The 72,089-nt window shown below is 42.5% G+C and overlaps 3 protein-coding genes across 5 annotated transcripts; 2 read left to right on the plus strand and 1 right to left on the minus strand.

Annotated features, from left to right (window-relative positions):
* The first annotated feature begins 4,113 nt into the window (after positions 1-4,113).
* On the plus strand, positions 4,114-5,786 carry junba (JunB proto-oncogene, AP-1 transcription factor subunit a). 2 transcript variants are annotated; one of them, XM_071204329.1, is made up of 2 exons: positions 4,114-4,241; positions 4,496-5,786. In XM_071204329.1, exon 2 carries the CDS (start codon positions 4,534-4,536, stop codon positions 5,449-5,451), a length of 918 nt encoding a protein of 305 aa, XP_071060430.1. In that variant the 5' UTR covers positions 4,114-4,241; positions 4,496-4,533; the 3' UTR covers positions 5,452-5,786. The 2 variants fall into 2 exon arrangements, with proteins under 2 accessions (XP_071060430.1, XP_033946177.1); XM_034090286.1 differs by having other exon boundaries at positions 4,114-5,786.
* A 1,036-nt stretch (positions 5,787-6,822) lies between these two features.
* On the minus strand, positions 6,823-14,821 carry prdx2 (peroxiredoxin 2). Its single transcript, XM_034090390.2, has 6 exons — positions 14,711-14,821; positions 13,697-13,814; positions 12,902-13,055; positions 12,374-12,496; positions 11,365-11,495; positions 6,823-7,210 (listed from the first exon to the last, which is right to left on the minus strand). The coding sequence occupies exons 2-6, from the start codon at positions 13,797-13,799 to the stop codon at positions 7,128-7,130; spliced, it is 594 nt and encodes a 197-aa protein (XP_033946281.1). The 5' UTR covers positions 13,800-13,814; positions 14,711-14,821; the 3' UTR covers positions 6,823-7,127.
* A 2,292-nt stretch (positions 14,822-17,113) lies between these two features.
* On the plus strand, positions 17,114-30,317 carry wiza (WIZ zinc finger a). 2 transcript variants are annotated; one of them, XM_034090504.1, is made up of 9 exons: positions 17,114-18,275; positions 19,706-19,778; positions 22,896-23,309; positions 23,875-24,597; positions 25,191-25,532; positions 26,816-27,030; positions 27,331-27,502; positions 27,602-27,761; positions 29,446-30,317. In XM_034090504.1, exons 1-9 carry the CDS (start codon positions 17,853-17,855, stop codon positions 29,600-29,602), a joined length of 2,679 nt encoding a protein of 892 aa, XP_033946395.1. In that variant the 5' UTR covers positions 17,114-17,852; the 3' UTR covers positions 29,603-30,317. The 2 variants fall into 2 exon arrangements, with proteins under 2 accessions (XP_033946395.1, XP_033946474.1); XM_034090583.1 differs by having other exon boundaries at positions 17,114-17,206.
* The last annotated feature ends 41,772 nt before the right edge of the window (positions 30,318-72,089 follow it).

The raw sequence follows: 72,089 nt of genomic DNA on the forward strand, positions 1-72,089 counted from the left end.
CAGTGTTTTAGTGCCTGAATGAGCTGTAGAAGATGTGGTGGCAAGCGAGAAGGAAAGGAAAGAGTTAAAGTCGTTATGAAGGCCGAATGAACATCAGCAGCTTTCAGGCGTTCTTCAGTTTTGTCCTTTTCTGAGTTTATTTTTTGAAGGACAAACAACATATTTTTCTGAATATTAATGAAAGCTATAATTAATTCGGCAATTACAGAAAAATCCAAATGTTGTATATCACTATTTCCTTTGAACAATGTCTTACTTCTTACTAACTCACCCTGACCACACGAGAATTGATTTTGCAATACACCTTACTCTCGCTGTGTCAGCAGTCCTGGTCAGTTCCAGATAATTGAATGCTCTGTAAAAAAGGATGATTCATCATAACTGACAACAACCACATGTTTTGTTGAGATTATAGACTGTCTTATAAATGGCACACGACTACAGTTCAATGTGACAAATGCAAATATTCCTCCCACAGTGCACTTCACCTGCCCTCAGTCTGTCTCCCTTGGGCACAGCCGGCAGCCTTCACGCACCCCAGTGATGTGCTAATAGCCAGTGAAGAACAGAAGCAGAGTCTTTAAATGTCTCAGCCAGAAGCGCTCTCTGTCCCGCTGTAGGTGATTGCACCTCCTCTATTGCTTTCATGTATTTTTATTTTTATTTTCTTGTTGCTGCTTTTGTGCTTTATTACCCTACTGTCAACCTGCATCACACCAGCACTCAAAGAAAGTGACAACATTGCAAGTATGAGGTGTTTGAACTGTGTATTCTGGTGCATAGCGGCATGTAATCATGTGCATGCGAGCAAAATAATTGTTCAGCGCCTCGGAGCCAATTAGGGGTCTCAAATAGGAAAGTCACATTTATCAGAATCAGAAGCTAATTTTGTCAAACCACACGCGATAAGAGGTTGTTACTTTAGTGACCTTTAGTGAAGTGGATGAGGTCACTCTGAAACTGGAACTGACCACTTCGTGATACTTTTTCTGTTTCCCTGAAACTACTTCCGTTTCTCTGTTTCACCTGATATTTCTTCTGACTGACACCGGCACATCAGACCACTGTTTCAATGGGAGGGGCCCGGCCCACGTGACCGCTGTATAACAGCTGCTCAGCCTACAGCACAGCTCCCAGAATCTGAGGAAGAGCACAAGATGTGGCTAATGTTGCTTCAGATACTCTTAAAAACTAGCTTGAAGGAACAGAAGAATACGGCAGCTGTCGTGAGAGCTAATGTAACTGGTTAACCCGATTTATTTATCCTTTATTTTTTCACATAAGGTGTGCGTTGGTGCAAAAGTGATGACAAAGGTCAAAGGTCAACATGCTCAATGAGGGAAATCCCCATTTTCACTTTCACTACAATGATAGTTTACTTGTATCTTAAACAGAGTATTTCATTATACTGATGAAATATGTATCACTACAAAGCCAATGTAACCATATACACAATAAAGCATGCATTTCTGTCAGCATCCCTGTTGAAATCTATCTTTCAAAATAAAAGCCTCTGACTGCATCATGGCCTACCAGAGAGTTACCAGAGGCAACTCAACAAAATAGCTAAAGTAGCAATGTCAAGGCTGCAAAAATACTGATAAGTTAACTCCAGAAATCTGTGAGAGTGCCAGGTTACACTGAGATAGCACTGAGCATTGGATTCCTAGTTCTTTGGAATTGTTAGTTGTTTGGACAGTAAAGTTAGCCAAGATGCTAAAGGTAGCCATTATGCTAAAGTTCTACGAGCTAGTCAAAAGATCTTCTTGTTTATATCAAGATCAACGGACGGTCTCTGTTGAGCAGTTTGTTTGGAAACAAATGCAGTACATCCTGTTTTGTTAGTAGCTCTGGGGAAAACAGAAATAAATCTGGTTGTGTTTGGGACAGTGGCACCAACAACAATACCATTTGAAAATGCTAGTGAGCAGTTATCTGTTTCCACTTATTACCCATGTTTCCACTTATTACCCATAAGTGGAAACAGATAACTGCTCAGCCTGTGAAAACAGTTGTAAAATCTCTTAAGTCTTCCACAAGTCTGAGAAAAATAACCCAGGTGATGTCATGGTGATATCATCTACATTTCTCAGCATTGGATTGAGAGTTTTTATTATGAAACTGTAAAATGTCAATCCAATTCTACACAAAACAATCTCACTGTGAGAACAAAAATCCAGTTATTACCTCATTATCCCCGGCATGTGTCCGCTGACAGACCCCATGTCATATGTTCATACTAACGCACACTGTCAGAGCAGAAAACAGGAGGAAATATAGTTACAATTGTTGTTTTTCCAATAGAGTAATAGTGTGATACTCCTATTATGTGCACAAGTCTGGGATTGCTTATGTTGTACCAGTATGTTTAATGTTACATCTGTTTGTTTTAGGACTAGTGAGAACATAATGACTTAAGTACTAGATTTACGTAAGATGGATAAGGTGCTAAAATAAAGATAAAAAACGCAAACACATGAGACCTGAGGATAGGTGCAGCAGCAGGCTGGAAACTCAAACTAGACGATGCGAAGGTGCGTAGGCGCATGGCCCTCTGGGAAGTGATTCAGAGGTCATTACCATATTGAGAACACAAAGACGTCTTTCTATCAAACAGGTGTTCAGTCCAGGGGGACATGTCAGTACTCTCGCATACCTTGAAGGCTCCGTCAATTGTTATTAAATTCTAGCGCAACCATTCAGTTCAGTCCGCCAAATAAAAACAAGACAATAAAACAGAAGGGAAGAAAAACATATAGTGAAGTAATAGGACATTAGCTACTACTACTACCTTTTGTTTTTTAATAATACAGCATTGTAATGTACAATAATAACATGTATAGTTTATTTGTGTCGACTTTATTGCCCTTAGTTGTAGATAGTACAATAGTAGAATGTAAGAGTATTTAAGTACTGAACTTGAGCACAATTGTGAGGTACTGTAATTGAGTACTTCACCACTCTATGCTACTTTAAACTTCTACTCCACCACATATTGAATGTAAATATGGTACCACTATATATTATAACTTTGCTGATTCAGATCCTTTCTACAAATGATAACTCAATTAATAAATACAACTATATGATAAGATACCCAGTGGTGTGACGCAAATCAAATTAGTACCAGCTTCAACATTTATTATTGCATCACTTAACACAATTCAGTAATATTATATTATATGTATATACTATTTAGAGCTGGGGAAGACTAGTTCAATCCCACCTTGACCGCCATTGTCCTTGGGCCCTCAGTTCTGCATAATGAATACTTATATAATAATAATGCTTTTATTCGTTTGCATTAGTTAGTTTTAACGTATGACTTGTGGCAAGGATTTTTTACATGTGTGGCTCTTCTTGAGAAAAATATCATACTTATCCAGCATTGGCCTATATGTAAAATAATCCATCTATTACCATAGATGTAATCACATGAATACAGTTCTGTCTGATACCCCGAGCATACGTCTATCTTTGCCAGACACCCATGCCTTTTTTTAAAGACATCACGCCCAAGAGTTTAGCCACCTACCACCCTCTCCCTGCCTGCAGGGCGGAGGAGCAGCAGTGCGCCTCCTCCGCCTCCCTCATACCGGAGAGCTGGAAGCGCGCCAGGATGGGATTGGCTTCCCGCTCCTGTGGGGAGGAACTGGTGCGCCAGGATACCCAAATATGGACTGTCCGATCTCAGGTTGGATCGCATGACTCAGCACCAGACTATATAGCCTATCCTTACCTTGGGATTGTTGTGAAGAATACAAAAGCTATAAGGGTTGTTGAAGTGTTTTAGGTGTTCCAGAAAACAACGCTTTGTGTTTTTGGATTGTTTTGAGCTTTGAGACACATTCCGACTGACTTGTTAACATATGGTAATGAGTGTAGATGAGCACTTGAATCAACTGTATATGTTTCCTGGGTTGAGTTTCCCTCACGCCAAACAGCACTCGTCTTGTTTACAGTCCTTGTTCCTGGCAACAACGTCATCAAGTGTGCCTGACAACCCGGAGGCGGGGTCACAGACGAAACAGCCAATCAGAGAGCTGAGCGGAGCGCATGTTCAGCCCCTACACTGTGTGGCTTCGCTGGATGATATAAGTAGAGTGGAGCGCAACGGGCGCCTGTCATTACAGAGGAAACACAAGTGGAGCTCAGTTTCAGAGCAAAGGGACTCTCCTACACACGAGTGGAATCAAAACATCTGAATTAGTCACTGGACTCCGCTTTGAATTCAACCTAAGGTACAAAACGACGACTTGGTACAGTACAGTTCCACTATTTTGGAAGTTTTGCTCTGTTTTTGATAGCTTTGGTCTTCAGTATAATAACACAGCGGGACTTTGTGCTGGAATCAATTGGGACACTAAAAGCTTCGGTGTCCAAGCAAGCAGCTTTGCAGCGAACTCTTGTATTTGACTGTGATTTTGAAATATGTCCACAATAATGGAACAGCCTTTTTATGACGACTCGTTTCTCTCTGCTTATGGCCATCCAGGCGCAGCCCTGCCAGACTACAAGCTGCTAAAGCAGAATATGAACTTGAACTTCTCCGATTCATATCGGAACTCAAACTTCAAGTCGCAGCACCTGCGCAACGACGGTGATTTCTATTCGGCCGGGTCAGCGGACGTGGGCTCGCTGAAGCTCGCCTCTCCGGAGCTGGAGCGCCTGATCATCCAAAACAGCAACGGGGTGATCACCACCACACCGACACCTGCCCAGTTCCTCTACAACCGCAGCATCACAGAGGAGCAGGAAGGCTTCGCTGAAGGTTTTGTTAAAGCCTTGGACGACCTGCACAAAATGAACCACATGGCTCCTCCAAACGTTTCAATCAGCGGCGTCTCCTGTGGCGTCCCCGGCGGCGTGGTGTGCTCGGCTCCAGCCTCGGTGTTCGGCTCATCCATGCAGCAGGACGGGCTCGAGTACACCACCCTGAGCAGCTGCACCACGAACCCCAGTCTGTCATCTGGAGGCAGCTATCCCTCCACCACCATCAGCTACCTGCCGCCGCACCACCACCAGTACCACCACCAGCATCCCCAGGCCATGGCGCACGCATCGCACCATTTCCAGCACTCTCTGGCCGGCGCGGGCATCCACTCGCAGCGGTACAGCGGCTTGAAAGAAGAGCCTCAGACGGTGCCTGACATGCTGAGCAGCGATTGCTCTCCACCAATGTCTCCCATCGATATGGAGAACCAGGACCGCATGAAAACGGAGCGCAAGCGGCTGAGGAACCGGCTGGCAGCGTCAAAGTGTCGGAGGCGCAAACTGGAGCGCATCTCCCGCCTGGAGGACAAGGTGAAGGTGCTGAAAACTGACAACGCCGGACTGTCAAGCACGGCGTCAGTACTGAGGGACCAGGTGGCCCAACTCAAACAGAAAGTCATGACACATGTGAGCAGTGGCTGCCAGCTCATGTTGGCGCCCAAAGTGAAGTCTTATTGAAGAAACAATGCACTTTAAACAACAAAAAACACTGGACACAAACTGCACTGACAATGGACAATGTCAACCTTTTCTGTACGAAAGAACTGGACCATGATGGTTTATATGGCTGATGGAGAAGCAGCACAAATCTAAAGACTAAAACACTTAGGGGCATTTTTGAATACTTTTTTTTATTTTAAAGATGTCGTCTTGGCTTTGCCTGTTTACATTTGACTTTAATTGCGATCTGTGATACATTCTTATGTAACTTATTTGTGTTCCTCAGGTTGAGCCTGTGTTTTTTTTTTTTACTTGTACAGTATATATTTAAGTAAATGAAATTATGAAACTAAGATGTATGTGGTGTTGTTTCTTATTGGGGTTATTTAAAACCGTAATCTCTTGAAGCGTTAATTGTCGTTAACATGACCTCACTGTTATCAATGGTCTTTTTCTGGGCAGCAGTTGAGTTCAGAGCAGCAGCAGCTGCTTGACGTTGGAAACGTCCCTGCGTAGGATTGTTTGCCCATTGACGTACATACGTCAGTCCATATATGGTCAATTTAGCTGACAAACGTCACAGACCGAGAAGGTTTCCGGGAACTCCCTCCTACACTGCCCGTCAGTAAAGCTGCGCTCTCCCCTTCACACCGCAGTGTGTGCGTGTGAGGGTTTAAATGAAGGTTTGTCAATGGGTGGTTTAAAGTTAAGGGAGTTTCCCCATTCTGCTTTCAATTTCCCAAAACAAGCCCTGAGAACACTAGCTTAAGGAAAATGGTTGAAAAATAAGTTAAACAGCAGAGTAGACTTTGTCTGGTGGTGGTTAACAGCTAAGTTTAAATAAAAATAATTAATATAAAAATAATTAATGTAAAAAAAAAACTTGGGTGACTATGTCAAGGAGTAGAGGTCAGAATTTAAATGAAGGATCCACATCTAGCCAAAAACTAACCCAATGTTTAAAGTAAGATGAAAAAATAAAATTGGAATTTATCTAGATACAGCTTCACTCAATCCCATATAACTCCTCCCTGAATTAGAAATAAATGGTATCATACTATGACAGATTCATTTTTTTCCTCAAGTGACGCAGGACCCAAATCCAATCTTTCCCAATGCACCCGAGCCATTTGTCAATGCGGGGGGGGGTTCTGAGTCAAACACAATAAATCCAACATTTACCAAGACTTCACAGCTTGTGACGTACTCAGATCCTCAGTCACGCACCGAGCACAGTACTGATCACAAGTTAATCACAGAAATGTCTGTTGGCATTTGTCTTCCAAGTTGTAAAGTCACCAAACAAAGAAGAGATTCAGGTAGGAGTCTGGCACTACCCAGCGGTCACAATTGGAATTACATTCACAAAATGACAAAACACACAAGTCATAGTTTTCCCACTAGTTTTAATAAAGATGGTGGCAATTTATTAAACTCCAGCAAAAAAAAATATTAATATTTTTTTCTGAAAAAGGAACTATATTTTCAGTGCTTGAGACTATGAGGTCATCCCCACCTATTGTACACTGGACGTACAAAGATAAAGATTTGCAAACAAAAAGATTTATCCGACACGTTTTGAAATCTGGTTTTGTTGAATACATAAGTTTGGACGCCATGAAATACTGCTTCACAGGGACACCTCATCTGAAGGCAAGTGCTTTGATAGGAAGTCTGCGAGGAGACCGTCCCGTTTACTGCTTGGAGAAGTAGGTTTTGCTTTTCTCCACGTCAGGGATGATGGTGTCGCTACCGGGTGTCCAGCCAGCGGGGCACACTGTGGGGGGAGGGAGAAGGGACAAAGTTTAGCACAAGGCGTAATAAATGGAAATGAACTTTGTATTGGACAAAGAACATGTGATTACCCCAGAGGTTAGGCTAATAATGCAAGGCAAACTAAGTCCTGTCTGATTACAGTTTACCTATCTTAAGGCGAGACACCCCAGGTGAATAGGGTAATTTTTTTAACTTAAGGTATCAGCAAGACATTTCTCCAGTTAATTACAATAAGGCAATTGTTTTTTGTATTACAAGTTTTCTGAAATAGCATGTTTAAATATGCAAATTAGCATTATATTATTAAATATGCACATATTTTACAGGGATGCAAACTCATCAGGCATGGAAAAGGTGACAAGGACCCGAGCCCCCCGACCCCACAGAATATCGGCTTTAAAATGAGGAATAACAGGATTTTATCAGTCAAAACACCTAAAGCAGCAGTGTTAATAATAACAGAAACGCTAAAGAGTCACATCTAATAGAAATATATAAAAGCATTTATTTTAATTGTGTAGCAGTCAGTTTATAATTTTGGCTGTTGAGCATTTTGAAAAACTATTGTCATGCCTCTGTGCAAGGCTTAGTCTTTCTATCTTTATGGCATCTGGTGTAAAGTAACTAAATTCATAAACTCAAGTACTATACTTGGGTACAATTTTGAGATACTTGTACTTTATTTAAGTATTTCAATGTTTTGCTACTTTGTTCTTCTTCTCCACTACAGTTCAGAGGTAAATGGTGTACTTTGACTCCACTACATGTATTAATACCTTTAGTTACTTCACAGATCTGGATGAATGATGTGAAATATAACCAAGTGTTGAATCAGACTTTAGTTCCACCTGGAGTAAATCCACAAGCTACCCTGCAGTATACAAAGTCATTCAAACTAGCTGCACCTTTACCAGTTTGAGAACACTTTCATGATCAATCACTATAAAACATATCATATATATTATTCTGAGATGGACCAATCTGCACAACGACTACTTTTACTGTCGCTACTTTAAGTATATTTTGATAATACTTTTCTACTTTCACTTGAGGAACATTTTGAATGCAGTACTTTTACTAACAGAGTATTCCTTCCTACACTCTGGTACTTCTACTTTTACTCAAGTACAAGACCTGAGTACTTCTACTTTTAATCAAGTACAAGATCTGAGTACTTCTACTTTTACTCAAGTACAAGATCTGAGTACTTCTACTTTTACTCAAGTACAAGATCTGAGTATTTCTGCTTTTAATCAAGTACAAGATCTGAGTGCTTATACTTTTACTCAAGTACAAGATATATACTTATACCACCTCCGTTTATCGCCTATGAAAAAAAACTATTAGAAAAGGAAGGCTAAAGCTAACGTTAGCAGATAGTGACAACGTATGCTAGCTAGCTAGCTCAACGATAATATTGCGACAGAAAAACTTTTCAGTGCACATCACGCTCTGCGCTCCGACAGGGAGCTCTGCTCTGAACACCTGAACGGCCCGTTCTAACAGCTGTTCACCAGCGGTCCAGTCTGTACCACAGTGACTCCGGACCGCACAGTTAATATTAACGAACGCACCCGTAGGTAATGTGGCTGCTGAAGCTAGACCATCATCGCGGAGCAGCAGAGCCGGCAGGAAGACTCGAGCACACAGCTCGCGCTGCATTATAATATATAAAAAAAGAACACCATGCGTGTCATGATGGCACATAACAGCTCGCGGCCGCAGATTACTCCGTGTCCCAGACCCCCCCCATACCCCAAAAATATTTTTATTGCAGATCTACATGAATCACACAAACGACCTATTTTGGATTCAAAACGGCGAATTTCGCCGAAAGGTGAGTGATTTTCATGCCTGATTTTAACACATTTCAGGAATCGAAATCTGAACTTTGGATAAAGCCAGGTTCAAAATTCTTGTTTCATTTTGTAGTCATATTAGTATCTAAGGCTTTTACAGAAGGGATATTGGATATCTCTTTATCACTCCATAAATCAGAAAGTACTCTCAACAGCCCTAAAATATAAATTTTCGCCATGTTTTTAGGTATACAATGTTGTATAATTCAGGCTATGAATGATATATGAACAAACCCTTCTGTAAAAGCCTTCATAATATTGATAGGAATATAACTGGAAGGTTTGGTGTCTCTACGTGCTACTGAAGATGAAATTTCGAACTCAGAGTAGGAGGAGTAGGAGAAAAAACTCATTTTGATAAAACGACCTTTAAAGATTGCAGTGAGGCGCTAGCTAAACCCTCCTGTTCTTTGGATGACCTCGACGCACTCCGTGAAGGTATTTCATGTTCGGGGTCATTTGTTGTTTGTATAACCTTGCTTCGTGCAAGTGACAATTGTTGTCGTCTTCTCTGAATGTTTTTTTCGCCGTTCTTTTGCCAAAGAAAGCTAACCAGGAAGTGTTTTAGCACACCACATGACTCATCTGAACGAATCACTTTGTCAGAAATTGACACCAGCCAATGAGATTTCGTTTCTTGGTTTAAGACCCCTTTGTGCTTTCACGATTGGTTGCTGATACAAAGGAAATGACCATATTTGGATCTGATGAGATTGTGCAGGAGAGACACCGCTTTCCAACAATATCTCTGTTGACATGGTGCACACAGCGGTCGCGGTACTTTATGTTACGTTAGAATGCTAACTTTTGGTAAATTTAGGAGAAATCTACAGACGCAAATAGACAAACTATAGTAAAATGTACACTTAATGTGTATTTTATACGTTTTCCTTCCAAAAGTCTGAAAGAAAACATGTTATATAATCAAAATAGCACAAAATCTCAAAATTGACCAGTACTTGAAAAACAATGTTTTTGCCTGCCGTGTCTCGCCTTAAAAGAAAAACTAACTTGTTACATGCTCGCTGTGAGATGTGCCATACAAAGTATCTCTTACTCATGCATTGATACTGCATTTTATAGGACATATTAGTGTTGTCACGATACCAACATTTTGGTTTCGATACCAAGTCAAGAATTGCGATTCCGTTCTTAATAAAAAAAAAGGGAAACAGTCTTAAATGGAATTGTGCTTTTTTGTTCACACCAGAACCAGAACCACATTGGTAAGTTAGCTAAAAAGATCGCCATATTAGACAGTTATCATTGCCATTAATTGCCTCGTCAAACTACGAAAACGTTCATTTGTCACAAAATAAATTACACTTGTTTGACTTAGATTTGAGGGCATGGGCTTGAGCATGATGTAATTATGTTATCACATTCGCTAACCTGTCTGTCTTTAAATTCTTTAAACAGCTCTGGATGCCGGTCGGCGGGTGCTTAGCCAAGTCTGATGTGTTGGCTCTCTTGGTTTGCAGGGATCTAAAACATGTCTCACAGTCAGGCCTCGTGGTGTCCGTAGGCTTGCCCTCACTGTCAGAGATATAGCTCAAATACTTCCAAATTTCGTTCTGGCGTCTTTTTTGTCAACAAGCCGAGGCGCAGCGGCAGCTGCACTCCCACTCGCAGCCATGCTTCTCCTTTTCTCACATGCTCTGGCAGCTAGCGCGTGCACGCGAGAGGGGAGGCACTTGAGCGGGCTACCGTACAGATACTAATGAAACTTAACGTTTTTAACGACAGGGTATCGCGGTACCTTTCAAGTATCGGTACACCGTGCAACACTAGTACATATTAACTCGTTTTCATATTTATGCTATTCCTTCCTTTTAAAAACGTACTTTTAGATCCCATTTTCAGCATTATTATACAGAAATATAATTTCGGTTTCCCCTCGCATTTTCATTGGTGGTTAATATTTTAGACTATTGCAGATATTTGTAAAAAATATGTTCTTAGATTTATATACCTTTTATATTATTAACTTATAATAATGGGAGCAGCATTATTGTAGCATAACTGTAACAAAGCCAATTTCCCCCACAGTGGAATAAATGTTTACATTTAGTGAAAAACACATTTCTATTAGATTCAAAATAAAAATTAATTGTTATGAGCTGATGGTTAGCCTACAAGCCTATTCATAAAGTAAGGTACAATTTGTGGTTTAAACAAAAAAAAGAGGAACAAACACGACTGCATATTTGTATGCAATATTAGAGTGAAAGAATAACACTAACTAATGGCATAACATCAAACAGGGGTATCCACACTACACAGGGACCGCTCTCACCCTCTCCATGTTTGTCAGTGTGCTGGAAGGCCTGGACCAGGCGCAGAGTCTCGTCCACAGAGCGGCCCACGGGCAGGTCATTGATGGTGATCTGCCTCAGGATGCCCTTGTCGTCGATCACAAACAGACCCCTGAGAAGCGTAAGGGGAGGTTAAAGTATAGCACAGCAGATATGCCTGTTCTTTGGTAGCTTGTGACCCGAGCTGCCCAAACTTTAGCGGAAATGCTTTTTTTTGTGGGGGCTAAAATAAATGTTGCTGCTGTACCTGTCGAATTCAGTACATTGTTTTACATCCGTGTTAGTTCTCCTGTCCGTTTCCTCCAAACTGGGGGCTAGCAACCGTCACAGACTATGGATATACATTTCCAATAATGCAAACCATCCCTTTAAGTCCTTATATGAGCCATTAAACAGCAGAATTAGCATTATAATAGTGGTGCAATGATGGACAAATCTTGGTAAGCAGACCCAGAAGTTAGTCTCACAAGGTACTGGATTTTTCCAAATTGGATATAGGAATTTTGCAGAACAAAATAAGATATTTATATTTACATAACTTTTATCCTTTTTAAGTGTAAAACTGTAGAAGTAAAAATCTATTAAGCTATAATCAAACTACATCTCGCTTGCAAGGCTGCGCATTACCAATGCTAAGCTAAAGGCGGCTAATGTTCAGCATGATGACGTTTGGTCCTCTTATCTAATCGCTTGTTAGCAACTGCTGTTTTTAATGGCACATAGAAGCTTTGGACATTGACAGTGGGGTGATTATTAACATATTTTATGTCATATTGGGAAATGTGAAAATCCTTTCAGCTTTTGTTAACCAAAGTCCTAAATGCAGGCATCTAACCTATAACACAACAAAACAATAGTTGACTTCGAGATAAGGGAACCAGAAGTGGTAAAATGTCAACTCATTCCAGGCTTAAGTACTCACTCATGCACCACTTTATTATACAATGTCCCCTGGCCTTTTGTTTTAACGATTTAAGCCTTTCTCCTGACCTGTATGCAATGCCATCGTCCTCCTTCAGCACACCATAGTCTTTGGAGATGGTCTTGTTGAGGTCTGCCACGAGGGGGATATTCATGTTACCCAGACCTCCCTGCTTCCTTGGTGTGTTGATCCTGTAGGGAGAAAATATAACGAACCCAAATATGGGCCACGAACATTTCAAAAATTGAACTCCAAATGTAGACCCAGGGCAGAGACCGTTAACTCGGAACTTATCAACACCGTGCAGAGAAGCCCAGTGACAGGACATAAACTAGGGAGGGTGTTGCTACAGGACTGCCAAAAACAGCTATTACAGACTTATAAGATTTAGCAAATTAGGGACCTCCTTTTCTTAGTCATGTAGTAATTTGACATTTTTTGTATTAAGTATATAACAGTCAACCTGCAAACAGCAGCTCTGCTTACCCCGTGTTGACTGCATGGATGATATATCGTTATTTTCACTGCATACAATCACGTGGATTACTGTTGAGCTTTAAAGCCACAATATACTTTCAGTTAGGACGAATTCTCACCAGGCCAAGTGACTGAAGTGAGAGTCTACGGAGCAGCCGATAACCTCGCAGCCGAGTTTGCGGAACTCCTCTGCCCTGTCGCTGAAGGCGATGATCTCAGTGGGACACACAAATGTGAAATCCAGGGGGTAGAAGAAGAAGATCACATACTTCCCTGCAGAGCACGGGAGGAAAAGAAGAGACAAGTGTTAACACTGATCATCTCATATTAAGATGACTTAAAAAAAAAATTACGATGAACAATACTTTAAACTAGGGTCAAGAAAGAGTGGACTCACATGTACTGTATAAACAATAATTAGATAAAGCGACACGGTCAAAGTTAGGAGTAGTAGAAAGTAACTAAGTTCACTTACTCAAGGACTTTAATTTAATACTTCAACTTCATAACCTTTTGGAAGCAAATATTGTACTTTTTAATGTAGATCAACTAATGAATTATAATATTCTATAAAGGATAATGATAACAGGAAGTACGATTAGTTGCATATTTAAACTGAACACATTAATTGATCACTAGCTATAATTCAGTAAAATAATAAACAATAACGAAGATGTTCAGTGTTGAATTGTTTTGTTTTTTAAATGTTGCCATTTGGTAAATTAAGAATATGTTGATGCTTAAACTGTTGTACCGTAAATGTAAAAAAAAGTGCAGGACTTTTACTTGCATGTTCTACAGTAGGCTACACTCTCGTAAGATTTAGTACTTTATAACACCCAGAATTTGTAAAAAAATTGCAAATACCTGATCATCTACTAGTGATGTGCTCAATGTCAAATAACAAAAGTTACCTTTGTAGTCTGACAGCTGGATGTCCTTGAACTGTCCATCCACTACAGCTGTGGCTTTGAAGGCCGGGGCAGGCTTGCCAATATGAGCATTTCCAGCCGACATGGTGGTGGAAGATGGCTGCGGGAGAAATGGCATTTATTACCAGAACATTCCTGATGTTCATGGGCCGTTGTTGATCAAGTTAAACTGGCTGGAGCAGGAGAACAAACATAACACTTAAACTAATGACTCCCTGAGCTTTAACCAGGCAGACATGTTTTGCAGTTCCTTGATAATTGGTGCACAAGATCATACGCTGGTTCAGTAAGAAACCCATGGTAAATCACATGCAAGTCATGCAACAGTTCAACCCGTGGCGAACAATAGTCCATTAGGAAGCTTACGTAACCATGACACGCACAAACCAATGGGAGAGTAGTATTGGGATTCAAACGCTTTTAACAAGAGTTTTAAAAACAACAACTTGCAATTAAAGTACAGGATTGACTATCTACACATTTCACACAGTACTGAGCCTGAACAGCCCCATGAGGTGTTTACTTTTTAAATGACTGTATGGTATCAGAAATAGGCCTAATTTGACTGTCCATGTCACAATACAACATCGGATAAAAAGCAAACTATCCTTTGTCGTCTTCACTGTATAGATATGTATCGCGAGTAGCACACATGCATGTTCAAAGTTCAACGCAGTAGGTCAAAGTTTTACAATTTAACATCAATTGAGGTGTTACCAACTAATGTGGAACAAAGCGATGAGGTTTTCACCAGTCTCTCCTGCAAGCTAGCCGCAGCACACGGACAAAGAAAGAGCCAGAAACAGGCCCAAGTACTTGAGAAGAAGAGAAGCCGCATTGCACGGCTAGCTTAACGTTAGCTTCATGAAGTAAGCTGGTTACTTTGTTGTCTCTTTGTTCAATGGCAGACAGTTGCTGCTCTTGTGCACCTTTGCAGACAAAATGTGAACCTCTGACAGGAAAGCCCAAGAGACACACATAATATATCTGACTCACCTGTCTGTACGTAAAGCAGAAGAGAAGTCGGCTGGCAGGACGAGAGCACTCAAAGGAGGGACGGGCGCAGTGCAAGAAATAGGCCGGTCCAGCTGCGGACTCCGGAAGTTAAAATAACTTATTTCAAAGTAAAGGTCGAGATCAGAGTGTGTCACTTAGTGGGCAAGGGAGAGAAATACATTTTATTAGACTGCAATTGGGTAGGGGAGACCAGGGACAGCTGCAACACGGGTCGGTTGTAACCATAGACTGTATATATAACACCCGTTGTTTTGTCATCGGGTTGTAACACCTTCAATATCTCCAATCACAAACAAGCTAGAGTGATGAAACTCACTCTGCACATGCGCAGTTAGATGGTAAGATCGCTGAGAAAAAAAGGAGCCATTTTTATAATAATATAAAATATTAACTAAAATTCTATGATGTATTTTTTGGATACTGTCTTGAGTTCAAATGTCTAGGAATCCAAACTAGTATTATTAGAATCACTGTTTTGTAAGCTACAAATATAACTAGCTAAATATGGGTCAAGCTAGCAATCAGGCAGGTTCACAGGGGGTGGAAGCAAGACTGGTGGTCCTGGGACGGTTGTAACGGGACGGTTGTAACATGGCACATTTACAATGATGGCTCATTTGCTTGAATGATCAATTGTTCATTCAAGCATAGAGTTGTATTGTTGGTTGGTGTGCATTGTCCCTGTAAAAATAAACAGACTATAATACTGTACAGTAGGCCTAAAGTGTGTGCGTGTGTTTACAGTATGCCAAATGTCAGAAAGAGGAAGACAGACAGGGGAGTGCCACTTGCTCTGCTGCAGAGGGCCTCAAATGAAGTTGAGAAGGGCAAATCATTATGGGAAGTGGCAAAGTCCCTGGATATATGCCATGTCACCCTGTACCGGTTCCATACAAAGAGGCTGAGGTTGGAGAGTCAGGGATCACAAACACCCCCAAGAGTAGGCTACTAGACACCAAAGAAGGTGTTCTCAACAGAGCAGGAGATGCTTTTGAGAGACTACCTGATGGAGGCAGCTGATTTATATTATGGTCTCAGCTCAAATGAGGTAGGTCTACATAGATAAGGCAGAAGCACCTCTCAGAGAACAGTTTAATCCTTCACAGAGGATGATGCTGTGTGTGTTATCTGTTATCCTGTTCATTGCTCATTGTTTGTTGGAGGATGTGTGAAACCCCATTCAAATCTTGTTGCCTTAGAATTTGACAGCTTTCCCTATTCGTCATGTAGTGTGAAAAAGGTAACCGTTATTAACATGTTACAACCGTGCCTGGCATGTGTTACAACTGTCCCTGTACAAGGACAGTTGTAACAGTTGAGTTTTAAAAAAAAAATACATTTTCCAACCTGTACTTATTTCATAAAAACATCTTAAATACATTGTTTCAGTAGCTGACATATTGATAATGTATAATATAGCAAAATGGCTATCCTATTGTAAATGGTTTTTTACTTATTGGGGAAAAACCCAAAAAGTGTTGCAACTGTCCCTGGTCTCCCCTACATTAACTTTAATTAATTAAACTATATTAATATAAGAAAGATATAACTTTGTGTATTGAACTGCATACACTTAAAAGCAGTAAAAGTAACTAAGCAGCCTATACCAGAGAGCAAATAAGTTCTTAGATCCTTACTAACACACTAAAATGTACTACCCCAATTGGCCATTCATATGCAACTAATATAATGGAGGTGTGTTGGTATGGATGTAAAACAGTGGTGTCAGCTGATAAATGTGTGTGTAATATACATTTAGTTTACAGAAAGTTGCACCTTTTCTCAACTCTCTTTCTCTTTCACTCTCTCTTTCTCTCCCTCACAAACTCATACACACACTCGTGCAAAATATACCTCATTAAACCTTGTATGTGTGTGAGTGATTGTGTGTAAGTATGAGACAGGAGAAAGTGTGTTCTTGTGCAATTTAGTTTTTCATTTGTGCTGTTTCATGTGTCTTTGAAGTAGACAGATATATGATCTTGAACCAGCTTGACCTTGATGTATTGTATTGAACTTATTTTATAATGTCTCTTTAGCATATTAACATACACAGCCATACATGCACTCCTCTCGATCAAGTAAATAAAAACACCTAGCTGCAAAGCCAAAGCTATAAATGTGTATTTTTTTTAGATTGAAAAAATATAAAGCCTTATTAGTTGCCAGTAATCATTTCAGTACAGTTCAATCTGTATTGTCTTCAAGCATGGCTTGGCTCTGAGGTCAACACAGGCTTGTGATATTGTCACTCTCCTTACATTTCAGTTCGATAATTAAACCACCTGGCTTTCTTTTTAGATTGTCACAATTGGAGTAGGCTACATTTGGTAACCTGAAGCAACTTTTGAGCTTTTATTTTGAAAACATACAGCACCGGTAATGTGTGGAGGAGACCAATACTTCCGCTAAGCTTGTCAGTGTATGGACAAAAACTGATGTAACGTTACTGAGGCAGTCTGATCAAGCGTTTTGGTAAATTTACTTTGATCTATAATTGAAAAAAACTGTAGTTTGGTTTCCAGTCTAGCGTGTAGGATGTGTTGCTAATCGTTGTTCCGCTAAAGTGACTTTTATTTTTGAGATAGCATGCAGCTAACGTTAGCATGCTTCCAGAGCAAAACAATGGATGTTACAGCACCGTCCTAAGTTAGCTCTAACTACATGATGCTTAAGACACAATGCTATAGTTGGTCTATTAAGTGTCGGCCTGAGAGATGTTAAAAATGCAATACGAAATAGGGACTTTTCTCTAACAGGGAATAACGTTACAAGTCGCAATACACAGCTTTACATATATCTATTAATGGGCAACACAAAGTTATCGTGAGGTTTTAACCGTGTGACGTTAGTAAACAAAGAAACAGTAGATTAAGTTAGCATAATTGATAGGCTGCATTCTGTCTTAAAAAAACAGTATATATTTAACAGTCATTTAAACTGGGTTAACATATTAGATCATCTAATTTCACCTTTTTAACAATTGTAGCTTCATGTTGAGATGGTTGTCAACCTGTGACGTCATGATGTTGGTTGTCTACTGTTTTATCATCCGCTGTTACTCTTAAATCTAGTCCACATTTATAACAAGTGACAGCAGCACTGACAACCACTTTACTAAATGGAAAAGAAGGAACCCAAAACTATAAAGCGATGCAAGGGGGGTCACTTTTGTATTGCCCCTGGATGCAACAATAATTTTTATAGAGTCAAAACCCAAGGAAAAATTGTCCACTTTCATGCTATACCATTTAAGCGTGAAGAAGTTCTTCGTCGTTGGGTAGTTGCACTAAAGCGAGAGAGTACTCCAGTTCGTCCTGGAGCTAGGGTTTGTAGCGAGCACTTTGTAGATGAGGACTATGTGAAGGAGAAGGCCTTTCAGTTGGGTGTAAAGGTGGTTCGCCGGACCAATAAACTGAAGTCCGAGGCTGCTCCCTCTGTGTTTGGGGGTGCAGACCATCCAACTCAACCTGCTAGCAATGAAGTAGCTGCGAGCCGTCAGGAACAATCGCAACGATTCACCCGCCTGGTTGGGCAGAGAGAGGTACTGCCAACAAGTTCAATAACCAGCTTTCTTGCCATGGCACGATAGGAACCTCTATTATCCATTATTACATTACACCCAAATCTCAATTCACTTCACCCCCCCTATTAACGCTCTCATCTGTTATTGTTGTAACATTTCAATTTCAATAGCTATTCTTTTCAGCCTATCAATGTTCATCGCACATCTTCGCCATTAACTTAAAGGTCCAAAGTATAATTTCTGGCCACATGTTCCAAAGATATAGGGGGCAGCATTTTACCTCTACTGTTGGATCAATACAATTCAAATTAACCGTCATCACTTGAAAAAGCGAAGTTGAAGAAGCGAAGAATATGCTAAATGTTTCCAAACTGCTCAAACTCCGAAGCCAATCTTAATAACTGCTTTTCGCGTATGGCATTGGCCATTAAGAAAGCATAGCCTGCTTTTTGTTTTGCTCAGTGTACTTTTTTTCATTGGATTGAATCTCAAGTTGTTGAGATTGTTCTCCATTTATGATTTTGTTTCGTCCTCCCTGTACCTTAAGGATTTCTGTTTGGTTTGCGTTGCCCGAAGTCAAGCTAACTGCTAACTTTAGGTCCGTCTCCTAGAGCTGCCGCCTTCTCTCCTTTTGACGAATTGGCATCCTGGTGGTAGGAAGGACCCCGTACCTTCAATTTGATTGACAGGCCCTCGGGGGAGATCTACCTCTCCGTCATTAATGTTGGAATAAGGACTGACTGGAAGCAACTAGCTTTGCTTGATTTGGAAAAATAACTACATGTGACTGATAGCTATGGCGATATGATTCACAATATTGGAGGGGTTTATCATTTGCTCATCAATATACTCATATCATTGAATAATATAAAACTATGACCATGGTGTGGTTTTTGCGTTGTTAAGTTGGAATACAGGGCAGGCCGGTGCTAGTCGCTTAGTCTTTCAGTGGATATCTCTGCGAAACAATACATTGATATGATGTCAACAATGTAACCTTTTTACATACTGTTGATAAAAAAATGTTTACTTTTTTTTAATTTAAACCTAAATTCTGGGCATATCTTACGCATAACCTTAAACCTCTCTTTACGGGAGAAGCCATTTCCAATTAACAAACTTTCTGAGAGGCCCTTTAAAAATGTGCTTGCCTTGAATACAGCGCACTAGACCAGACTAAACTATTAAACAGTTTGCCATCAACAACACAAGCTAGCATATAGGTCTCTGCATTGCACTGCACATTATTCATATGGACTGAACTAAACTGTTGCCTATTAAATCCTGGCAGAGTGCTTAATCAGCACAAAGACAAATCAAACATGACATACTAAATGCAAAGGGTTTTCACAATCGCCTTTTTATTGTATTATTCTGAAATGCAGATCATTTAAATTGAATGTAAATGAAAGTGCAGTTAGATAATCCTCTTTCATTTATGTTCACAGCATCCACAGAGAGTCAACATTCACATCCTTGAAGAGAGACCCGTAACATTATCAGCTGCCATGGATTCACCAGGTAGGAGACGTTGTTATAAATTAACTACTAATAACTACATCATTTGTCATGCTTCATTGTCACTGCAGGTGCTTGTACATATATTTCAGTGGTCATCATTATGATTAGACTTTGATTGTAATATCATTTACATTTTAATCTTGATCATTATTTTTTTTTAAACAGAACTCATGTCCTAAAAACAAAATTAAACAATGCAAGCAAACATTGACAATTGTATTCTATTTCATAAAGGTTAATTAAAGGTTTTCAAGTTAAGGCAATATCTGAATTGGCTCATTACAACCCTATCCACAACCCTAATCCTGTGGTTCCGGTCGTCCGCCCCATCATCAGCAACTGTGGTTCAGAATCCTACAACATATATAGATCATTTTATTAATCCCCTTTCCAAACTCCATCCCAGTTACCTTCGAGATACTTATGACTTTGTTAACAAAATAAAGAACCTCACAGTACCCAGCAATACCCTCATTTTTTCAATAGATATAGTTTCACTGTACACAAATATTGAAACTCCACTTGGCCTCGCCGCCATCCAGCACTCCTTCAATAAAAACCCAGATCCATCCAGACCCGACAGTCAAATCATTCAGTTGCTCCACCTCACACTCACCCGCAATGACTTCATTTTTAACAATAACCACTACCTCCAGCTGTGTGGTTGTGCGATGGGCCAGAAATATGCTCCAGCCTACGCAGACATTTACCTGGCCCATTGGGAGGAAACGGCCTTCACTAAACTCCCCCTCAAACCCCTTCTGTACTTCCGGTATTTGGATGACATCTTCGGCCTCTGGCACCACACTGAACAGGACTTCCTCACCTTCTCAGACATCCTCAACACACATCACCCTAAAATAAAACTCAAACATCAGTTAAATACACATACCGTAGAGTTCCTCGACACTGGGGTCTTATTCCGCGCAGCTCCAGCGACCTTAGCAAGACACTCACAACCAGGGTCTTCTTCAAAGATACAGATCGCCACGCACTCCTCCATAAAACCAGCTATCACCCTGGGCACACGTACAGAGGTCTGATTCAATCCCAGCTGATCCGTTTCCACAGGATATGCACCCTCGCGGAGGATGTGGAGGAGGCTACCAGAATTCTCTTTAGTGCGCTGAGACCTAGGGGCTATTCGAGGCGCTTCCTTAGAAGCAATAAGGCAGAGGTCAGCCGCACCTTCATAGACAGGTACAAAGTCATCTCCGCCCGGCCGTCCGGCCCTACCCTCGTCCCCCTCATCACAACCTATTCAGGGAGCCTAAGCAACATCTTGGGCAAACTGAAGGCCAATTTTGAGGGGGCTAGAGGGGGGACTGTGACGCGCTGCGGCCGTGCCGGCTGATCTCCGCTTACCGGAGGAACAAGAATCTCCAGGACCTTCTGGTCCACACAAACCTCAACAAAAGCACTATTTAACACAAAAAACGCTATTTATGCAATTCGGTGCAAGGCCTGCCACAGACTCTATGTGGGGGAAACGCGCAATGAGATCAGCCTCAGAATAAAACGACACAGATACAGAATCACAGGACGGCACAAGCCTTTTATACAACCATTTTAAACTCCATGGCCTCCAGAATGTGCAGTCTATGGGCCTGGAGAGCAGCAGCGGCTGGAGCACGGGTCAGAGGCGAGCGGCGGAGCGGAGGTGGATCTATCCCCTGGGCACCATTGACCCGGGCCGATTAAACGAAAAGTACAAGTGATGGGTCCGCCTCCCACCACTCAAACATGTTTTAATAACCTTAACAACCTGTATGATCTCCTCTCCCGCCAGTTTCTCCCCCCTGCAGATCGGTGTCAGCCTGTTTGAATCCACCCTCCACTTCTTTTATCAAAGCACTTATATTTATTAATTATTTATAGAGATTTTTATATTCATTCCAAACCAATTCATTTTAGTGATCCTCCTCACCTGGACTTTTTTTACTGGTGTGCTCCATTTTTAACGCATGTTTTTAGCACTATCTTATTTATCTTAATGGTGTCTGTTGATATTTATGTTTTTATCACTTATTACATGTTTTATCCCTTTTAATGTATATATGTGCATGTTTTTACCTTATAATTGTAATCAAAGCCACATGAGGAGCGATCTTTTTATTTATTTATATTTATATTTTAATTAATTTTATTACCTGGAGGCCAGAAAACCCACCCGCAGAGAGAAACTCTTCACCGACCTGCCACCTTTTTAAATAAACAGAGACAACTAAACACCTGTCCTATCAGGAATCTTTTAAACGACCTTGATCTTAGTGGTTTTTATTTTCCAGTGACATCTAGTTCATTTGTATACGATTTAACCCGGTGTGCCCCCCTTCCCTCTTTTACTTATTATCACTCTTATCATTATTAGTTTAATTATAACACTCCTTTTACTTTTAAAATGATTAATAATCAATTAATTTTAATTATTGGAGAGATTGTTTTAATTCTACTTATTTTATTATTGCACTTGTGTTTTAATACTTGCACTTTCACTTTTAAATGTATTTTATGCATGGTTTTAACAGAACTAGAATCATTTTAAATTAACCATTCCATTGGGACGAGCTGCATACACGCACACACACACCTGCACACACCTGCACACACGTATACACACACACACACACACACACACACACACACACACACACACACACACACACACACACACACACACACACACACACACACACACACACACACACACACACACACACACACACACACACACACACACACACACACACACACACACACATTCACACCCCCCTCCAGAGACCCTGGGTTGGGGAGATCTGCTTTTTAACATACTCTGCCGCCGTTCCGTGGTCCAGCCCCGTCCTGTACCTTTTAACCAGTCTTTTAAAAGTGTCTTGTTCTCACAGAGCTTTTATAATGCTTTCAAAAGGGATTTTATAAGGTCTTTGTAGGGCTATGTTTATGGAGTTTTTTTATGTTTTTTTTAAACACTCATTTACAGAGAGTCTGTGAAATGAGTGGAGCCCTACTCTCTTCCACAACCTAACAAACATCACCCTTTTATTTTCTGGGTTACTGACTAAAGTGCTTCCATTTAATTTGTAATGACAAACTCCCATCTGAACTTCCCCACAGTGACCCAGCTGTCAGTCATGTGTGAGGTCTGTGGAACTTACTTTGAGACTCGTAAAGGGCTCTCCAGCCACGCCCGCCTCCACCTACGGCAGCTCGGTGTGACGCTGTCTGAAAGCAGCGGCGCTCCCATCGAACTCCTCTACCAGCTCATGCAGGAGAGAGGAGGCTCTCTTCCGGATTTTAAAGCAGACTCCTCTGAAACCAGGGCGACCCCACCCCAAAAAACAACCAAGCAGGCGACCGGGACACCTTCCGCACCAGAGGACAGCAGTGACTCCTTCAAATCAGGGAGCAGAGTCATGACTCAAAAAATGGACCACAAAGCAGGAGAAGGCAGCAGTTCATCGTCAGGGCAACAAAACCCAACCAAGCCGAAGTGGGCACCGCTGGCAACGGATGCTCCCATCAGCTTAGGTACGGCTGAGTTCTGAATTTATTTCAATTTTCAATTTTCTTTAAGTGTTTTTATTATTGCTAAGAGATGTCATTTTTGACACATTTTCCTTTTCGTGTTTACATTAATGATCACATAGCACCTTGGAGAAATATATTAACTGTATACATAACCATGCAAATAGTTTCTGTGTGTACTACGTTATTGGAGGGTATCGACCTTTCGCAGTTCCTAATAAATCCAGTAATGACGTTTTTTGTTGTCCCATGGAAGTTAGCATTGCAAGGGCTCCCTCTGAGTGAATTCAGAATATTTAAAAAAATAAGACATTGACAAATGGGCTATTTTATGTCGTAAAAGTAAACGTGAAAATCTCTTTAGCTTGTATTGACCACAGATCTTATTTCAGGCGTCTAACCAAAAACACTTTCAAAAAACATTGGCGAGGCAACCAGAAACGTTTGAAGTCCCATGAAACAGTTGGATTTACAATTAAGAGAATCGGTCAAAACGACTGAGAAAAACGTCAACATATTTGTCTCGAGACTGGGCTCCTTTCCCTTATCATGTCTATTGTTGTTGCAGCTTCAGACACCAAAAATGAGGTCCACGTGTGCCAACTCTGTGGCTGCTGGTACGGGACACGCAAGAGCTTGTCGGGTCACGCTCGGACCCATCTGCGCCAGATTGGAATCCCTGAGAGCGACATCAAGGGAAGCCCAATTGATCTGCTTTACCAGATTATGGAGGAGGAGGACTTCAAGCCCATCAGCAGCGAGGGGAAACCGGGGGAGCTCACCTCAAACAGCCCCTCCACATCCACCTCCTTCAAACGGCCCTCGATTCAATCACCTCCATCCAGCAAACGGCTAAAACCGTCGGAGAACTTGACCTGTATTCTGTGTGGGGAGGAGTTTGAGAATCGTAAAGGCCTGGGAATCCACGCACGCGCTCACCTGCGTCAGATGGGAGTGGTTGACCTGCAGGGGAAAAGCTCTGCGATTGACACCATCCAGGAGCTGGTCAGCAGCGGCATGCTAGAAGCCAAATTCCAAAGGAACAGTACAACCAGCTTGTCTGCAGCGTCCCTTCCCTCCACATCCCTCTCCCCAAGCCCTGCGAAGTTCCCTCGGACTCCTATGGCCCCAAAGGCTAAGAAAGGCTTTCGGCTAGCGGTGGACCCCCTTCATAGGAAGCCCAAGCCGGAGCCCGTGGAGGTTGAATTGTCTGTTGAAGCGCAGAGATCCAGCACTAACAGCGAGTATTTCACCCAGAAGACACCTGCTGTGCCAAAGACTCTTATCACAGGTAAGGGCCACTGATCTCAATTAAATGTTGGCAACTTAACATGTCTTTACATTCCCGAATGTAGTTTTTGATTCATACTCTCGGGTAGGGCTGCAATCAACAATAACTTTGATTTATCTGCTTATTTTAATTCAACTTTATTGTCAATCTTTCAGTTTGTGTGTAAAGACAGAGAGATCGAAATACCGTATCCCACAATCTCGAATTCAAATTACAAATATATATACAAATATGTATACAAATATGTATATACCTATATACACACAATCAACAGACACATGTATACATAATGCACACAGTAAGACATAAATAGCAAAACATGTCCATCCCAGTACCTTAAAGTCCAAGGTGATGTCTTCAAATGTCTTGTTTTGTCTGTCCAAAAGCTAAATATACTCACTAATATATGACAAAAAACTGACTACATTAGAAAATATTCATATTCAAGAGGCTGAAAGCCTTATTTTTGCATTAGAAATGTCTTTAAACAGTTGATACATTATAAACATAACTGGTGATAACTTATCATTTTGTTTGTTTGTGCATGCAGTTTAGATTCATCCTCTTTTATTTAACGTCAGTCTCCTCCACAGGTGTGGAATCTCCGCCCACAGTCCTCTGTGATTACTGTGGCCAGCTGTTTGAAACCCGCAAAGCTCTGTCCTGCCACTGCCGCGCCCATCTGCGCCAGCTCGGATTCACCTGGTCCATCAAATCTTCTCCCATCGATCTCCTCCAAGAGATCATGATGCGTGGTGAAGAAGGAAAGAAAGTGACTGCCGCCCCCTCGGGCAAACCCTCATGGACCGCCCAGGGCTCCAGACGGTCCGTGGACAGCCTCCAGTCAGGGGTAGCAGCCCACACCTCCTCCTCACCTGTGGATTACTCCATGAGAGAGAAATCCTCGTCGAGCAGGAGCTGGGCCTCACTCAACGGTTAGACCTTAACTCTCTTTCATAGCACTTGTTAGGCTTAATATGTCACTGTAACAGCCATGTTGTTTTAATATGGTGAGCCTCACTGTTGTACTACATGCCTCTTAACTAAGATGAACAACGACACTGTGTGAATCCTAAACAAACTGTCCTAGGGCCGTAAATATTCACTTGAATGAGAGTGAATACGATAACACTTTATTTATTAAAGAGGCCCTATCCTGCTTTTGGGGGATTTCCCTTTCCTGTAGTGTGTTATATCGTTTTTTCTAAATGGTCTGCAAAGACTAAAATCCCAAAGTTTCTCTCCCACACACTCGCGCTTCTATTGGCTAGAGCTTTAACACATGCGTACGTTGATCAATCACAGTAGGGCCGGCCAGCTAAACAATCAGAGCAGACTGGGCTCTGGTTTCAGACAGAGGGTGAAAAGAGGTGCTGCAGCACAGGCAGTATGAGAAAAATAATGTAAACATGTCACAGTAGAGGCACAAAATAAAAAAAATAAACACACTAGGCCCCATTTAAGACAAGATATTGGTAAACAGAGTTTGAACATTACATTACAATCACTGAGGACAATATGTCGAAGTCTTTTCAACAAACATTTGACCAGGGATTGACTCTGCTTTAATTTTAGGATTCGCTGGTGCACAAAAAAGTCTGTGTGCGCCGCCTATGAAGTAACTGTTGCACCAAATGTGTGTTGATCCGCAGCTGAAAATGGTCCTTAACAAATACAATAGTTACTCTTGTTTGTTATCACTGAGGTGGCCAGATTCACATCTGAATTTGGAACTGATGTGTTGGAGTGCAACAGCCATGATAGAGAATTTAGAGTATTGAGAGTCAGACCAAAATATGTTAGTTTTTTCTTTCCATATAAGTAAAGTATAACATCACACCAGCCTTATCCTTTAAAACTCAGCATTTTAGCCTTAAGATAAGCCTCTTTTCCATGTATTCTTTTCATGACACAATGCAATGCTGCCTTGATACACTCTCAGCATTGTTGGCATTGCTCTGCTGTCCCTTTAACCACTTACTGCACTGCACGCAGTAACATCCAAGTACATTTCAAGGCAGGTTTGAACAAAAAGGTCTGGTTGGATGAGAGGAAATCACTGTAGATTTAGCAGGTTTAATACATAGGATTAAACCAAAAATGTTAGTAATAATACGCCATAAAACTATTTCTCAAACTCACTGGACCGGTGATACATTTAGAATCTGTCATCAGTAGTTTAGATGATCTATTTCAGAGTATCTTTTCTTTGTTTTAGACGCATCCTGTGAGCTTTGTGGCTTTCACTTTGAGAACCGAAAGGCCCTGGCCAGTCACTCGCGGGCCCACCTCCGACAGCTGGGGATCATGGAGTGGAAGACGGACGGAGCGAGCTCGCCCATCAATCTCCTCAGTGAGTTGATCCGGAGGGAGCCGGCCAAGGTCGCAGCTCTAACCAGCCGCTATCGTTCAGGAGACTTTTTCATCAAGAAGGTAGGCTGTGCTCAAAAATATGAATTCATTCATTCCTTTCACAGGATACATTCCCATAATCATACATGAAACAGATGATTATGATGTGAGGTGAAAGCCTTTAATATGCCTCAGAAAATATGTTTTTTAAAGAAGCTAAAGCTAGAGTTAGGAGTTAAAAATGTAAGCTAATGGAAGCTATATTTTTTAAGTTTTATTAAATAATATCCGGCTCTGGCGTTTGAAGAGAGTATTTAGGAAAGCAGCCAATGTTTTTAGCAATTTGAATTCTTATTTACTTGATCTACTTGTTACTCTTAGTCCCAGAAGGGTGCTGCTTCGCCCTCTCTGTCCACAGACTCTGACTCTGTGCCCGGCAGCAGCCTGAGGCCTTCAGGGGGCAGAGAGAACGCGGGATTATCGAGACACTCACACAGCCACACACGAACTCCTGCGGCCCATCGCAGCGACCCTGGCCAGCGCTTCCCAAGGGGTAAGAAATCAAAACAGCCGGATACAGAAATACTGTAATTGAATAAAGGAAACATCAACATTTGGCATGTTTCTCTAATACCTTCCTGTGTGGTTCCAGGGGTCCATCCACCAAGACGTGCTGTGCCTGCAGGAGGAGAAAATCGGGACACCAATTCCCAGCAGCCACCACGGTCAGGCAGCATCCCTGCTATGCTGCCAAAACCTCCACTAACACCACTGGTCAAACTGGTGGGGAAAGTCTACTCGCTCAAGTGCAGGTCAGTCGGAAAGAACAACATATAGATAATCACAGTCCTTATTATTTTGTATCTATCTTTTTTTGGTCAGCTTACATTTTCTGTACTAGAATAGAATCCCATTCTACCTTCCTTTGTTTTATTCAGTGAATAATAGGGGTTATAGAAATAGAAAATAGGGTTTATAAAATAAATCAAATCAAGCTGGAAACCAAACCGTTTATTAATATTGAAATTAGACTGAACCTACTGTGCATCATTTTCAGCCAATTGTATTGTTAAGTACTTAAGGACATATGTATTTTTGAGCATGTATGGCAATATTAGACAAAGAGGTGATGGGAAATTAGTTGAGATAGAGATCGGAGTGACATAGAGATGAAATGAGTAAGCCTGCTTGGAGTATACAAACTCATGCCAAACAGGCCAATATTGCTCAAGCCCACAGAGCTTTGTTCTAAATTCTTGTGGAGATCCCAAAATGTCCAAAGATACCAAATATCTCTATTTGTGTATTTTCCCGAAATATGAATTTTGGAGAAAGAATTATGTAATTATGCACAAGACATCTAGGATATTTCCATGAAAACAATAAATGGAGCTCAGTCTGTAGGGATTTGGCTCAGGAACCGTGGGGTTGCTGCTTCAAGTCCCAGAACAGTCTAAGGATACATCTAAGGATACATAAGGATAAGGATACATCTAAGGATTACATGGATACGGTTCGGGTTGTATCCGCTACTTTTCTCTTTCGTATAGCCCGTTCGTTCACAAGAGGTCGTAACGGAATCGCGGAAACGGACCCCTCAAACGATAACGGGTCCCAAGGTGGATAGATCTACGGACGGAACGCTCTGGGGGGCCAACCGGCTCCGTGTGTACGTCCTATACGATCATTTTCCTGATAACGATGAAGCCATAGCCCCACCTCTGCTGCTCACTGCTGTAGCAGGGTCAGTAGCTACTGTCAGTAGCAACAAGTGGACATGGAGAACTACATGAACTACATGTTGCTAAATCCACCGCGGAGAATAAACAGAAGGGCAACCATGCTCGGGGGGTCTTCTTCGCTGTTTTTGGTGTATTTTGTGGCGGAAGTACTTACAGGCCCGGCATATGTACTACAGCGTCTCCAGCGGATCGAGCGGTCTCGTGTGAATGGACACGTTTATTGAGCCGATTGCATGTGAACGGAAGACTTTTTTGATATCGAATTCGGTTCATTTTCGTTTGCGTTCCCTTGTAAATGGGGCCTAACTAAGTATAGAGAGTAGACCAGGACTTAGCGATGTCCCATTTGCTTCCTATGCACAAGCTCCCCCACTGCTCACCTGTTGCTGTATAATAGCCACCCACTGCTCATAATAATGGTATACATTAAATGCAGCGATTACATTTCACTATGTCTGTGGTGCTGTCTACGTTTACATGTGTGTAACGTTTAAGAGGAATTCATTCAAATCCTTAATTTCCATTCCAAGTTTGAATATTTCATTCACTTTAATAGTATGAAACTGTTAAAGTGGAATAAGATTATTTAAACAAACATTAAAGTAACTGAAGTGGAAACCCAATAAAAAAACAGTTTGGGCTTCTTTTTGCAATGATATTGACAAGGAATATACTGTTTTTATGTTGCTTGGCCTAAGCTGCACTTCATTAAATGCAATTAAGCTCATATCCCCCTCTCTGTGCTGCTGTTCAGGTTCTGTGAAGAAGTGTTTCATGGCCCTCTGTCGGTCCAGGAGCGCTGGATCACACACCTGCAGAAACACATCCTGTCCCTGGGCTACAAAGGCAAAGCGTCTCCACCTGCTGCACCTGTGGCAGCTCCTGCTCTCGTCCATCCAGTCGCTGTGTAGTCCCAAAGTCTTTATGAAATTCACATTAAACTAGGTGAACATTTTTAAACGTCACGGCAGAGTCAGGAAGTCTTTATGTCTAATTGAGGCAATACATTGTCAGTTAAAAAAGTGCAAAATAGATGTTCCTTTTTTTGTCCTAGAGAGGGCAGGCATGAGCCTTATGAGGATAGCAGCAGAACATAATCAACTCAGATGAAATCCACTGGATCACATTATCGTATGTTTTTTAGACAAAATATCCAAGGCCGGTGAATCCCTATTGATGTGCGGTGCTTTCTTCCTCCTGCTGATAATTCATACCATTGGTAAAGATGTTGTTAATGTGTTTGAATGTGATTCAATACGTCATTTCCCACACTGAGAGAATAATCCTGATTTCACTGTGATAAATATTATCTCCTTAGTGTGCTTTTCAATTGAATCTTGTTTTACACATTTATTTTTTTACAATAAAATCCGGAAGACTTGTTTTTTCGCAAATGGATATTTTATGAACAACCAAACACTGAAAGTGAGGCCCAAAAATGTAACTTGTGAAAAGAAAATATTGAAGGTTATTAGAAATGTAATGTACTGAAAGCCTCAAATGTCTTGACCATAGAGACCCAGTGTCTCTTGTATTTCCTTCAGATGTAAATGCAAATAATGAATGCGTTTCTTGTCTTTTTACGTTTTTTTTTCTAACACTATGTTATTAAACTGTGCGTTTGTATTTAACCATAAAGTGTATGGGTTTTTCTTGTTTTTCACAAATGCAAGTCAAATACAAATCAATCAACAATGTACAGTGACAAACATCCTGTTCTCTACCAGCTGCCAGAGTCATGCTCAATAACGCCAATCAGTGTTGTAGTCAAGTCACCAATTCACGAATCCAATTCACGAGTCCAAGTCACTCTCGACTCGAGTCACCAAGGGAGAGTCGTAGTCTAGTCCAAGTCTGAGTCACCCAAGGAGTGTCCGAGTCGAGTCCGAGTCACGGATGTAGGGAGGGATGAATGGATCAAGGGATGTAGGTATCAAAGTATTAGTGGCGAAAGGACACATCCTTGTGGGGAGCCAGTGGAGGAGCTGACTTGATCAGATAAGGTCCCATTCACCCTCACTCTTTGTGTCCTATTTAAAAAGTCAAGAATCCAGCCCATAAGATTATTGCTTATTTCAAATTGTTCTACAAGTCTGCCAATTAAAATACGAGGTTGAATTGTGTTAAAAGCAGAGGAAAAATCAACAAATAAAAGTCTAGCATGAGATCCATTTCCCTCCAAGTGTTTAAAAAGTAAGTTAAGTAAGGTGACCTTGACATCCTCTACTCCTCTGTGTGGCCTGTAAGCAAACTGCATTGGATCGAGTGCATGCTCAGTCTTCCTTAAGATTTCTGCTCTGTCTAGTTTTTCCAATGTCTTCATTAGAATGGATGTAAGTGCAACTGGTCTAAAATCATTCAGAGTTTTGGGGGCTCTGGATTTGGGAACAGGGACTACCAAAGTATCCTTCCAAACCTTTGGCACATGCCGTGTCTGTAAAGACAATGTAGGGAGGGATGTATGGAGGGGTTGAATGGATGTATGGGAGGGATGTAGGGAGGGATGGAGGGATGTATGGAGGGAGGGATGAATAGATTTAGGGATGTAGGGGGGGATGAAGGGATGTATGGAAGGTTGAAGGGATGTAGGATAAGGATGGGGTAGGAAGAGGAATGGATTAAATAGAAGGGAAATATGGAGGGTGGGTTGTGGTAAAAACAAGGTTGGATGTGTTGACCGGTATTAGTAGCAGGTGATTTTCATTTCATTTCAAACCTTTATTTAACCAGATTGGTCCCATTGAGATCATAGATCTCTTTTTCAAGGGAGACCTGATTAGAGGTGTGGTGGAGGCCCTGCTCTCTAACCAAAGTTTAACTTCATCAAAACATTATTAAAAAAGCTTGTTTAGTTGTAAAACTGTCTGTGTCAGTTTCATGTTACAAAACGAGGGGTTACGTATGGTAACCCTTGTCATGTAAGCACAGGCGGAGCCCTCTACTGGACTTTATGGGTATTACCAGAGGCGCGGGAAGGTATTTTGAGTGGGGGTGCTTAGGTTCTGGACTCCAGTGAACACTATTACGGGCACTATAGAGCACGCACAAAAGCACTCCCCACACGCAAACACACAGTACACCCGCGACTTTTACAATGAAGGCTCGATAATCAGCTCACGGCATATAGGCAGGGGTAAAGTGCTATTTTTTACGAGTGGGGAGCGGACCTCACCTCCTCTAGGGGGGTCCGGGGGGGATGCTCCCCCGGGAAGATTTTTGTTAAATATTGAAGTTAAAAGCATCAATCTGGTGCACTTTGAGAGCAACATTAAGAGATCTATGGATACATCTCTCAACACCCAGATGAAACAGAACTGTAAACAGATTTAATTTTTCTTTATGGATATTTTACAAATCACTCCCCTTTCAAACTGTATTCTTGTTTTACTGCCATATAGTATTTCATAACTGTTTATCCTTTATTCCCTTATTTTTTTTATAACTATAGTGATCATATGAAGGTGTGCCGCGGAAATAATCTTTTGAATAATTTGTGACCAAACCGTTTGAGGCCCACTGAGATAACTTAGACTAAAGTTAACTATCTAAACACTCAGAGAGTCCTTTAGCTCACCTGAGCCTCTCAGTCTGAGAGGAGAGGACTCTCCTCCAGCTCCTTGTGTCCGTTAGTGCAGCTAGCTAACCAGATGCTAACAACACGGTCCCTGCTGCTGGCACCTCTCACACACACACACACACACACACACACACACACACACACACACACACACACACACACACACACACACACACACACACACACACACACACACACACACACACACACACACACACACACACACACACACACACACACACACACACACACACAGAGCCGAGCTTGAATGACACAAGCACACTTTTATTTCCATGCAACTCTCTGATTGGTCTGGTGTCATGCCTCTGTTTCATTCACTGAACACTGGAAATTACAATCCTGCCGTCCTCTCTAGTGTCATGATGAGGTTCACGTAAAGCACGGTTAATGTTAATCAGCTTCCAGTTTGTGTTCGGGCGGCAGACACCCTATCCGTTTTTAAGAGTGCGCTTAAGACCTTCCTTTTTGATAAAGCTTAGTTAGGGCTGATTAGATTCAGCCCCTAGTTTTGCTGATATAGGCTTAGTTTGTCGGGGGACATCTTACTTCTTCCTTCTCTCTGTCTATACCCGTGTACTCTCATGTTCCGATTAACCCAGCTTCCCCAAATGTCTTTCTTTTTGGTGTCTATATACGCCGGGATCCGGAGTCATGGATGATCCTGCGGTCCTGTGTCCTGGATCGCGAGCGCTGGATCTTGAGTCGTGGCTGTGGTCCTGGATCATAGGTCCTCGATGGATATCCTTGTGGATTCATCTTCCTATTATACACACATGCATTTCCAAACATTTGGACTACCTATGTTGCAAATGTATTATCTTTTCAATTTACACACGGCATCTATTGCACGTCTGTCCGTCCTGGGAGAGGGATCCCTCCTCTGTTGCTCTCCCTGAGGTTTCTCCCATTTTTCCCTTTAAACTGGGTTTTCTTTGGAAGTTTTTCCTTGTACGATGTGAGGGTCTAAGGACAGAGGGTGTCGTATTGTCATACTGATATTCTGTACACACTGTGAAGACCACTGAGACAAATGTAACATTTGTGATATTGGGCTATATAAATAAACATTGATTGATTGATTGAATGTATTATATTATTGAGGTAGAATTGTCCGCACCCCCTGTCTGCCGCTAGGGGGTGCTGTAGCGCCCTCAGCACCCCCCTTCCCACGCCCATGGGTACTACCTTATCATGCAAGCATTCTCCTACTGAGACTTCTATAGACGCACCACATCCCCCGGGACCCTCCAGGGCAGGGGTGCCCAACCTTTTTTGAACCGGGAGCTACTTTTAAAGTTGCCAGTCTGCCGAGATCTACCAGTCCAAATAGAGAGGCGTAGCCATTACTGACAGCCTACTACCAGGTAAATACAGACTTCTACTTGTATAAAACTGACCTTCGTACGATTAATACTTCATAAAATACTGCAGATCCTTTATCTTTCCTCTTTCTAATCTACACACATACAAGTATTTAACTGAAGTTACACAACAGTGTTGTTGATACAGAGATGGAGTTTATCCACACGTCACATACTACAGTGGGTAATGTTTTCAAGAAACATTGAACAGTGCTGCCACATATGACACAGGAAAAAAGAAAAGACTCTGAACCCTTTCTTTGTCATTATATAAAAATAGTGTTGCTACAAAAGTATAAATTAGGCTTACTAATAAGACAACTCAGATCTGAAGCTACACAGGAATCTGCTGCCAAAATGCAATAAAAAAGACAAAATTAATAGAATCAAACCCTTTTTTTGTTGCATTTTAGTAGAGTATACAAATAAATGCCTTTAAAATAGGATGCAAGCAACACTAGTTTCTTAACCTGAATTGATAATAGACTATAATCAATTTAAACAGAACAGATCTTAATGTTTGCATTCTTATACCATTTTGTACAATAATTATAATGAATAAGTTCAAACAAACTAAAACTTACAGCTGATTAATAACGGTATCTAACTTGAGTTTTTATTGTATCAAAAACCTTGAAATGCTACTGTTATTTTTACTGTCCCCCAAAAGTGCGTCGCAGCCTCCAGGAATGCTTCTTTCACAACTTCGCCGTCTTTGAAAGACTTCATGTGTTTCGCAAGAACGTGACTGACATGATAAGATGCTATGGTAGCAGCCTTGCTCTTGTTGTTGGGCCTGGTGAAAATGGACTGCTGTGCATTTAGCTGTCCTTTCAGGCCCCTCCCCTTTTGGAGCGTAGGGCAGAATTAGGAGGGAATTCCGTCTCGTAGGGTGTGTGCACTGTTTTGAAATGCCGCTCCTAAAAGACCCTTCTTCGATAAAGCCACGCTCGCATTGCAGATGAGACAGATGGACTTTGAATTGGAATAGATACAAAAATAATCATCCTCCCACTCGGAGTGAAAATTATATATTTGGGGCTTTTTTGCTTCTGCCATTGCAGTCTTGTGTGTGTGCGGACTGTCACTCCTGTTGACACGGACAACGTCAGCGAACTAGTGCACTGCCCACTGCCCACAAGCCACGCCCCGACACATGAGGTCACGCCGGCCAATCACAAAGCTTTGATGCGTTCAAGTGCATTATTCTGGCACAGGAAGATTATGTTATAGGACATTAACGATACAACTGACTATTATATATTGTTGTTCTATTTTTAGACACATCTCGCGAACGACTGGGAATCTCCCCGCGATCGACCGGTTGGCAGTGATGTACCTGAACGCGTTCAATGAACGATCGTTCATGAACGCGTTCATATTTTGGGCGAACGTGAACTGAACGTACTGTATTTCCGCTAGATGAACGTAATTGAGAACGCGTTCATTATCAGCGCTGTATAACGGCGTTCAAAAGTACGTTCATTCTCAGCACTGTATTATAACGGCGTTCAAAAGTGTGCCAGATTTCATATGCCTTTCAGCCGAAAACCCAGTTAAAACACACCGTAAACAGGCTTCAAAATAATGCGGAAAACCACCCAATCTGGCAACAGCAAGCTGCCTGTGACGCGTACACGTCTGTCACCCCTGGCTGTCGCACTAAAATATAAATATACTAAATATATCAGACTCCTCACAAGAAACAATGTGGAACCGCGGAACCGGCGAGCATTGAATGAAGTATGGACGAAGCCGAGAGCAGCTGCAGCAGCACTCGCTCAGAGTGAGACTCTACGGCAGGGGTGGGGAACCTCCGGCCTCCGGGCCGTATACGGCCCGCGAGACAATTTGGTACGGCTCTCGAGGTAATTTATAAACACACGCAAAAAAAAAAAAATGAAAGAAATCTAGACCGCAAAAAAATTAAACAAGCGAGTGCCTGTTTTTCCTGGCCAAGGTTAGGGTCCTTGAACACAACACGAGCCTAACGTGTCATCACGTGGTATATGTCTCGACTGACAGGGGTGCAGTTCTGACGGAGAGCACCAGAACGCCACTCCAGCACTTCAGAAATTGCAGTACCGATAAGTCCATACACATGCCGCAGTTTCTGCGTGTCTGTGTCTTTAGTTGAAAGCCCAGTTGCGATCTGCTCATCTGTCATACTGATCAGACAGTCAATAACTGTGTTGTTATCATTAGCATCTGGTTAGCTAGCTATGCTAACGAATATAAGAAGCTTTGTCTACAACCAGTGAGGTAAAGGCACATCTTTATATGATCATTATAGTTATCAAAAAAATAAGAGAATAAAGTAAACAGGTATAAAATACTATATGACAGTTATTAATAAAGAAGAATACAGTTTGAAAGGGGAGTGATTTGTCAAATATCCATAAATTAAAAGAAAATCTGTTTACAGTTGTGTTTGGGTGTTGAGAGATGTGTCCATAGATCTCCTAATGTTGCTCTCAAAGTGCACCAGATTGATGCTTTTAACTTCAACATTTAAAAAAAAATCTTCCCAGGGGAGCATGCCCTCCGGACCCCCCTAGAGGAGGTTAGGTCCCCCCCCACTTAAATCATGTTCACATGGATAGGAAACTAAATACATTTGCACACATCTTGTGTCCATATCTTTCTGTTTTGGTGGTCACGCCACACCCTGCACGTGCATGCATACGCGAGTCATGGTGAGATATCTGGATTAAGAGGTTGCTTTTTCTTTGCACAGAATGAAATGAATGAGTTGTGATTTTAGTTTTTTTAAGCAGAGGTCAATAACTTGTACGGCCCTCTGAGGATATTGAAAACATTGAAATGGCCCATTAACATCGTACAGGAGACAAATAATAGCTCGCAGCAACTTATTGAAAAAAGAACTATGAACTATAAATTAGTTCATTTTTGAAACCATGAACTTTAGTTCAACATTTTGAATTATGAACTATGAACTGAACTAGTTCATTTTAAAATGTGTGAACTGTGAACTGAACTAGTTCATGTAGAAAGTGAACTTTCCCAACACTGCCGGTTGGGCACCCCTGCTCCAGGGAGTCCGTAAAAAAAGTAAGCGCTTTACGCCCGGGGAGGGGGTCAGATGCCCCTGACCCACAGCTCTCACCAGTCCTGTGTTGCCCCAGCAAGCACAGACGAGGAGAAAGAGCCAGACATGTCCAAGAGATAAAACTTTATGAAGGGGCCTGGCGTCGACCAAGACGCCGCCGTGCATATATCCTCCACACTCACACCGTTGAATAAGGCTGTTGACACAGCCACAGCCCGTGTGGAGTGTGCATGGACCCCCGCGGGGCAGGCTCTCCCCGCCTGTCCGTAGGGCGTAGGCATGTGCAATGCACTCGCAGAACCAGCCTGCCAGGCGTTTCTTGGACAGAGCTTTCCCGGTCACCCCGCCCCCGAAGCACACAAACAGCTGTACAGTGGGTCTAAGGGCAGCCGCCAGCCGTGCGCTCCACATAACATGCTAGCGCACACACCAGGCAGAGGAGGTGCAGTTTAGCTTCCCTGGCCCCACTATGGGGTGGAAGACTAAAGCCACCTAACTGAATAGCCCTCAACCTGAACGCACTCCTTAGGCTCTTGGGCACAAAGGAGGGGTTCGGTCTGAGTGTCGCCCCGATCTGGTCACCCCGGATCAACAAGCAACTCGGGTGCACCGACAGAGGTGTTAACTCGGACAGTCTCTTGGCTGACGTTAAGGCAAGTAGCAATGCTGTCTTCCACGACAGTGCTTTCAGGGAGGAGAGCTCCAGAGGCTCAAATGGTTCTGTGACCAAAGCCTCGAGCCCCACCGGCAGGTCCCACTGCGGGGCGGAGGCGTGCACTACTGGGCGCAGCCTCCTGACCCCCTGTAAAAACCGCGACATCAGTGGTTGAGAAAAGGCTGACCTGCCGTCAAATCCCTCATGGCAGGACGAGATGGCTGCTGCATACACTTTTACTGTGGAAGGAGCAAGTCCTCTGTCCACCAATAACTGTCAGTAGGATAAAATAGAGCCCAACTCACAAGATAGGGGCTCTATTCTCCGCTCCTCACACCATCGCTGGAATCCCAGCCACTTTGGCCTGTAACAGGCTGTGGTGGATCCAGCTCTAGCTGCCTGGATAGACTGAATAACACTGTCAGAGAATCCACCCTGTCTCAACCTGTCCCTCTCAGGAGCCAAGCCTGGAGAGGTTGGCCCAGAGTGGGTAACGCCCCGATTGCACCTACCTCTTGAGACATCGCCCCCCAGAACTGGGGAAGCGCCCAGGGCTGGCCCCCTCATCTGCGTCATCTCTGAGTACCACGGTTCCCCGACGCGATCCCGAGCCACTAGGATGACTGACAGAGGTTCTCGCCTCACTCTCCCCAGGAGAGGAAGAATTAGGTGATCCGGGGACCCCCAGAACCGGAGGTTGCCCTCCACTGAGGGGGGGATGGTCACCAGACGTCGTTTGTGCCTCTTGGGATCTAAACGCAGGCTGGAGAACCACCTCTGCAGGCGGCGCATATGCAGTAACCCGAGCGGGACCACAACGTGCGCAGCCGCCATGAGACCCAGAGTCTGCATGACAGTTACAGCTGTCACTGTTGCCACCTGTTGCAGCCTGTGAACCGCCTGAAGCAGGGACGCACGTTTGCTCTCTGAAAGGGTGGCGCGCAGAGTGCCTGCATCGAGCACCACTCCCAAATACAACGCCTGTTGGTGAGGAATGGGGGTGCTCTTTTTCCAATTCATCGCAAAGTCCAACTTGGTTAGGTGTAGGATCAAAACATTGCCTGTTCCCTGGACCTGGCCATGACTATGAGGTTGTCCAGGTAAAAGAAAACTATCATGCCATGGACGCGCAGTGGCTGGAGTGCAGTGGCCACACATTTTCTGAACGTGCGTGGGCAAAACGCAGATACTTTCTGTGCTCTGGAGCAATTGAAAGTACATGAAAGTACGCGTCTTTCAGGTTGATGGTTGTGAACCAATCGCCTGGCTGCACCAGTCCCAGTAACCGTTTTATAGTTAACATGCAGAATTTTCTGCAGGCAATGTGCCGATTCAGGCTGCGGAGATCTAGAATAGGTCTGAATTCTCCTGTCTTCTTGAGAACCAGGAAGTACATGGAATAAAGACCCCTTTCTCTGTGCTGAGGGTGCACAACAGACACCGCCTGTTTTTGCACCAGGGCCTGAATTTCTGCCGAGAGGAAACCCATCTCCTCCTGGGTTTCAGCCGCAAAACTCCCCGTGAAGGGAAGATCTGTCCATGGAGGGTCGACACAGAAAGGGCCGATTCTCTAATGAGGTCCTTGAACGCACCGCTCCGCCATGATGCATTCGCCCAAACGGTCAATAGAGAGGCGAAGTCCCTCCCTTTCCGGGAGCCTCCATGGGACCCCGGAAGCGTAACATTATACATTGAAGTCAATGGAGAGAGAAAGGTTATCTTTTGATCCCGTTTGAATTGTGCCACGAATGACACATATGATGTTTGTCAATTTAAAAGAATATTTTGCAAGTCAAAAAAATAAAAATGTGTCGTAAAACTGTGAAGTTACACATTTTTTTGTGTGAAACCGCTGAGTGAACTACAGGTCTCTAGTCTCGCACAATACGCGTCACCATCACAAAGACGGCCGTCACGTTAGCAAATTTCACCTGTTTCTTTCAGAATGAGAATAAAAGTATAAAACGAGGTGAACATCACTACAAGTCTGGACACGTTGAGAGCTGTACATACACGAAAGGGGAGTTAGTCGGTTCTGTACGTTTTATATCGACTATACTGTATGTGTGATCTCCTTTTACATCTCGTTGTGTCATTTGAGTTTATTTGCTGTGTGTAGATTCAAGGGTTTTGGTTATCTTGTCAATTTGTTTGGTTATCTAGGCACAGCTGTGTGTGACTCCCTCTGGTACACTGGTATGTGTTTTCCTAATGTAGAGAGCATTGATTAATTAATTAACTACACACTGAGTCTAGATCCTGACCAAGTCCTTTTTTATTGTTGATCAAATGTTTTTCAAAAATGTATTCATACACATTTAGAAAAAGACAATGTACAATCACAACCAGTACAACATAAATTACAAAAAATACAGAAAAAACAAACAATAACAACAATCAGACAAGAGGACACAACTATGGACAAATAACCCCTCCCACCCCCAGATACGGACCATCCTTGTATTATTGCTCATTCAATCTATTATAGCATGCTAACAAACATGGTACTTACTTTATTTGTACAGATCTGCATGGGAGACGATGGCACGATGCAGAGCGCTGTCTGTGATTGTGCACGGGGGATGTACAAATGCAGCCACGCTGCAGCATTGGCAATATGTGCCATGTGGCAGATCAGCTCCACATATGTTGAGTGCCAGTGGAGGAAGCCTGGCACTTCCAAAGTAGTCCAGCCGGTGTCTCAACTTTACCAACAGTGAGAGGAGACATACAACCCACTGGCCAGAGACATCGCCACTCAGGATGTAGACTGGTTCAGGTCTGCACTGAGGGGCGCACAGTGTGGCATGGCATGGCTTTTGTCACCTGAGCCAGAGCCGCGGCCTCAACATCAGGCCATTGTCACCGTGCCGGAGCTGGTGAAGGGGCATGGGGGTCGGGGGCATGAGGCAATGCTTGCCTCAATGCGACTGAGCAGAGACCAGCAAGCTGCCATCCAGACAGTGAAGTGTCCACCATCATTATACATGATGGTGTATATAGGATATATATATATATATATATTTGTATACATATCTGTAAATTGTATACTTTTATTTGATTTAAAAGTCTTTTTGATCTCTCTGTCTATAAACACAAACTGAGTAAGATTGACAATAAAGTTGACTTTGAAAAATATATATATTCTTTATGAAAATAGTTGACTGTTGGAGAAATTAATTGATTTGATTTTCTGAAGTTAATTTAACTTTGGCGACCATGTAAGGTCATTATTAAAAAGGTACAATCAATTTGTTTAGGGTTGACTAAAATAATGATAAACATTTCATCTGGATAATTTACTGACAGAATAAGAAACTCAATGATGCTCTACTCACCTGTTCCTTTTTATAAAGTGAAACAGTTGAAACGATAGATTTTAGTAAACTTAAAAACAACCTTCTCCAAAAGCTATCAAGGAATATACCGAATACTTATTTTAGAACGTTATTACATATTATTTGTATATAGTTTGAATGATCCATAATTGACAGAAGCTTGTGTTTACACTGACCTGTTACTCATATATTAATGTCTTTGTAACTTCAGTAAACCACTACCTCACTCATTTCTTTCATTCATCACGGTTCAGTAAACTAAGTGATACATGAACCAGTTTAATCATTATAATAACGTAGGATTGCAACTCTTTGAAACTGTAGGTGGCTCTTAAAAGAGCCATTGTATTTGGGTGTGCTGGTCTCAGGTCAGTTTAAGCCCTCTCTCCGCGGATGCGGTGGGCCAGCTGGATGTCCTTGGGCATCATAGTGACCCTCTTTGCTTGGTTCATCTTACTGGGGGCAGCTACATGGATGTCGGTGCAGTCCACAATCATTGTGCAGTTGAAGGCAGAATGAATGAAGGCAGAATGAAATTATTATTGACTCCGAATGAAGCACAACTTCATGTCATACAATACATTGACTTTATTTGTAATTGTGTAAAAAAATAAAGCATTGATTAGCAAGCAGGACCTGCAGGAACAGAGCACGGTGATGGATGGAGCTGGGAAGAGAGAAGAATAAAGAAAACAGAACAACTTTATTATCGGATATTAAAAATTCAATTTCAAAACAAGTTGCCGCTCCTACAGTTTTCTAGTGTGTAAAGATGATTTCACTTGACCTATGCAAAATATCACACTCAATACATGTGTGTCTCTGGGGGGTGCATTGTGCCTTTGATGTATATAAATAATATACCATAACCAAATACTATTACGTACAGTGGAAATCAGGTTGCCAGGGCAGGTCAGTGTGCATGTTCCTCAGGGTCTCAGCAGTTACAGGTGAGGGAAAGGAAATAAAAGAGAAAAAGGTCAGTAACAACACTTTAAAGTAACAACACTTTGAATAAGTATCTCTTCTAATAATTTTCTCTCAGTAATCACTCAACTACTGTCTTTCCAACTAACAGATTGACTCACCCTTACTGTCATCACAATGAAACACATCCAGAAGAATGTCATGCAAAGCTATCAGTACTTGAGATTATATTGGCCCCAAAAAGAACCTTGAAAAGGACGTGTGTGTGTGTTTGTGTGTTGGTCAGGGAGTGTATTGTGTGTGTCAGGGTGTCTGGGAAAGTGTATGTAAGAAGGTTTATATATATAGGATTACTTTAAAACAGTCCCAAATAATACATGTTCACTTCAATACAGTTCAAGATAATACCTGTTTACTTTAATACAGTTTAGAACAATATCTGTTTGCTTTAGTTTACTTCATGTAATAAAATAAGAATTTCATGGTAAGGCTACCATTACTAAAGTAATGTAATGCTAACTAACGTGCTCGCTACTCGTCGCTACTAGCTAGGTAGCTAACTTGACTGTGTTCCATGCACAACATGTGTATTACCTGATATGTCTGATCCGGCGACTCCTGGTCCTTTCATCAGATGGGAATCGATAGAACGAGCAAGTGGTATGATCACTTATGTGATTACAACCTGGTACAAAGCACACAGGCATCTTGTAAAAGTGAATTTATTTTTAGCAATCTCTTATTTATTGGAGGGAATAAATCAGTTATGACATCTTCTTCTTCTTCGCTTTAATTACGAGTCACAACCACTTGGAGCATTATCGCCTGTGACATCACTTACGCGAGCCAGAATGGGATTTGGGATTTGTAGTCTTTGTAGTCACGTATTTTTCATAATCTTATATTTCAACAGTTTTACGACAAAATGTGACTTTTTTGACATGGAACTTATTATGTAAGATTGACAAACATCATATGTGTAGTTCGTGGCACAATTGAAACGGGATCAAAAGATACGTTTTCTCTCTCCATTGAATTCAATGTAAATTTTTCGCTTCCGGGGTCCCATGGGCCGGAAGTAGATGGGCGTGACTTCGCCTCTCTATAGAGTCTGGCTGCAGACCGCAGCAAGGAGGCGTTTCCTATAGGGGCGTTTCCTATAGGGGCGTTTCCTATAGTGAACGAGGGGAGCCGGCTCTCGCCCGCGAACGCAATAGAGTCTGGCTGCAGACCGCAGCAAGGAGGCGTTTCCTATAGGGGCGTTTCCTATAGTGAACGACGGGAGCCGGCTCTCGCCTGCGAACGAGCCGTTTTTTGTTTTGTTTTTGCGGAGGGATCTAGATCCCCATGAAGGCACATTATGCAATGTGCAATGTGGACATTATCCCGCTTATTACACATGGCCACATTCTCAACAAAGTAACGACATGACTCCCAATAATAATTGAAATGCTTTTATGGATTTAGAAAAAGATTTTATTGATTTAAAAAATAGTTGTATGTATTGATTTAAATTGACATGCATCCGCTAAGAAAAGTAGTCCGTTGTTACTGTTTGAACTAACATAACAACGGCAGGAACTGCTTCTATAGTGTTTTTGAGGAGCTTTTTGATTACAGATTTGAAAACATCGTTGCTTGCTTTAAAAGTAGCACAATTCATTATGTCAAACCTTGAAAGATATCCCTGCCCTAATGCCAAAAGTAACTGGCAACTGAATATGTGTCGCCGTAGCTATGATGTCTATGTCTGGACCGCTGCGTAAAAAGGAGGGTTTCTGACCCATTACTTCTCTTCTTACTTCTATAAGAATAAAACACGGAGGACGGAGATCTCTTTTTGTCCCCCTCTTCTCCCCGCTGCAGACTAGCAGTTGATCTCAAAGCATGCTCCCCTCTCCTGCAGGGAGAACAACTATATTTATATACTTTATATAGGTTGATACAGTAGCCCCTTTTTTTAAATAGTTTGTATAGGTGTTGCCATCTGTTTTGTGTAGCGTGGTTCTACAAGCAAGTCAATGCATTCATTGGGTGGTATCAGAGAGTTACACGGGTCTGTAGATTCAATGAAAACAATTGGCCACAGCAAATAATTTATATTAAACATGTAATTTTTACTTTTAAATACTTTAGTACAAAGGATGTCTTGAATAATTTAAGTGATATATGTGTACACATATAAATCATTAGTCAAAACAGGGCTACATTTGATTTAATTAAAAGGTATAATATGTGGTAAACTGAAGAGCCCTTTGGGAGCCAAAAGAGCCGGTTCTTCATGGTGAGCCAAATGATCCGGCTCACCAAGAAGAGCCGGAATTCCCACCACTAGAACAATGACTTCTTCTGCGAGGATTTATAAAAGCAGCTGGAATCCCTTAAATTGCTATTGGATAAAAAAAGTTAGGAAATGCCCCTATAGGAAACGCCCCTATAGGAAACGCCTCCTTGCTGCGGTCTGCAGCCAGACCCATCTCAACCGTGGGGTCTTAATTCATTACGTGTTGATTTCTATCAACGGGGGAGTACTTCAGGAAAGTCGACAGAGGGGGGGGGGGGCGGCGGCTAGTGGAGTACTTGGTGACCACAGAGTGTGAACGTTGTGATCAGCTGTTTTAGCGCAGTTCTCCAGTGAAGGGGGGGGGAGTCTCCCTCCGCAGCCGGTTGGCGTAGTTTTGGCACAATTACGTTGTACAGACCGACGTTAACAGCAGCCCTGTCTGTGCACACGGAGACCGACTCTGTCGTCCGGTGATCTAACCGCCTTCTGGAAAAGCTTCACAAGTACGTCGGTACTACCCAAATGCGCTTTGTGACACAAGTGACGGTACGCATTTCAGATTACGCACATAACCTGCGTACCAGTTATGTGCACCCCTGTACTACAGCAAAAGTATTCTCCGTCGGGACTTCCTGCAACAACACCACGCCGTTATCAAAGATGTTCTATCGAGAAGACGATCACTACGTGACAAAAGTTTTCAAAACCGTGGCTACTGAAATCAATCTTACTAACTGCTGTCTGTGCAATTTACTCTGCGCGAGTTGGCAGACTTTAACATCATTTTTCATGGTGGGGCCAAGCCATTTCTTGGTATGGGTGTAGCCTACCCCAGCCATACCCTGGCGCTTCCACTGGTGGCACGTATGGGGCGGGCCATTCTGCACATGCGTTAAATGCGTTAAATATTTTAACGCAATTAATTCAAAAAATTAATTACCGCCGGTAACGCGATAATTTTGACAGCACTAATATAGATATATACGGACACCTTGTATTGTTGTTACTATCAGTTCAGCCGCAGCGCCACTTTCCGAACAGGAAATGCACGCAAATACAAAATAAAATCGTACTGACACTTATTATCTATATAGATCTATATTTATTTATATAAATACGACATCTTGTATTTTAGTTACACCCGCTAGACAACAGTGGAAGATTCGAGAAACAACCGTGTTTGCCGGGTGCACCGCGGCGGAGGTGGGGAGGTTCCAGCTGGGAACCTTCACCCCGCTGCGGGACCCGTGGGACCCCTGTACGGTGCGTCTTGGTCACGCTTTATATCGGCCGGCCCGGGAAGGAAGAGACACGCAGAGTGGGGGAAATCCCCCACCCCAACGCAGCACACCCTCCCGGCCATCAGAGTCGAACCCGCAGTTCGGAGGAACCGACCGCCAGAGCACCGGCACTAGGCCGGGCCGGCGCGGAGGTCCTCCGACAGTGGGTCGCGTTTGCCATTCCATCAGTGAGAGGAGAGGAGGAAAATGCAACAAAAATGGTCAAAATCCGTTAATATATGGATGAGTGTGGGCGGGGGGACACAGGCCGTGGGGGGACACCCGAGACCGGGCAATGTCCCCGGTAGAAACCGGGTGAAATAGCCACAACAACAAAAAACGGGGAAAAGTGAAAAAAAGTGTCCGAAAATAGGCACTCGTGAGCCCTGTCAACTCCCGTTACATTCCTCCATGGTGTCACTTGAGCGAAAAACTTTTACAAGAACCAGGCTGGGGGGGTCAAAAGGGCTTGACCAAGGCCGACCCAAAGTGCACGGTGGGCGGACTCATCACCTCCGTGATGAGTCTTCATTGTGATTTGAAAACTTCCATCAAACGAGTCCTTCGGTGGGCGGGAAAAAAAACGCGTCAGAATCGTCACTTCCTGTACTGACAGTGGAGGTGTCCTGAGAGTGGAGGTCTGCACCGGAACTGTCCTGAGAGTGGAGGTCTGAAGGCAGGCTCCCATGACCCCGGGCGGGCCTACCTGAATGCGCGCGCATCTCACCGTATAAAAGGAGGCCTCGCCTCCTGACTGTCATCCTTTTCTCTTCAGCGAGCAAGGAAAAACTAAGACGAGAGACGAGAATCATGGACTCACCACTTTTGGAGCAACGGCCCTGCCCTTCGTGCCCAGGCTTGATTGCAGGTGCCGACCTCCACTGCCGATGCTTCGAGTGCCTGGGTGTGACTACGCGGCGGCCGTCCTGGGCCAGTTTCCGTCCTGGGCCAGTTTCCGTCCTGGGCCAGTTTCCGTCCTGGGCCAGTTTCTGACCGGCAATGCCTGCCGTCTGATTCCGTCGCTCAGCCGCCGCTGCCGTCTGGAGCACTTCCAGGAGCGGTATGTCGCGGAGGACCAGGATCTCGACGTGGTGGAGATGAAGGAGCAAGATGTCGATGTGTTCTTCGTGTTCGCCATACCAGCGGGCCGGGCGGCCCCATTCGCCGAGGAGGAAGACGACGACGACACCTCAGCGTCTGATGTTTCCGGGGCCGGCCTCCAGGAGGGTCCACAGCACAGGTCTGTGCGGCGGGACTTCCCGGCAGTGATGACTATGGCGGCGGAGCGTGCAGGCTTGCCGCTCCCCCCACCGCTGCCACCGAGGCCGGTGAGCCGCCTCCGTCAGGGCTTCTACGGCCAGGCCCGGCCCGTCCGGTGCAGCCAACCTTAGTTTCAAGGAGTCAGACATCTGGCAGTGTGTGGAGGCGACGTGGCGACAGCCACTGAAAATGAAGGCTCCGGTGGCAACATGGGCGGGAATTCTGAGGGTGCAGGGCCGCTCGGACACGGAGTGTCCCGGTGTGCCCCCCCTTGATGAGAGCCTGGCGGCCCATCTGCTTCCGCAGGCAGCTGGGTGGGCAGAGGGCAGGAAGCCTCTGCCCCCGGTGCCACGTGACCATGAGATCCTGGAGTATCTTGACAAGATGTTCAGGCTCGGGACGCAGATGGCCGCAGCGGACAATAATCTTGGCTGTTGAGTGTGTCGCTGATTTCCCCTCAGCAGGACATTCCCGCCTCCCCGCCTCCGGACGGGAGCGATTATTCGGACCGCTGCATGGGCCAGATGAATAATCTGGTCCACAGTATGGCTACCACAGCTGGACGTGTGATGTCCCTGGCCACAGTGGCGTCGCGTCACGTGTGGCTGGGTCTGGCCGCACTGTCCAAGAAGAACCGGGATGATCTCCTTGGGACCCCCGTATCCACGGAAGGACTCTTCGAGTCGATTACCTCGGTCACCCAGCGCTTCAGTCGCTTAGAGCAGTGGTTCCCAACCTCTTTTCCCAAGAGCCCCCCCAAATGACTCCTGTCGGAAGTTGCGCCCCGTTTAGGAGAACATTTTGGAGAAGAAAAAGTTTGAGAGTGGCGCTCGGAAAAGGAAACCTAACACTGATGTCAATTGAGAATGACATTCTTCGTGAGCTGGATTTTAAGAACATCATAAAGGCTTTTTCTCCAAAGAAAACCAGACGGAAGCTAAAGAGGTAAGGCAATGCTGCACTATTCATTGATTCCCAGTAGCCTGCATGTTTAAATGTGCATCGTTTTACATAACTAGGTTTGTGTTAATCCACCGGAGATAATGATCATTCTCATCTACTGATACCTGGCATTGAGGCCATATGTTGCTGTTCATGGTGCTGAATTAGTGGTGTGTGTGTGTGTGTGTGTGTGTGTGTGTGTGTGTGTGTGTGTGTGTGTGTGTGTGTGTGTGTGTGTGTGTGTGTGTGATCATAAATGACTTTGATTTGTTGTTTAAATAGGGGGCTCCCAGGGCCTGATGGCAGGTTAAGGCGGGCTTGCGTAGCAGGGTTAGAAAACACACAACGCCGAGTGTAAAAACTCCGCTTGATGCATTTCACCGTTTGGAGATGGGTCTGGCTGCAGACCGCAGCAAGGAGGCGTTTCCTATAGGTGGCTGTGCTCATGTGAACAGCAGATTGAGGCTGTGTCATGTTTGTGAGTAATAAATGCCCACACCGGCTTATATTTTAATTCTCTGCCTCTTTCTCCTTGCTTGGTCGGGCCGCTCAACGGTCAGCTTCACAAAAAGGAACATTAAAAGCTGATGTTATGAGATTTTAAGACCAGTACAGGACATTCACTAAGAAACTACTTTTATTGTGAAAACAGTCAGCTGATCAGTCACCTATTTCCACATCTACACTCCATCAGCTGATTATTTCTATTTGCCTCGCTTTATGAGCTTCACATCACTTGTGCCTTGTACCGCAGAGTCACAATAAATGGGGCCAATCTTCAGATGTGAATGTGTAATCTAACATTTTCAGTAAGAATAATGGACAAAAGGAGTACAAATACAATTTATTGAAATGTGAACCAAAAGTTAATCAAATATTTTAAATAAAAAGCACATATGGACAGAAGGTGTAAACCTATTAAATGTATAAGTAAACACATATAGTCAAATAACGTGACAGACTAGGCCTGTGCTGTTGGTATCAGCTGTGCCCAGCATGGGCTCCTCCATCAGGCCTGGTCCTCCTCCCTCAGGCCTGGTCCTCCTCCATCAGGCTTGGTCCTCCTCGCAGAGGAAAGACCCTCAGTCCTGAAGGAGATATGGTTGGACAACTAGTCCGCTTTTCCAAATCTCCGCGCGTCCCTAAACAAGCTGATATCTTACAGGAAGGAGTCCAGAGCATACAATTAATCGTTAAACAATAATCCACTTTAATGGTAATATACAATGCAATACAATCAATACATTACCATACAAAACCATATCATTTCATATGCATAATGTCAGAAGTGGGCCCACCCCTGGCCCCTGCCCACGGGCCGCCATGACGTTCCAGTCCGAGCGGCGCGAGAAGAGAGAGACAGAACAGCAAGCTGGATAGGCTTTCATACCAATGATACAGGAAGGGGTGGAGTTTAAGGACAACTGGTCGTCTTTTCCAGTCATCTCAAACAAACACCTCTGACCCTCACTGTCTCCTATTTCTGCAGCCTCCACACATACACGCATCCCCCCCACATTCCAGAGACCACAGTGGGGTCTTGCTCCAGCTCCCCCACAGCAATAAAACCCTTAACAGGCCTTTGTCTACCGCCATTTTAGTCCTCACATTTATGAAAGGATGAAACAGATAAATCAATATAAAACACAAACACAGGTATTGTTTGAACAGTATTCACTTAACTGCTACTATTTGATAATTAACAGAGGAACTCAAAGGACCTCCTTTAATATCTGGAAATTGCAACAAGACTTTCTGACATTTTCAAATGTAACACACTTCTTAAATATCAGATGCTGCAATCCCCCTTTTGCACTCTCCTAAAAGAGTGCAACTTACACAAGGCACTTGAAACATAACTATTGTCATTCCTCTCCAATATCATCAGAAACTGAGATCCAAAGTATTTGAAATCGTGAAGGAACAGAACATCACTTCCCATGGCAGTGAAGGAACCATGAGGGGGCAGCTGAGTGCCAAGAAGCAGTCTCCTGGTGGTGAATCATCAGCCCGCCTGCCCCCCCCCCCCAAAGGAATAGCCCACACGACAGCTGATAGGGAGGGGGAGATGCGGCTTTCCCTTCACGGGTGGAACTGAGAAGTAGACTCCTCTGCTGCCTCGACAAGTCCCCCAGCCCACTGCCAGCCGCTTCCAAGTCGTCTGCTGCCTGGATGTCCTCGAGGTCCTTCCCCGGTCCGATGATGATGCCTCCTGGGACGACTGCTGGATGGATGTCCTCGAGGTCCTTCTCCTCCAGTCCGCTGATGACAGCATCCGAGTCGACCTCCATGACGAGAGCCAGATCCGTCCTGATGTCGTCTAGGGTCCTCGCAGGTGTTTTCCCCTGCCGCACACTGGCTCCCGTGGTACCAGTTGTCCCCCTTTCCTTGTAGGCGGACGGCATTGGATGTCCTCTGGGTCACTCGGTCGGGGCCGGAGAGCCTGGGGTTGACAGTCAGCCTCCTGCATCTCGGGTCCCCCTTTTGGCATCCACAACCTGTGTGGAGAAATCTGATACAAATCCCTCAAGCCTACGCTCCGGGCTCTGGGGCCCTCGGCTGTTTGACCCACCAGTGCGTGGCCACTTGGAGCCTGTTGGTGGGGTGTCTTACAACAACAGACGTCTGTGCACAGGTTTTCTAAATTAATTGTGCAGCTTCAGAATCTTAATACTTGGACTGTGCCAACTAAATAAGAACCCCAACATCTTTAGGTAAACTAAATAACATATTTCAATAGCTCTGAATTTCTGACAAGCATCTGTGTTTATCTTTAAATGAAATCCCTGAGATCCCATTAAAAATCGAAATATGATTTGAACTGCTAATGTTTCTGGTAAAGAAACACACTAATGTTATGGATTCAAAAACAACCAAAATCACAATACTAACAAAGTGAATGGCTTCCTGGTGATACTGCTTCTACCCGTCAGTGCTTAGATATTATCCCACTGAAAAAATGAATACAGAATTCCAACAAACTGTCATCAAATGTCTTTCTATTATAAATGTAGATGAAATGTATATCCCCATAATGACCTAAACAATAAAGTCTATGGCTCTTACTTCTTTACCAGGCTAGTTACATGATGTTGTCTGTTGAAACATTACTCACAGGTCAGCTTCTCCAGTATTCCATTCTGGACTTACATCTCTCCCAGCAGCCCCTTGGCCACTGATTCTTTATCTGTGTTACCTGCTATAACTCAATCAATATTAGAGACATGTCAACATTCATCAAACAGCCTCTTATCCCCAAATATGGAGCAGGTCAATTCTAAAACTGTCAATCAATGGTCAGATTGAACAATGGAGTTGGGCCAGCCGGTTCCTTTCAGTCCCTAAATGAAAAATGTACATTGTAAAGTTTACACTCCCCCTTTTTTACACATTATCTCATGTGTAAACAAAAACCTGTATGGGAAGAAAACCTTCAGGTCATAATGGATTATAAGACAATACCAAACATTTTTCCCAAATGTACATCCATCATTTCCCTCAGTAAACACTTGAGAGTGTTTCTCTCCATCATTCAGTCCTAAAAGAAACAGAATTCCAAATGTCATAGTTTGAGTTTCACATTCTTCAAACCGCCACCTCCTGTGGGAGTGAAATATCATCAAGAAGATTAGAAACGGTTTCCCCTTTTGTGCAATGTTAGGAAACCTCTCATTTCACACATTAATATCACACAAAAATAATGTGTTAGTCCAAAACATGCTTGATTAGTCATCGTTTTAAATCATGCAGTTGCACTGATCAGGTGCAGACATACACTCACTCACACTCACACTGTCAGGTTGTAAAGTCAGGTTTGGTCAGGTTCACCGCAGAGTCAGTCATTGACAGTGCCTTCCCAAGTTACCCTGTCGGTCAGTTGGTCTCAGTCTTTTTGGCCATGTGTCGTGCTCTGCAGAGACTTTGATGTTCCAGCACAGGCCAGCATCCTCCGTCTATAAAAATCTGTATATATGGAGCGCCATCATTTATTAATTCACAATTACAACTATAATGTTCAAGATATCTCCAACCCCTCCTTGCTGTTTCCCACATTCCCTGAAAAGTGTCTAGCCAAAAAAAAAATGTCACTTCCTTATTGTACTATTACTATTACTGCAATTCATTTACACCTAATTAGTATTAAAATGACTAATAGATCTATTTCAGAAACATGTGTACATCACTATCTTGTGTCAAAACATTACTAGGATCTGTAAAGATCTGCTATGTATTCCATAACTCATTCTATCAATTTATCTTCAATTCTGGTGCACTTAAAGAACAATGTTACCCACTTTAACAGTGCGTGGAACTCTGGGTGTCTGAACCTGAAACCAGTACCTCAAATTGAAATACTATATTTTGTTTAGAACCAGCTTTCCCTTCAACATGACCTATATAAATAAATATTTATCTGATCTTATAGAGCTGTTACTAAAACTCTCCCTTTGAACTGATCAATACTGTAACAAATTAAAACACTACCAAATTCACACACGAATAAAAAGTCCAGTGCATACTTCCTTCATGCCCCCCCTTTTCCTATCAGTGTGTTTTAGACTGATTTTCCACTTCACTTTAATAGTTCTCCTCTTTTCCGCTATTTGTATTTACCAATTGACTAATTTATGGTCAATACATCTTCTTATCTTCACTTATTTATATTTATCTTTTGTTCACGATAACAATGGTATAACAACCACACGTCTTCAATTCTGGTCCACCTAAAAATCAATGTTAAACTCTTTAGCAGTGTGTGGAACCCTGGATGTCCGAACATGCAACAATTACTCCCTCCTTTATCAAGGATTTAAAAACAGAAGTCATTTCATATTTCCTATGGTAATAACTATGCTACAATGGTGAAATCAATTATTAGGGCCTGAGCACGTAGTGCAAAGACCTATTGAAATCGTCAGTATTATTATTCTTCTGTTACCGGTTCTGCACTTTCGACCTGTTTTTGAGGGGGTTACGACACCATTCATGTAGCGACATTTGGCAACGCCGCCAGGACCGGTGAAAATGTTAACATTCTGGATTCGATGGGAGAACATTTTTCAAGTTGCTCTCTAGCGCCACCTGTGTAAATTCAGTGTTTCGAACAATTTACAAAGTCGCAGCGTAAGTCTGACGGACCTGAAATTTTGCACACTTATCCGGGTGGAGCAGCTCTACATATTATCCTCTCATATCCCGAAGCTCCGCCTACTTTGATTTTTTTTAAATTAGCATAATGTGAAAAACATTGAAATATTAACTTAAATTCCAATTTCTTGATTTTCCAAACCAAACTTAGTGCACAGCATCAATGGAGGGGCAGACACATTACCGTACAAAATGAGCACGAGGTGTGGAAAAATGTGGCCGACATCAATCAAAACGTATTAGCAAAAGGGTGTGGCCAACACATAAATGCTCACAATTCATCCAAAATGTATCCAAATATCACAGATTTCAGTGGATAGGTTCAGTGTGTCTTGGGGAATAGGCACAACAAACAATGTTCATTTCGAACAATAGGGGGCGCCAAAAACACAACTAATTTATATCTCAAGAACCGATGGACTAAAAAAATATATATTGTCATAGACATACTGGCAGGGTGAGTATAAACTGAGATTTAAAGGGTCGCAACCAATGAAAAATGTGGGCGTGTCCTATTCAGTTTTTTCTCGAAATCGAAGGGTTAAAAAATGTACCGAGCCATAAGTAGGGGAGAAAATGAGTTACGGCCTTTAAATTCGGAACGCATGTCACAGCCCACAACCTTTTCCAGACTGTAGAAAAAAATCGGACGTTTTAGCAAATATGTCTCAGTAGCGCCCCCTATTGTGCGGTAGTCAAATATAGTTTCTTCGAACTACCCGAAACTTGGCACAGAGATTCCTCATGGAAATGCGGACATATTTCAAAATGGCTTCCATTATCTCCGCCCCCCATGAACTCGGCCATTTTGAAATATGTCCATTTTAAGCGCATTTTCGCATACTTGTCCTAGGAAAATGATCGGAAGAATTTCAAACCAGGATAAGATCAGCCCATATCCAATGTGATGCTAAATTGCGAATGAATAGTCGACTGCTCAAACGGGGAGCTCGTAAGCTAACGGAACATGTACCAATTTTGACGATTTAAATGCCACAAAATCGCTAAAATGACTTTCGGACGCAAAACTTGGAACACACGTCACAACCCACATCTTTTTCCAGACTGTACACATTTTTTTTACATTTTTGTACACTAGCTCAGTAGCGCCCCCTATTGTGCAATAGTCACATATAGTTTCTCCAAACTACCCCAATCTTGCCACAGACATTACTGATGGAATTGCGGACATATTTCAAAATAGCTTCCATTAGCCCCGCCCCCCAGAAAGTCGGCCATTTTGAAAAATCTGTGTTATTCATGCATTTTAAGCGCTTTTTCGCAAACACCTCCTCGGGAAACGATCGGGAAAATTCTAGTCCAGGACAAGTTAAGCCCATATCCAATATCATGTTAAATTGCGAATAAAATAGTTGCTAGCTCAATCGGGGCGAACGTAAGCTAACAGAGAATGTACCATTTTTGACGATTTACATGTCTCAAATGACTCCAAACTACTCGCATATAGTTTTCCAGATATTCACGAAACGCTGTATACACATTGCAATTATGATGGCACACATATTTCAAAGGGCTTTTGATTAGCCCCGCCCCCCACAAAAATGGCAATTTCCAAAGATGGCCCGTTTTCATGCATTTTGCGCACATTTTCCCACACTATCAAGCTCCACATTTGTGGAATCAGCTTCCAATTTGTGTTCGGGCGGCAGACACCCTATCCGTTTTTAAGAGTGCGCTTAAGACCTTCCTTTTTGATAAAGCTTATAGTTAGGGCTGATTAGATTCAGCCCCTAGTTTTGCTGATATAGGCTTAGTTTGTCGGGGGACATCTTACTTCTTCCTTGTCTCTGTCTATACCTGTGTACTCTCATGTTCCGATTAACCCAGCTTCCCCAAATTTCTTTCTTTTTGGTGTCTATATATACGCCGGGATCCGGAGACATGGATGATCCTGCGGTCCTGTGTCCTGGATCGCGAGCCCTGGATCTTGAGTCGTGGCTGTGGTCCTGGATCATAGGTCCTGGATGGAGATCCTCGTGGATTCATCTTCCTATTATACACACATGCATTTCCACACATTTGGACTACCTATGTTGCAAATGAATTATCTTTTCAATTTAGACACGGCATCTATTGCACGTCTGTCCGTCCTGGGAGAGGGATCCCTCCTCTGTTGCTCTCCCTGAGGTTTCTCCCATTTTTCCCTTTAAACTGTGGGTTTTCTCCAGAAGTTTTTCCTTGTACGATGTGAGGGTCTAAGGACAGAGGGTGTCGTATTGGTATACTGATATTCTGTACACACTGTGAAGACCACTGAGACAAATGTAACATTTGTGATATTGGGCTATATAAATAAACATTGATTGACTGCTCTTAGGGAAATTATCGGAAAAATTCCATTCCTGGACCAGTTCAGACCATATCCAAGGCGATGCTACATTGCGAAGGAATAGTCAGTCGCTCAAACAGGGAGCTCACAGCCTACAATGTACAATTTTCCAACATTTACATGTCAGATACGCTATTCTGTCTTCCACATCATCTGTCTCTCACTCTCTCACACACACACACACACACACACACACACACACACACACACACACACACACACACACGCACGCACGCACGCACGCACACACACACCACACACACACACACACACACACACCACACACACAGACACACACACACACACACACACCACACACACACACACACACACACACACACACACACACACACACACACACACTCAAACACACACACACACACACACACACACACACACACACACACACACACACACCACACACACACACACACACACACATACACGCTCACACACTGCTAGCAATGATGTTGAGCAACTAACAAGCATGTTTTGTCTTGACTATATTTCAACTATATGATAATAAAATAATATAGTATTTATTATATTGAATTGATTATGATTATGATTGTCATTATTAGTCGAAGTGGTTTATTTATTTACCATTTACCTCACTGTATACAAAAGTCATTGTGTTGACAACAGTGTTGTGCTAGTTACTGAAAACCAGTAACTTGTTACCATTACTAGTTACTTCATTTCAAAAGTAACTCAGTGACTTTACTGATTACTTACACCAAAAAGTAATGTGTTACTGTGAAAAGTAACTTCTTAGTTACTTAAAAAAAGCTCCCATTAATGCCCTTATAGCCTTCATTTCAGTACTGTTATTGCATTGGAGAATAATACAATCTGTTGATCAACTTGACATGCATTATATGCAATCTGGATTGCATCGATATTAGCTGGCTTCCATGTTTGTATATTCTTTCTCCAGGTAGTTGGAAAAAAAAATCCGTCCCATATGCTGTGTGCCGCCCGGACATGGTATCATGCTAACTAGCTCCCTGAAAGCGGGTGACTCCACTGTGGCAATAGCCTGCATGTGTTCTACAACATACCGTGCAATGGCTTTATCGACTTTTCCCTGGCTAGCAGTCCCTTGGTTAAAATCCAGCCGCTGTTGCTTAGGTGCAGGTGGAGGTGGAGTGGCGTTGGATGAGTCTGGGTCTGTGGTCTTAGCTACTAGCTTCGTCCCAGCATGTTGTTTCTGCAGATGTTTTAAGAGATTTGAATGACTGGTTTGGGCAGTAGATAGGCTCTTTGACCCGCCAGGACACAACTTACATTTAACAGAAACGTTCTTTTCTTTGTGCTCGACAAAAGTGAAATAGTGAGAATATCTCCAGGTGGAGAAACTAGACTTGAGCTCCGCCGCCGCCATGACCGTCTTGTTAGTAAACAACACAAACACAGCCGTCTCCGCATGTGACACAGGAAGTATTTAAGTACATTTACTTAAGTACAGTTCTCATCTCTGTTCGCCTGGCTGTTGACTATATAAAAAAACTAACGCAGTAACGGAGTAACGCACCATGTAGTAATGGTAACTGAGTTACTGAATTTAAAAAGTAATGCGTTAGAGTACTAGTTACTGCCAAAAATAACGGCGTTACAGTAACGCGTTACTTTGTAACGTGTTAGTCCCAACACTGGTTGACAATAACAATAATAAACAGGAATTACTTTCTTTCCAACATTTCAAATGTCACTCCTGTCGGTGGGGGGGGGGGGCTCATCTCACAATGTGGCTTGGGGCCCCAAGTTGGCCAGGGATGGCCCTGCATACTGTCCAGGGCTGACAACTTCGCAGTGCAGCTTTTTAGGGAGGATGTACATTGCCTTGTTGGTTTCATTGAGTCAGTTTATAGCGTTTTGTTTGGTGCTGCACCTCTGTCAATTACTCTATATTGTTTGGAGTAGAGTTATTATAATGTCTACAGTTGCTAGTATGTATACATTAACTGCTAATGGCACGAAGCTGTCACTGAAATACGTCTAACGCTGTATACACATTACTATTATGATGGCACACACATTTACCAGCAACAGCTCTGCTTATTAATTTCCCACATTAACCATAAACACCCAATACATATAAAACTCCTAAACAATGTATGGTGAAATGTTTTCCATCTTTGTTTTTCTATCTACGACTACAAACAGTATTTCCACTACAAGCAGAACAGTAACACATCTTTCTATGCAATACAATAGAACAGTATGTGTTCACAGCCAATCCATGATTTAATGAGTATTTCCTTTGTGCCAAGAGCTGATTTAGTATATTGCATCAACAACCTTTTCAATTAAATTCAATTAAATTCTTTTGTGTAATTAATAGTGTGTGAAACCCGGCAGAGTGAGTGACATGGTGTTCATTTCCACTATGCCAAAGCAGTTTACAGTTGCTGACGGTGTAAGGTAATATATTGTCCTAAGTAATTGTATGTAGCTGTGTTCAAAGGAGTACACGTTACAAGGCCGTGCGGGGGGAGCTGCCAGACCCAGATGTCCTCAAAGTCAGCGAGGTATACAAAGACCTCTCAGCAGACATCTCACCACGAAAAAAAAACGAATGGCTCACTACTCAACTCAATCTTGTGCACAGAGCCTATAGAACACATAATTTAAACCAGCAGGATGTAAACAGAGGAGAACAGCCGGTCTGATTTAGTGCCATGTGATTATCCTGTAATGAGTAACATACACAGTGTTGATCGACTATATAAACAGTTCATTTATTGTCTCGATACATGTGTTGTGTAAGCCATTTGAATCAATTTGATACGTCAATATTAAATGTACCTTTATTTTGAAAAACTTTATTGTGAAGGACAAACCGGATGTCACATTTCCGGTATTGCCGGTTTAGGGAGAGACTTAATTCAGGTAGCTTGCCTTGGCTGTCTGTGTGCGCGGAGGTTTTGTCGTCAACAGACTCATTAAACTACCCACTTCTCAGTACATAGAAACCCTGCTCCACGTTGTCAAACGTGAGTAATATCGCAATTGGTGTGTTATACTGAAATGTGTTGACCTATACTTTATACTTTATTTATATGTATGCTTTTCATTGGAACACGCGGTGGGTGTGTGCAGTGCTAATGCTAATACCTAGCGCCACTTGTTTTGATGTACGTTTTTGTTGGTAACCTCGCTAGTTTGTATCTTTTAGTGTTGAGGTGGGCACCGTTAGATTCTGTGTCTCCTTGCGGTCATAAACAATGTGTTTGATGTGGAGCTAGGATAAGTAATAAGGGAGCTAGGAGTGATTTTCGGTGCAGTAATAGGTTAGCATTTTTTGCTCAGGGCTAATTCAGAGGCTCACTGTTAGCATTGTGTGTTTTTTGTGAAAAAATAAATGAAAAAGATCAGTTAAATTAGTTTTTTTCCCGTTCTATGGATATAAAATATTCATAGTTTATTAAATATTAAGCTTCCTTAGATGTTGTTTCCTGAAAATGACGCGATTTCGGGTCCGTCGGGCCTAAGACGATAACAGAGTATGTTTTATTTTTATTTTATTTATTTTTTCACAACAGTTGTATTTGGATGGAATGAATACCTATAGTGATAATACAAAGTAATACAATGATTTTTACAGTGAAAACGTTCAAATGGAACTGATGGTTCCCAAATTACCCAGAGGTGAGGTGGACTTTATTTTTCTAAACCTCTCTAAAAAGGTCAAATCTCACTTGTTTTGCATCAATCTTGATACAGGGTACTTATTATATGTTATAGTTTGGATTCCTAAAGCTTTTAGTCTACTAAACTCATCATTCAAGGGTGGTTTTCACTATAAGTAATGTTTTTTTTTTAGGCGGACATTAGAATTTACATGTTTTTACTATGTTCCATCTGAATTTACTTTAAAATAAAAACATCTCTATGGTACGGTGGCCCTGAAGTGCAAGAAACCACAGCAATTCACAAAACACAACAGAATTTCACAAAACACAACAGCATTTCACAAATCGCCACAGCATTTCACAAAACACAACAGCATTTCACAAAACGCCGCAGCATTTCACAAAACACCACAGTATTTCACAAAACGCCACAGCATTTCACAAAACACTGCAGCATTTCACAAAACACTGCAGCATTTCACATTGGACGGAAAGGGTATTCCTTAGGGAGAACACTTATTGTTTGTGATATTGTTTGTGGACAGAGCCAGCCAGAGAAGCACTGCTGTGATTGGTTGTTTTTGCTGCCAATCAAGAAATGACTTCGTGATTGGACCAACACATCAGCCGTTAGCTACTTAGCACACACTCAGAGCTCACAGCTCCTCATATCTGTTCAGAAACTGGACAAAAGTTAAAGATATGCAAAACACAGACTGTCTATGTCATGGCGAATACAGTCGCTGCTTTATTTATGTCTGTATGATGTTGTTGTGAGTGTGGACGGAGCAGCTACAGGTTAGTTTAGCCTGATCGATCCGATTCCGATAGGATTTACATGGAGATCCGGCCCGCCCCCTCTCCAGCGTCTTTTTTGAATCACAGGAGTAAACACAGAATTAATGCTTTATTAATTCATGGTTTTTAAGGGGCTTATCTCCATGTAAATACTATGGTAGACTACCCAGTTACTAAATCAGCTTACTATCACCTAAAGAACATAGCTAGGATTAAAAGACTAATGTCACAGCAGGATTTGGAAAAACTTGTCCATGCCTTTATCTTCAGTAGACTCGACTACTGCAATGATGTCTTCACAGGTCTCACTAAAAAATCTATTAGAAAGCTGCAGCTGATTCAGAACGCTGCTGCTCGAGTCCTCACTAACACTAAGAAAGTGGATCACATCACTCCTGTTCTGAAGTCTTTACACTGGCTTCCTGTGTGTCAAAGAATATATTTCAAAATACTGCTGCTGGTTTATAAAGCACTGAATGGTTTAGGCCCAAAATACATTACTGACCTCCTGCTAAACTATGAACCATCCAGATCTCTCAGGTCTTCAGGGACTGGTCAGCTTTCTGTCCCCAGAGTCAGAACTAAACATGGTAAAGCAGCGTTCAGTTATTATGCTCCAAATATCTGGAACAAACTCCCAGAAACCTACAGGTCCGCTGCAACTCTGACTACTTTTAAATCCAGGCTGAAGACTTTTCTTTTTGTCGCTGCTTTTAATTGAACTATTCATATCTTAAACTGCACTGTAACTTTTATCCATGTACTTTTTCTTGTAATGTTTAATTGAACTATTTATATTTTAGACTGCACAGTAACTTTTATCCATGTATTTTTCCTTAATGTTTATTTGATTAGCTTTTCTTTTTTAATGCTTAATGTCTTTCATTTTTTTTTTTGTAAAGCACTTTGAATTGCCTTGAGTTGAAAAGTGCTCTATAAATAAACTTGCCTTGCCTTGCCTTACCCAATATTCGCATCGCTCTAATCGCTTGAGTTTCACCGCGGCTGTCAGCTGTGTTTGCTCCTGTCATTCAAACAAGACGCGCTGGAGAGGGGGCGGGAAGTATCTCCATGTAAATCCTATAGGAGATACCAACTACAACAAAATGAACATATTTGACAGTGATTTAATTGTAATACACGTTTCAAAGTGATGCCGAAGTAACTAATACTGATAACGGTTAGTAAAAACCATGAATTAATGCTTTGACAAGTCTGCAGACAAGACGGCAGACGAAAAGCTTTTAAAATGCGTGTTTTCAGAATGGAATCGGATCCATCAGGCTAAACTAACCTGTAGCTGCTCCGTCCACACTCACAACAACGTCATACAGACATAAATAAAGCAGCGACTGTATTCGCCATGACATAGACAGTCTGTGGTTTGTACATGTTTAACTTTTGTCCAGTTTCTGAACAGATATGAGGAGCTGTGAGATCTGAGTGTGTGCTAACGGCTGATGTATTGGGAGGGACCGGTTGGGACATATTCCGCTGTCGGACGTTGACCAATCACGAAGCGTCATTTCTTCACTGGCAGCAAAAACAACCAATCACAGCAGTGCTGTCTGGCTGGCTCTGTCCAATCATAAACAAGAAGTGTTCTCCCTAAGGAATACCCTTTCCGTCCAATGTGAAATGCTGTGGTGTTTTCTGAAATGCTGCGGCGTTTTGTGAAATGCTGTAGCGTTTTGTGAAATGCTGTTGTGTTTTCATTTTAAGTCATACGCTAATATTAACCAATACACAGCTTCAATTATTACTTTACTTACCTTGACCACATAACAGCTGTATTGAAGGTTTGCTTTTTGATCAATAAACACAACAACAAAAAGCAAACTCCACTGGTATGGAACATACATCGCCTAATATCAAGAGGAGATGCGTTTATTGAGTAAACAAACAGTCAAGGGCAGAACGTCTGCACAACCCACTGCACCGCACGCCACGGTTAACCTGTTAAGCCGGCGGGACCCTGGTATTTTTTTCCACGACACTGTGTCTCAGAGCATCTTAATATTTAAAAACCTATTAATGTGTTATACCAGATTAACGAGAAGAATCTCAGCTAACTGACGATAAGAACTATTTTTACCGAAACAAAACAAAAGTCTCACAAGAAGCGTTAGCATTAGCCCTTAGCTAAAACGGGCAGATGCTACTTCCGGTGCTAACTAGCAAAAACGACCTTTAAAACTTAATGTTTTCTGCACAAACTACATATCATCTGAAAGCTGATAACCCTCCACAGAATATTTTTGTTATAAGTAACATCACTGGAGGACACAAACTCACTGAGCTATCAGCCAGAACAGAGAAGAAAAAAAAAAACAGTTTTCAAAACCATAACAATAACTATGTCTTACCGTTGCTGTTTTGTGATCAAAGCTCTTGTTCAAGGGAATAAAAACGCTGCTTAAGGTTAATCCAATGTCTCTTAGTCACTTTAGAATTGTTCCTGATAATCTATCATTACATTCATGGCAGCAGAGTAGGTATAAAGTTTTGCAGTCCCGAGCTAATGCTGTCTCACGTGCTGTTTACGCAAACCTCTCTCTATTTGACGTAAGTGTTTAGCGGGACTTACTAACTGTCACTCGATTCTATTGGCTCTAACGGTTCAGAAAGGTGTCAATCACCCAAATCGACCAATGGGTTCCAAAGATATGATCCTGCATAGTATAAACTACGCCCGCTCCGGCTCCATTACGCATTACGCAGCCAGAAGGGAGAGCTTCACCACCGAGGCGAGCAGGTGCTAGAGATGCTAGCTGACGATAGCGGGGCTATGATCATACCAGATGACTCTTCGTCGGATGATGAAGATCTCCTCCAGCCAGACCTGGATCCGGGCAGTAGTGACTCGGATGTTGAACTTCCACCACGGGAAAGGTATGTAATCTCTCTGTTTTTATATATTACTTATGTGTTTGGTGGAACTGCGTCACAGTGCTAGCTTAGCCAAGAAGCTACAGGAATGATTAGGCAAAATGCTAAATAGTTTTACTTGTCTTTTTGGAGTTACATTTTCTAAATGAATGGCCAGTGAATGAATATATACATGTGTTTACTTATTTATTTGGTGTAATATTATTTATTTATAGTCCAATATTATCCTTTTTATATATTACTTTTGTGTTTGGTGGAACTGCATCACAGTGTTATCTTAGCCAACAGGAATGATTAGCCAAAATGCTAAATAGTGTTACTTGTCTTTTTGGAGTTACATTTTCTAGATGAATGGCCAGTGAATGAATATACATGTGTTTACTTATTTATTTGGTGTAATATTATTCATTATAGTCCAATATTATCCTATAAGTATAAGCCAGTGAATTAATCTAATCTCTTTGTTTTTCCACATTTGTTAGATGCAGCAGGACAAAGCCACACACCCAGAAGGGGTCAGGGAGCAGCTTGCTGCAGAATTGTTGGAGTTTGCTGAAGGCCCTGCTGAAGGCCCTGCATCTCCACCACCCCCTCCTCCACCACTCACATGCATGCCCGAGTATTATGGGGAAGATGCAGTCCGGGACACAAACGTTTGAGAAATTACGAACGGCTCATTTCGGAGGACACGCGCGCATCTGCTTGACGCCGGGACGACCAGCGACCCTCCCCTACAGGCGCTCGGACGCGAAGGCCCGCCCACAACTGCGTGCACGTCTGTGACCGCAGTTTTAATTTATGTATATTGTTGTGGGAATGGAAAGATAAATGGAAGAAGGCGGATATATCCATTTAACATACAGTATCTATGTTTATTATAACATTTTTCTGCATGTCAAAATGAAAGACAGCCCACACACCTATCAATCATCAAACCGTGGGGTCTTAATTCATGACGTGTTGAATTCTATCAACGGGGGAGTACTTCAGGAAAGTCGACAGAGGGGGGGCGGCTAGTGGAGTACTTCCGGCCCGTCCACACAGCGGCGTGCGTTGACGTTTCCCCATTCACTTTGAATGGGGTGACGTCACTTTTAGCCGAAATGCATCGTGGGAAGCGACGTGGAGCGTAGCTGGCTTGGCTCGCTGCAAAAGTTGAGCAATGTTCAACTTTTGACGCCTCGGCGAGGCGTCAGCCAATCGAATCATATGCCAGTACAAGCTCTAGCCAATCAAACCGCTGCTTGTGTGTCAGGGGCGGGAGATTCATGTGATTGGTTGTTGGTCGAGTTTCAGACACGCCCGCCGGCAAGCGTCAGCGCACGCCGCTGTGTGGACGGGCCGTTCGTGACCACAGAGTGTGAACGTTGTGATCAGCTGTTTTAGCGCAGTTCTCCAGTGAAGGGGGGAGTCTCCCTCCGCAGCCGGTTGGCGTAGTTTTGGCACAGTTCCGTTGTACAGACGTTAACAGCAGCCCTGTCTAGTTGAATGATTGTGATTGAAAAGCCTAAGGAGGCTGGTAAACATTGCAAAGAGGGATTTGTATTCCTTAATAATATTCATAAACGTAACCATGTTGTAGCCGGAGAAAGGCTAAACCATATCAAAGAATACATTTATTAACTACATTATCTCATTTAGCTGTAGCTTTTATAAACAACAACAAATACGTATTGGGCAGTCATTGAACCAGGGACCCTGCCGTCGTGAGTCAACTGCTTTCCAGCTGAGCCACAGCACACACATTAAATCTTCCTGAAAACATTGACACATATGTATTCCTGTATTTATTCATTTATGTTTTTATTCCTACATTTATTTATGCTTGCATCCATTTATAGGCTACTTATTGACATGTTCCAACCTATGTAAGTGAGGGTCTCTCTTGATTCCATCGTGTCACCGGGCCCGGGACAGGAAGGATAATGTGATTCTTATTATACATCCATGGGTATTATGAGTGTTGTGGTTCAACGGTTCAACCGATCTGAATCGCTTCCTGAAGCAGTCACGTGGTATCGACAGGCAACGAGGCTTCGTTTGTCATCGATGACGTCACTGGCCCAAAACGATACAAGCCTCGATACATGCTTCACAAAAAGCTTCGGGGATTACTCGACACACGCTCCGAGGCCTCGGCGCAATACGTAACATCACTACTAACCGCCTTCTGGAAAAGCTTCACAAGTACGTCGGTACGCAAATGCGCTTTGTGACACAAGTGACGGTACGCATTTCAGATTACGCACATAACCTGCGTACCAGTTATGTGCACCCCTGTACCAGAGCCATATTATTTATTACTATTATATGGCTCTGCCCTGTACAGCAAAAGTATTCTCCGTCGGGACTTCCTGCAACAACACCACGCCGTTATCAAAGATGTTCTATTGAGAAGACGATCACTACGTGACAAAAGTTTTCAAAACCGTGGCTACTGAAATCAATCTTACTAACTGCTGTCTGTGCAATTTACTCCGCGCGAGTTGGCAGACTTTATTTTGCTTACTTTAACATCATTTTTCATGGTGGGGCTAAGCCATTTCTTAGTATGGGTGTAGCCTACCCCAGCCATACCCTGGCGCTGCCACTGGTGGCACGTATGGGGCGGGCCATTCTGCACATGCGTTAAATGCGTTAAATATTTTAACTAGGGCTGTCAGTCGATTAAAATATTTAATCGCGATTAATCGCATGATTGTCCATAGTTAATCGCGATTAATCTCAAATTAATCGCACATTTTTTATCTGTTCTAAATGTACCTTAGAGGAATATTTTTCAAGTTTTTAATACTCTTATCAACATATGAGTGGACAAATATGCTTTATGCTAATGTTTATTATCATTTGAACAATGACAAATATGCTCATGAATATTAAACACAACAACCTCTGAACATTACAAATATTCGCCTCAATTCAACCTGGAACCTCTCATACAATACAAATGGTGTGTGTGTGTGTGTGTGTGTGTGTGTGTGTGTGTGTGTGTGTGTGTGTGTGTGTGTGTGTGGTGTGTGTGTGTGTGTGTGTGTGTGTGTGTGTGTGTGTGTGTGTGTGTGTGTGTGTGTGATCGTTGGAGCTATGTGCAACTCAAGGCATATGCTCGAACGGGAGCTGCCTGGACGCTGCAATCATGTTGCTGCAATCATGAGTGTGCTGACTTCTCGTACAATGTCCCGCTGTCTGGCTGCCTGCATAAAGTCAAGTGCTCGGTGCAGTTGTGTGGATGGAGCGCTCCTCTGTTTTCATTTAAACAGCTCCTTATATCCGTTAGCGCAGCTAGCTAGCACCAGATGCTAACAACAACAATAGCCGCGTTCACACTGCGGTACGGTAATGCACGTAAGGTCTCTCTCTCGCTCGCTCGGGCCACACAAACACACACCCTCCCGGTCCTCCCGATGGCCAGTCGGTGCCTGCCGGTGAGCGTGGAAGTGTGGTCTGCCACAAGCGGGCGGCAGGAGCGGGGCTGTCAGCATCAGCTTGTAGATGGTATTTTAAACTCGATGCGCTCTGAAACTACGGGGCGGCCGAGGAAAAAAAATACACATGCGTTAATCGCGTTAAAATAATTAGTGGCGTTATTTTTTTTTTTTGCGTTAACGCGTTAACTTGACAGCCCTAATTTTAACGCAATTAATTCAAAAAATTAATTACCGCCGTTAACGCGATAATTTTGACAGCACTAATTTTAACGCAATTAATTCCAAAAATGAATTACCGCCGTTAACGCGATCATTTTGACAGCATTAATTTAATCTGAACCAGCAAAGTAACTAAAGCTGTGAGATACATGTATTACAGAAAATAGTGCAATATACCTCATGGAGATGACTGGCAGAAAAGGAAAATACTAAGTAAAGTACATGAAGCTCAGAATATTACTTCCTGTACTTAACGTATCACGCAGGGGTGCCCACCAGACTACAGACAATGTGGGTTAAAACTGAGACATGTTAAGACGTATTTTTAGGGAGTTCAAAAGCACAGCGACTTCTGTAGCTTGACAAAATGTAAAGAAAGATGTGTCATCTATTGACATCCAAGTAAAGACTGAATCAGATTTAAGCTGGCAATAAAGATCAAAGAAAAAACTCTAATAAAAAACTAAATTAAATAAAAAACTAAAATATGAGGCAAAATACCATACAGGCTTATATGTATTTCTTATTTGTAACTGACACCAACTAATTTAACTAAATGTGCATTATGATATTCTACATACAGTAGTTACAATAATCATATGTGGGGTCATTTAGATGCCGGGTAGTAATAAAATAAATAATAACAGAATTATGATGTTAATATGTATTTTATGTTTACTTTTCACATCTGTGATACCGACTCATTTCCTGTGTGCAGGCAATTATCAAAAATGAGTCATGAACATGATGAAAAAAATGTTGGGAATATATTTTTGCTTTTATTTTTTCACACGTGATTCCAAATTATTTTCTTAAAATAATGTGTTAAGCCAAGTTTCACAAAAGTCTTAAACATGATATTAATATTAATAATAGTAATACATTGTATTTCAAAGCGCCTTTCAAATCACACAATGACACATTACAATGACATAGTTTGGAAACATTAACAACAATTCACTCAATATTCTCCCCCCTTCTTGATCCCCCGTCCCTCAGTTCCTTCCTCCCTTGCTAACTACTTTGAGAAGAAGATAAATTACACCACCTGTTCATCTTCCTCACACCCTTCTTACTTCTTTATCCCCCCTCCCTCCAAAAAAGATTCTTTAATGCTACTTTCTTGTTCAAACTGACAATTGTGATCATTTTTAACATATGCAAGTTAGCATAGATGGCAGTTTCTATGTGCTTGACCCTACCGGACATTTCTACATTTTCACAATGGGGTTCATTATGCTGGCAACTACACTATTACATGCAAGAAAATAATTACCAACTTAAGAAAGTACATTTTTTTGACATTACCAAATTAAGAAAATTGGTAAGTTCGGGAAAAACCCGGAGCTCCCGGTGTTAACCCTTTCCTGACACTAATAGCTAAAGATGAGGATCTGCTGTTATGTGCCGCCTCGTCTCCTTGCCTCCCGGGCTCTCCTCTTCACTGCCTTTGTGATCTTTCGGAGGTCTTCCAGAAGGTTCTCCCCCTCCTGTGTCGTGGCGCTGTTTCCGGCTCTCAGGAATCGTACAAACCGAGCATGTCTGTGAGAGTTTTGATCTGATCTTGTTGCTCTTGATTCTGGCTTTGGAGAGTCCTGGTTTCTTCCTGAACGGCGCTGATCTTCCCCTGCAGAGTGTGTTCGCTTCCGCATTTTTTCTGCACGTCGTTCAGATGTTTGCGCAGATTGTTATTCTGCTTTGAGGCAACTTTTTTCAATGCCTTCATCGATTTGTTACTCAGCTTCAAACTCATCTTGAGCTCTGAGCTTGTCTTGAAAAAACGTGATGTCCTCCGCTTTCTTTCAATCTCTGTCTGCAGGGTGTCCTTCAGTCCCTTCTGAATTGTGTATTTTTGCTGCCAATCAGATTGACTTAGACATTTTTCCTGGACTTCAGCGAGAGTTTTTACTCAGCGCGCTTTTCTCTGCCTGGAGGGGTTCCTCAGAGGCTTCAAGGTGTTCAAACTCTCCCTTAAAGTGTAGTCTCATCCTGATCTGCTCGTTGACGTCATTGATGCTCTGTTTGCAAAGATACATTTCCCCCCTGCAGTACATCCACACGGTCGGATGCTTCTCTGTGCAAGGCCTCCAAGATCTTAAGACCCTCTTGCTGTTTGTTAAGATCCGGAGTTGTTGTTGCAGGGTGACTTTCTCGCTGCTCATGGCATCTATAGATGTTCTCATCGCCTCGTAGTCTTCGTGCAAACCTTGTTTATTTTGGACTGCTTTGGTCAAATCCTCAATCCTATTCCGCAACAGGTTATTCTTTTGCGAGAAGGCCTCTTTCTGAACTAGTTCTTCCTGATAAGACTCTTCTAAATCTTCCAAAACCTGGAGCTTCTCTTTGAGCGTTGAGGCTTCCTGTTGCAGGGTGTCATTTGAAGACACATGGCTTGTTTTGATTTTTTCATTTCGTCCAATTTCTCCTGTGCGGCATTTTCCTTTTGAAGCTCTTGGCATAAATCTTTGATATTTTCTCTCAAAGCCTCATTTTTCTGGAGGATGGAGTCGGTCTCAGCGTTGGCGAGATTGAATGATTCCTTCAAACCTTTGAGTCGCAGAAGCCTCTTTTCAAGCTGGACCTTTTCTCTCTGTAAGCCTCATTTTGACGGCGCTCTTCTTTCTTTGAGGCGTTCATTCTGTCCAGCATCTCTTGGATTACGATCTCATTCTCAAGCTCGTTGTGCATTTTCTCAATGTCCTGTCGCAAAGTATAGTCTGCAGGCAAATCCCCTGTTTCTCTGCCTTTGCTTGGTTGTATTTGTCATCCAGGACCTTGAAAATAGTTTGTCTTTCTTAAGTTGAAAAAGTTCTCTTCTCAGGACGTTATTTTCAAATTGAGTTTTCCGCTGTTACCCATATTAGTGTTTTTTTTGTTTCTCCGAAGCATTAGAATTGATAAGAGCTTCCTGCAACCCTTCAATTTCTTTTTGGAGCTGTGTTTGCCCCGCTAATTCAGCTTGCTGTTGTGCTTTCATCACGTCGATTTCCTCCAGCTGTTTTTGCAGGGCAACGTTTTTTACACTTAGTTTTTCACATCGAGCGTGCATTGAGGCAGTTTGCTCCAAGGTCTTTTTAAACCGGACTTCAACATCGCTGTTATTTAAGATCCTTCTCTGAGCGACTTGACCTCTTTCTGAATGAAAGCTAATCTTTGCCTTGCAGTTTGATCCGCTTGCCTGCATGCTGTCATATCTCTCCCCCCAAAGACCGAAAGCTGTTGAACTTGTTCTTTATACTGTTAACTTCAAGATGGCAGGACTTTAACTTTCCGTTGATAGCTTCTAGCGCCTTACTCATGTTATCGTAGTCGCTATTGGTTTCCCATACATCCGAGCAGGAGGCCATGCTTTCTGAAGAAGACATCGTAAGATAGACAGTATGCTGGAATCTTAATGGGGAAAAAAGGTATGTTTTGGTCCTAAATTCTAGCTGTGTTGTACGTGTCGACCGATCGCCAAGTCTGTATGGAGTGAAAAGAATCATTCGTTTTAGTCCTACTTGTAAACTGGTTGGAATGTCGAAGGGAATTTAAAAGCCAATGGCGCAATGACATCACTCAAGGTTCTAGAATACGATTGGCTGTTATGAGGTGTTACCCTGGCAACAGTGAAGTGGCCTTTTGGAGGTGTCAAGGCAATGCTTAGACAAATTAAAGATGGCTGCGAACGAAAGCTTTTCTATTAAATATTCTGTTACGTTTGGACCAATCCGCGGACTTCCTCACACACACACAGGGTCGCCCCTCCCTACAGGCCAATCACGCAGGCTGCATGGGGCCCCGCCTTGCGCAGGGGGCCCCGCCAAGAGGGCCTCAGCTGCTGTGCGCAGTTCTCCGCTCAGTTCTCCACGCACCCTCCGTGAGAGTGAGAGGTGACAAGGGGAGCACGTCTGTAACCCGACACCGTTGCAATGAATCGACATCTGACCAATCACGGCTTTGATACGGCCACTAGTGCAGGTGAAGAGATGTCGGTGAAAAGACAGTTTCAGTCCGGCGCAAGCAAGAGGGAAAAAAACAAAACATGAAGAAACTAGAGCATCCACCCGAAGGTGGGTTATTGTACTGAGTCAAATTTACAACTTGCGAATGTTGTATAAGTCAAATTGCCAATTGGCCATATTAAAACATCAGCTGCAATTCACGACATGAAGAAGGCAGTCTCGCAGAGCATATAGGCTAATGGAGATGCAGTTATTTCCAGCATTCCTTTATTTAACATTCATTCAAGTATGTGATGCCTTTTATCTGCTAATGTACAGGAGGAAGATAAACTGTCTGTCTATTGGCTTACATAACAGTTAAAGTTTACAGCCTAAAAACATGGAGCATTTTTTCCCCTTTCATTAATTTTTATGTCAATTTGCACATTCATGGTGATGCTCAGCCTCTCCCCTTAACCTCCTAACAGTCATCATCATGTCCAACAACAACACAGAGAAATACTGACAGAAATGTGTGTGTAGTTGTTGATACATTGCTGACAGAGGGAACTAACGTTTGAATACAGATTTAAGAAATATCAGTTTTTGAGCATGTCATAAGCATGTTTTGTCTTGACTATATTACAACTATATTATAATAAATAATATAGTATTTGATATTATTGAATTGATTATGATTATTAGTAGAAGTAGTTTATTTGCATTAATTATATTTATTTATATTTTAATCTTTTTGAGGCTAGTATTTGGCAGGAAATGCAGACGTATTCACCTGTAAACGCATACTGAATGACATACATGCACATTTACTCACTGTATAAAAAAGTAACTGTTGATAATGATAATAAACAGGAATTATATTTGCAAAGTAGCCTACTTTGTTTCCGAAAAAAAAAAATTCTCACTCCTGTCGGTTGGGGTAGGGGCTCATCTCACAATGTCGCTTGGGGCCCCAAGTTGGCCAGGGACAGCCCTGCACACACACTGTGAGCTGGCTCACTGGTGTGGGGTCGGCGAGACACCGCGGAACTCAGCCTGGGAAGACACAAACTCCCAGCCAGGCTGCGGGTGTGTGTGTGTCTCAGGTTGGGTTTCGCTGTGTCTCGCTGTCTCACACAGACGGCCACTGGGCTCACATGGAGGGGGAGGGGGGCAGGAGATCCAACAAGCCGTTTAGGACAGAGAGTGAATACACATACTATACAGAGATGCTGTATGAGAAACCAATGTGAGTTTGGAACATTGCACATTATAAATGTATTCTAGTAGACCATCAACAATGGAATTATGATCAGTATAATGGCCATGACACAGGATCTTTAAAATAGTCTATCAAAAGGCCTACAGTTCCCTCTTCTAACCCCAGTTAACTTATACATCTTGACATATTCAGCTATAAATCACCAAAACGGCATACAGTGAGGGGTGAAAGTTCACAATGTCAGAGGTAGTAACAGAGCTGTTAGCTGACACTTTTAACTACATAAGCAAATATTAAGTGTTCATGTTACACCTTCAATGTGCTACTCATCGTCTTTTCTCACACATTTAGTGACTGAGAAACAAAACAAAAATACCCCTGGCTGGTTCTCCATAATCTATTGAAAGTAATATGATGCATAAATTAAACTCAGCTAGATGTACTGTAGTCAGCAAGCCTTTATGAGACAAAAGATCAGTGTTAAAAAAGGTAGAAGATAAATGACATGCAATGAAATGTAAACCTTACAAGTGTATTCCCATTGGTATGGCCTAATGAAATATTTAAAGGGGACCTATCATGCAAAATGCACTCTTGTATGTCTTTTATACATGAATATGTGTCCCCGGTGTGTCAGGGGAACTCACCAAGTGTCAGAAAATAAATCCTCTCTCTTTTCCTCTATACCCAATCTCTAAAAAAGGGGCTGTAACGGATCTGATAAGACTGATCCAGAATTGAATTCTTTTCTACGTCACAAAAGGGGTGCTCCGCTTAGTGGTCAATTCTCCACCTATCAGGGAATGAGAGGTTGGGCCACGGCCGGCCATTGCGCTCGAAAGCGCTGGAGACGCTGGAGACGCTGTAGTACATATGCCAGGCCTGTAAGTGGCGCTGTAGTCTGCCACAAAAGCAGCGAAGAAGACTTCCCTTGCATGGTTGCCATGGTTGCCCTTCTGTTTATTCTCCGCTGTGGCTCTTTTTCTCCCTCCCCAAGGCAAGCGTTTGCGCCTCCTACTTTAAAACAAATGAATAATGATCATATGTAAGGGATAATGTGCAGCGACGCGG

Source organism: Pseudochaenichthys georgianus, chromosome 1 (assembly GCF_902827115.2).
Source record: "Pseudochaenichthys georgianus chromosome 1, fPseGeo1.2, whole genome shotgun sequence".
Classification (NCBI taxonomy): domain Eukaryota; kingdom Metazoa; phylum Chordata; class Actinopteri; order Perciformes; family Channichthyidae; genus Pseudochaenichthys; species Pseudochaenichthys georgianus.

What these genes read in the sequence shown, in the direction of transcription:
- prdx2 (XM_034090390.2), bottom strand. Translation starts at nt 13,799, where the DNA reads ATGTCGGCTGGAAATGCTCATATTGGCAAGCCTGCCCCGGCCTTCAAA. An exon ending in CACTTCAGTCACTTGGCCTG is followed by an intron (nt 12,497 to 12,901) that starts GTGAGAATTCGT and finishes TTCTCCCTACAG; the next exon opens with GATCAACACACCAAGGAAGC. An exon ending in GACGATGGCATTGCATACAG is followed by an intron (nt 11,496 to 12,373) that starts GTCAGGAGAAAG and finishes TACGCTTCTCAG; the next exon opens with GGGTCTGTTTGTGATCGACG.
- junba (XM_034090286.1), top strand. Translation starts at nt 4,432, where the DNA reads ATGTCCACAATAATGGAACAGCCTTTTTATGACGACTCGTTTCTCTCT.
- wiza (XM_034090504.1), top strand. Translation starts at nt 17,853, where the DNA reads ATGGAAAAGAAGGAACCCAAAACTATAAAGCGATGCAAGGGGGGTCAC. An exon ending in AGCTGCCATGGATTCACCAG is followed by an intron (nt 19,779 to 22,895) that starts GTAGGAGACGTT and finishes ACTTCCCCACAG; the next exon opens with TGACCCAGCTGTCAGTCATG. An exon ending in GCCAAAGACTCTTATCACAG is followed by an intron (nt 24,598 to 25,190) that starts GTAAGGGCCACT and finishes TCTCCTCCACAG; the next exon opens with GTGTGGAATCTCCGCCCACA.